General features: G+C 49.7%; 1 protein-coding gene and 1 long non-coding RNA gene across 2 annotated transcripts; one reads left to right on the top strand and one right to left on the bottom strand.

Moving 5' to 3' along the window:
• LOC106504549 lies at positions 39,616 to 66,042 on the bottom strand. Its single transcript, XR_001298110.1, has 4 exons — positions 65,955 to 66,042; positions 64,738 to 64,954; positions 40,972 to 41,067; positions 39,616 to 40,708 (listed from the first exon to the last, which is right to left on the bottom strand). It is a non-coding gene; the product is annotated as an uncharacterized LOC106504549 (long non-coding RNA).
• On the top strand, positions 65,958 to 68,058 carry GSC (goosecoid homeobox). The gene is made up of 3 exons (XM_003482313.4): positions 65,958 to 66,590; positions 67,029 to 67,288; positions 67,628 to 68,058. The coding sequence occupies exons 1-3, from the start codon at positions 65,972 to 65,974 to the stop codon at positions 67,781 to 67,783; spliced, it is 1,035 nt and encodes a 344-aa protein (XP_003482361.2). The 5' UTR covers positions 65,958 to 65,971; the 3' UTR covers positions 67,784 to 68,058.

The following is a 71,018-nucleotide window of genomic DNA, read 5'->3' as shown; positions in this document are numbered from 1 at the left end:
GAAGGCATGCCCTCCGCCCGGAACTGGGTGCTTTGGCAAATCGTTCCCCCTAAAGGGTGTGTTTGCCATGTTGGTGTTCTTTGATGGCGGGGCTAGCTTACTTTCTGCAGCTGAAGAGGAAACGTCCCAAGGAAGGAAATAATCAGAGTTGTTATGTATCTGGAAGGACGTGCCGCTTCCAGGCCCGGAAGCATTGTTCTCTTGGCTTTTGGCTTCGTCATGTTGCATCCCGTCTTCTATCTTGCATGCGCATGCGTGCACAAGGGCGTGTGTGTGTGTGTGTGTGTGTGTGTGTGTGTGATCTTCCCACTAGTCGTAAGCTCCGTGAGGGCAGGCAGTGCATCTCGGGATCTCTTTACCATTGTCAACAGCCACAGGAAGAGCTCGATCATCAAAGTTTGACTTGATCCCCAACCTTCGAACTTATTGGCGGAACATTCAAATTTCTGTAAAACGGTCTACCAAAAAGTTAACATATATGGAGGCCTTCCCATGGCAGCTCCGTGGGTTAAGGACCTGACGTTGACCCTGTGAAGATGCGGATTTGCTCCCTGCCCTCCCTCAGGGGGTTAAGGATCCAGCATTGCTGCAAGCTGTGGTGTAGGTTGCAGATGTGGCTCTGGTCTGGTGTTGCTGTGGCTGTGGCACAGGCCAGAAGCTGCAGCTCTGATTAGATCCCTGGCCTGGGAACATCTATATGCTGCAGTTGTGGCCGTAAAAAGAAAAAAGAACCCCCCCCATAAAATGAGATCAAAGAACAATAAAAACTCCGGCACATAGTAGGTCTTTTAGTGACCAAGTCTTCCCCTTTCTTTCTGTTCTTTGATCTCATTTTACTTTTTTTCCCCCTGTAAACAAGAGCAAACAGGTTCTTGGCCTCCTGGGCAAGACCCTTCTAGAAAGTATTCATGTTTGACCCGCAATAACGAGGTTTGGCATTAGCCTTGGCAACTGTGCTTGAGTTTCACCGGCCGTGGAAATTCACTCTGACAATTATTTATGACCAGGTTCTGGCCAGACTGGGGTTTTGATGCTGGTGGGTAGGAGAAGCGACACGTAGGAGGGAACGTTGTGAGGGTCTGTCCCAGGGGCAGGAGCGTCACATGGTTTAGCATTTGTCACCCAGTCCAGGCATTGCTCTGAGCGAGAGTCCTGTGCTTCTGGGCACAGCAGCCTGGTTAGTCTGGGCGGGTCCCTAAGCTCCATCACTGCCCAGAAATCCGAGTGAAGCCCTAGGAGATGTTAATACCGAGAAGAGGATCCACTGGGTGAGGTCAGGGGTGGGAGTGGGGGAGGGGAGTGCCTGGAAGTTGGGAGTGAGGTTCAGTGATGTGGGGATATCAGTGAGGCTTATTGTTACAGACTCAGGGCAACCTGCTGGGTTTTGAGCTTCTCATGGAGCGGGGGGCAGAAATCGTGTCTTACCCTCTCACTCCCCCGCACCAGGCCAGGCACAGCAGGCACCCAGAGTGGTTAAGTGAATAAAGGGAGGGCAGGAGGCACCCCCTCCCCTCACAGATGAGGCAAGAGAAGTTGAGGCAGAGAGCGTCTGTCGCCTAAGCTTGAGTCTCAGAAACTCATTCCCACTCAGGTGTCCGTAACTGAGACTAGGTTGACAGGAGGCCTCCCCTGGGTTGATTTTTCCTTTGAAAATTACACGTGCCTTTGGGAAGGGAACGCAATTCTACAAGGGGGGGGGTTGAGGCCCTCACGGGCGAGGGTGTGACGGGCGCTCAGCTAGAAGGCCATGTGGGCGGCCTGCCGACGAGGACGGGGCGGGGGAAATAGCTGACGGCACCCACGGCCCCCTTGGTCAGCCTGACCTGATCCCAGAGCAGCCCGAGGTCCAGCAGGATGGCGGGGACAGGAGCCATGAAGGTTCCTTCCGGCTTTGTTCTGCCTCCTCATCCTGGTGTCTTTATTGTCTCCGCTGGACGCCTGCCATAGTCATGCTATTCCCCTGCCTCACTTATTCCATTTGCAGGTGAGAAAGGCTCAGGGATGCTTCTCCCTCTCTTTGCCTTGGCTTATAACCCTTGAGTGGCTTGGATTAAGAGCAAAAAGGAGTTCCCGGTGTGGCTCAGCAGTAACAAACCCAACTAGTGTCCATGAGGATGCGAGTTCAATCCTAACCTCACTCAGTGGGTTAAGGACCCGCCGTGACTGTGAGCTGTGGTGTAGGTCACAGATGTGGCTTGGATCCCACGTGGCTGTGGCCATGGCCTAGGCCAGCAGATGTAGCTCTGATTTGACCCCTACCTGGGAACTTACATATGCTATTGGTATGCCCCTTAAAAAAAAAAAAGAAAAGAAAAAGAAAAAAAGAGAGAAAACTGCTCCCTGCCTCCTGCTCCAAGCCCACTTCTGGCCACGGTCACCCCCTACATCAGCCCACTGCTATCTTTTAATCCCTTGTAAACACAGCGGCTCAGTGGGTTAGGGATCTGGCATTGTCACTGCTGTGGCACGGGTTCAATCTATGGCCTGGGAATTCCACATGCAGTGGATGCAGCCAAACAAAACAAAACACAGAGAACTGTCCCATTTTCAAGAGTATGCTGTTCCCTTTGCCAAAAATACTTTTCCCTCAATCATCCCCTCCTCATTCTCATCCTTCAAGTCTCAAATTAAAACCGCCTTTCAGAGAGGCATCTCGGCCCGCTTCTCTGAAGTAGAGCCACAGAAGTCCCTAGCATAGGGTTCTATTTGTGTTCTTTATGGTGCATATCAAAGTTTGGTAATTACATATGATTTTGTTTGTCTATAGCCTATTATGTAGCTCTCCCCCTAGCCAATAAGCACCATGAGGAGAGGGACCATGTAGGTTTTGTCCACCACTATGCATCCCAATGTATCTGGCACATAGTAGGTAGTTATTATATGCTGGGAGGTATTATTATGTGTTGAACACAAAAAGAATGAATGAAGACATGAGTGAATGTCTCAGGTCCCTTGGGGCAGACTTCATCAGCCTTGACTCAAGGAGATCACCCGGCTTGTTAATACACTTAATAAAGACTGGGTTTAAAGTGCTCATAGGCAGAAGCCGTGGGCAGAGATGCTAGCAAAAGAAAGTGGCCATGGCAAACATCATACGATATCACTTACATGCGGAATCTAAAAAAGGAATACAAATGAACTTATTTGCAGAACAGAAATGGACTCCCAGGCTTTGAAAAACTTCTGGTTACCAACGAGGACAGGTGGGGGGGATGGACTGGGGGTTTGGGACGGGCGCATGCACACTGAGGTCTGTGGAATGATTGGCTAAGGGGGACCTGCTGCATAGCACTGAGAGCCCTACCCAATATTCTGTGCTCATCTATGTGGGCGAAGAACCTGAAAGAGAGTGGATGTGTGTACGTGGGTCACGGAATCATGTTATTGTACAGCAGAAATGACCACAACCTCGTAAATCAACTCTACTTCAATAAAGCCTAAAATAAAGAAAGAAAGAAGAAAAGAAGGAGGGAGGGAGGGGAAGGAAGGCAGGGGCTGCGCAGGGCAGTCCAGTGAGGAATGAGTACTTGCAGACTCTGAAAGATGCAACATCCAGACTGGGCCAGACCTGTGACCAGGGTTCCTGTGTGGTATAGAGTCATTCCAGAATGCACCCCAACACTGCCCATTCCCGCTCGGAGCAGAGAGGCCCGTCATCCAGGGCCGGTCGTACTGACATCTTCATCAAGTGAGGATTAGCCAGATTTCTAGGGGATCCCAGGGATGGCGTCTGGGCTGGAGGGTCCTATTAGCCCCACGATCCAGGCTGTAATTTCTCTTTTCTTTTTTATGGCTGCACCTGCATCAAATGGAAGTTCCTGGGCTAGGAGTCAAATCAAAGCTGCAACTGCCGGCCTCCACCGCAGCTCACAGCCATACCGGATCCTTAACCCACTGAGCAAGGCTAGGGGTGGAACCCCCATCCTCAAGGTACTATGTCAGGTTCATTACTGCTGATCCACAATGGAAAACTCCCAGACCATGAGTCTCAGCCCTTCTCTCCTATGTTGTTTGTGGAAATGTGCTGTGTAGCAACTTTTCTGGATGGAAATTTGGCAAAATGTATTGAGATTCTTAAATACAGTCATGACCTTTGACCCAATAACTTCCACTTTGAAGAATCTACCCCAAAGCTAGGGTCAAAAATGCACACTAAGGCATCACTATTAGGTTACTCTTTAAGTGTATTTTTAATAGCAAAAGAGTGGCGAAATGAAATCATCAAATAGCCCAAAGGAACTGAATAAGTAAATAATGGCCTATCCACATTATGGGATTTGATTAGCTGATAAAAGTCATGTTTCCAAGGAGAATGTGATAGCATGGGAAAGTGCTAGCAGTGCCACTCTGGAGGGAGGATACTTTTTTTTTTTGGCATTTTCCTAAAAATAGGCATAAACACTTAAAGTTTATGACATAAGAAACTGTGTCCTAAGAAATAGAACCGTCCACACATTATCTTTCATGAGTTCTGAGGACTCATTTGTAGTCTAGAAATTTCTCAAGAAAGATACAGCCCGGGGTGTTCCAGTTGTGGTGCAGTGGAAACAAACCCGACTGGTATCCATGAGGAGGTGGGTTTGATCCCTGGCCCTGCTCAGTGGGTTAGGGATCCGGTGTTGCTATGAGCTGTGGTGTAGGTCACAGACGGGGCTCAGATCCTGTTGTGGCTGTGGCTGTGGCTCAGGCCGGCAGCTGCAGCTCCAACTGGACCTCTAGCCTGGGAACCTCTATATGCTGCAGGTACGGCCTAAAAAGCAAAAAAAAAAAAAAAAAAAAAAAAACCCCAAAAACAAACAAACAAAAACAAAACAAAAAAAAAAAAGAGAGAGAGAAAGAGCCCTTGGAGGCCCAGCTTTTTGCTGTCATCTCCTTCGTCCTCTGTGACAGTTGCAAGGATTTCGTTTACACCCAGGTGTCTATACCTATGGTGACATTTAACACAGACACACCTAATAACATCTGCACTGCTTTGGTTCAAAAGATAGGTTTTGCAGCATAATTTGAAGTGGAAAAAAAAAAGAGCTCCAAAACCGAGTCTATATTATGAATCTTCTTTTGTAAGAGAGCCAGAGACACAGTTGCTAGAAGGATGTGTCAGCAAATGATTCAGGAAGATGACCTACATCTGATGAGATGGTCAAAAATTTTCTACCATGAATAGGCAGGACATTTATAATTAGAATAAAATAATAAACAACGTTCAGTCCCAAGAGAAAAAAAAAATCCTATTCCTCTGAGGAGAAACACATGGGAAACCACCCCCCGAGTCCCTCATGGCAGATCAGGTCTTGGCAAAACAGTTCCCTTTTGGCTGGGCTGTTGTGCCACCTCGTCCCCTGTGTACATTGGCGGGGGGGGGGCTAAACTGCCAACAAAACCACAGTGGCTTAAATAAGAGAGGATTGTATTTTCTTTCTTGTATGAGTACAGAGGTAGGTGGTTAGTTCAGGGTTTATCGTTGGTTTTATTCTGCCAAGACATCCGTAACCAGAAGTTCCCACTGTGGTGCAGTGGGATTGTTGGCTTCTCTGCAGTGCCAGGACACAGGTTCCATCTTCATCCCTTTAAAGGAGCCAGAGTTGCTACAGTGCTGTGGACTGCAGCTGTGGCTCAGATGGATCTGATCCCTGGCCCAGGAACTCCATGTGCTGCAGGGCATCAAAAAAAAAAAAAAAAAAGACGACAATAACAAACAGGCGGAATAGCTCTGTCCTCCTCAGCACGTGGCCCTGGGCCAGTGGATGCTGCTCCTGAAATTTCCAAAGGAGCAAAAGAGAGTGTGTAGGACAAGCAACTTCCTTTATAAGGATGTCACTGGAAGTCACATCCTTCTGCTCACATCCCATTGATCAGAATTTCATCACAAGATCACCTCTAGCTGCAAGGGAGTCTGGGAGTGTAGTTCTCTTTGGGTAGCAATAGCCCTGTTGATGGGATAGGTCCGTGTGTGTGTGTGTCTTTGTGTGTGTGCATGTGTGTGTGTGCGCGCTCGCATGTGTGCCTGTGAGTGCATAGGGGAGGGAGTCATGATATTTATAATGTCAAAAAAAGGGGGGTGCAGAAAATGGATACATGCGTGTAGTTAGCCATTGGAACAAAGTAAGGGAACAGCCTGTCAAGGGGCACAGAACCCCTGGCTCTTTTTTCTGAGCAGCATAAAATAAACAATATTCATCCACAAAGGGCATTCCCAGAAGGTTTGAGACGCAGCCAGCCTGGAGCCAGGGGGCCTGTCTTCTTTCCTCACAACCACTGCGAGACTTCGATACGCCTGAAACATTGTAAATCAACTGTACTTCAATAGAAAATAAAATAAAATTTTACTGCTAAAATAAATAAAATAGTGCCTAAAAAGACTTTCCACAGAGCCTTCAGGAAGCCCTCCCCAGTGGCTATGGGGGGCATTTTGAATTCAGAGATTTTCCGCCTTTTCCTCATAGTCACAGAGCTTAACAAGCCCGTCTCATTAATTCTCCCCCAGTGATATGTGTGTGTAGTCTACTGGTTCTCAATTCAATGAACCTTTATGCAACAACAGATGTAAGTAAGGCACACCTTTGAATCCTTTCAGTAACTCCAGAACAACGGATTATGGTCCCATTTCACTTATGAGAAAACAGAGGCCAGGTAGCAAGAAGCAGAGCTGAGACGTGAAGCCAGATTTCCCGGCTACAAGGCCGGCAGGCTTTCCACTGCACCACATCTGCATTTTTGCTTCAAAGCCTGGAAAAGTTGATGAGCCCTGCGACCTTCCATGAAGCTCTGCAGAAACAAACTGCCAAGCCTGCTTGTCTGAAATGGTTGTGGTCCTCAGCTTCCTGGAATAAAAATGCTCTCTCTCCCGAGTGGGGACCAGGCCATGAACCCATCATTTTGTTCATGCAAGGCTGCTCCCTACCACCCATAAATCATTTTCCAGCCCTTTCTGCAAGGCAACTCTGCTTGAGAAATGCAATGTCCCATGCAGAGTGGATGCGCCGTCTTCTGGACCCCATCAGTCTGGCAGAACAAAACCGGAAGTGCAGAGCTGCGAAACTCAGATTACAACTGAAACTCAAACACCAGAAAGGAGAGGGGGGCACAGACACAGCCTCAAAGTGCAATTTTAAAGTTTCTTGGCCTTGCAAATGTATCAGATAGTGCTAGGACCCATAGTGGCCATCCATGATTTTTCTTTTCTTTTTCTTTCTTTCTTTCTTTTTTTTTTTTTTTTTGGTTGCACCTACACCATATGGAAGTTCCCAGGTCAGGAATCAAATCTGAGCTGCAGCTGAGACCTACACCACAGCTAGGGCAGCCCTGCATCCTTACCCTGCTGCACCACAGTGGGAACTCCCTTTTAAAATTTTTGACTCAGATTCTGGATGGCGCATAGGAGGTTCATGCTGGAAATTTACCTGGTACCAGATCCCACGCTGTTGAAAAAGGATGCCTTCGCTGGAGCTTCGATTGCCCCGAGAAACGACGCAGTAGAGTGAGGACGTTTTTGTTTGATGACACACATCTCTTGGTCCCCGGAACAGACACTAAATTAGCAGAGAGAAGCACAGGAGGGAGAATGGTTTGCATTTATTCAGGGTCTGCTCTGTGCCACACGCTGCTTTGGACACTTTATTATTTGTCGGAATTGATGTCTTTATTTCACAAAAGAAGAACTGACAAGGAAAAGGACAAGCTCAGCTTACATGGAAGGGATAAGACATGGATTTTAAGCCTGGTTTGTAAGAGCAATGAGTGTTCCTATTTACTGAGGGCCTTCAGTGGGCCAGGCCATGGTCTCAGCCTTTTTAGGTATAAACTCTTGTCTTCCCCTCATCAACGTTGTGAGATGGGTGCTGTTATTTTGCCCATTTTACAAATGGGTAAACCAAAGCCCTGCAGAGAGGCATAGCCCATATCCCTGGGCAATGTGTCCCTATTCCCCCAGCCCCAGACATCAGCTGCCCTGGAGCAGAAATAATCTCTTATCCACCAGCTCTGAGCCCAGGGCCTGACCCCTTGTTAGAGCCCAAAGAATATTTTAATGAATATGTGTCCTCTCAGCGGTGTTCCCATAAATTACAGTACACTCTTCATTTTATTTTTCAAAAATCTTATTCAGGAATTGTTGACTTACAACGTTGTATTTGTTTCAGGTGTACGGCAAAGTGGATCAGTTATGCATATGCGTGTATCCATTTTTTTTCTCATATGGGTTATTACAGAACATTGAGTAGGCCTCCCTGTGCTGTACGGTGGGTCCTTGTTTGTTGTCTATTTTATGTACAGTAGTGTGTTACACCTTGTTTTAGATACGCTTGATGAGATACTTCACGTTGGGGAAATTTAGGATGCTTCATATCCACTCTTGAATGTGCACCCTCTAAGCACAAGTTTTAGGCACACCTCTATAGTCCCTGGTCTGATCCACAGGATGTGTTCATATTTTAGGATATAAAATATATTTCCATGCAATACAGCAAAGAAAAAAAAATGAACACAGCTACATGCATTAGGCATGAACCTCTCAGACCTAAGTTTAAATGCAAGAAGCCAGACACAAGAGAATCATGGTGTAAAATTCTATTTCTATAAAGTTTGAATGCAGCAAAACTAATTATTGGTGATGGAGAAGAGAAGAGTGGCCACTGTGGGGGGGGGGGTGGGTTGACCCGGAGGCAGAGCTTAGTGTGGGCTGCAGATATGCTGTCGCTTGACACGCGTGGTGGTTACATGTATGCACCTGAAAAATTAGTGGAGCTTTTTTTTTTTTTTTTTTTTAAGAGATGAGCTCTTAAGCCATGGATGGAACGTCAATACATCTTACTAAGTGAGAGAAGTCAATGGGAAAGACAAGGTCCTGTGAGAGTCTAACCATACGACGTTCTGGGAAAGGCAAAGTGATGGAGACGGTAAAAAGACCCATGGTTTCCGGTGGTGGGGGGAGGGTAAGGGATGACGAGGCCGGGAAGAGAGGGCTTTTTGGGCACCATAATGGAGGAATGGTGTCATTACCGGGGACACAGAGAATGTTCGACGCCAAGAGTGGACTTTGTGTGATGCTGTGTCAACGTGGGTTCACTGATTGTAGCACATGTACCACTCTGGTGGGGGATGTTGATCGTGGGGGAGGCTGTGGGTTGGCTGGAGTAAGGGGGCAGGAGATATAAGGGAACTCTCTAAACCATCCACTCGATTCTGCCGTGACCCTAAAACTGTTCTTAAGAAAAAAGCGAAGTTCCCGTTGTGGCTCAGGACACAGTACCCATGAGGACGTGAGTTCCATCCCTGGCTTTGCTCTGTGGGTTAAGAAATCTGGAGTTGTTGTGAGCTGCGGTGTAGATCATATATGCAGCTTGGCTCTGGTATTGCTGTGGCTGTGGTGTAGGCTGGCAGCTACAGCTCCAATTCAACCCCCAGCCCAGGAATTTCCATATGCCAGGGTGCGGCCCTAAAAAGACAAAAATAAATAAATAAAGTTTATTTTTCAACAGTTATGGAGCAGTGTGTTTGTGAACTGGAGAGCATGTGATATCTCAATTACAGGAAGTCGGACCTTGCTGTCTTTATGTGTCTTTATTTTCTAGAATGTAGGTGGTGGGAGGGCCTGGGCTTTTACCCAGCTCGATCTCTATCCTGCCTTCAGCAGCCAGCGTTTACTATCAGGTGGAGAAATGAGATTTTGAGATGTTACTAAAGCCCCCACGCTGTAGGAACAGATACCCTATCCATCCTACAGAAGAGGCAACCAAGCTTCTGAGAAGCAAGTGACTGGTCTAAGGTAAGTGGCAGAGCCAGGGCTTGTGCCAGGTTGTCTTGACAGAAAAGCCTGCATTCTCGGAGTTCCCTTCGTGGCTCAGTGGTTAACGAATCCGACTAGGAACCATGAGGTTGCGGGTTCAATCCCTGGCCTTGCTCAGTGGGTTAAGGATCTGGCACTGCCATGAGCTGTGGTGTAGGTTGCAGACGCGGCTCAGATCCTGTGTTGCTGTGGCTCTGGCGTAGGCTGGCGGCTACAGCTCCAATTCGACCCCTAGCCTGGGAACCTCCATGTGCCGCAGGAGCGGCCAAAGAAATGGCAAAAAAGACCAAAAAAAAAAAAAAGAAAGAAAAGAAAAAAAGAAAAGCCTGCATTCTGAACCCCTGTGCCCTGTTGTCCCCGATTTTCAGTGAAGTTGAACCTCAAGGGCTCAAAGCCTTCAGAGGGCGTGCTGAAATGATTACTCCCAGGAACTGTCACTGAGGTTGTGCTTCTTGTAAATGAATTGCAATTGTCTCTGGGATGTGGTTACAAAGTGCCCCAATTGTAGCTGTGATAAAGGGATATTCTGAGCCCAAGTTCAACCCATCTGCCTGTCAATGGCTTTGACACCTTGATTCTCTGTCACCTGGTAACTGCTGGAAGGTATACTATTCTGAAGCCTTTCATTTCACCTTCTGTGACAAAGGAAAATTGATGTGGGAGAGGGAGGGTGCAATTTGAGACACGTGCAAATTACCTTTTGACTCACGAGTGTATATTCCGCATCTGATGCCCGCCTTGGCGAGAATCTCCGTCCCAGGACAAGCTAGGTTGACGGCCATCATCATGTAATTGCTGGGTTCAGCCCGTCTCGTGCACCACGGAATGAAAGCTTGTTCAAGGTCAGCGTCAAGGTGTCCGTCTGTACATTTCCAATGCCAAGTGAGATGCACCAGAAACAAGACAATCTTCGGAGAGGGCAGCCCACCCTAAATGGAAAACATGTTTGTGTGTGCGTGGGGGGTGTGTGTGGGGGGGGTCTTAATGATGCCTTTAGACCAGGTAAGAGAGGTACAAAGATGATCTAGTGGGACAGCTTCAGGGGTGTGATGGTGCCCAAAGCCAGACTGGAGGGGACTGGGGGTGAATGGTGATGACGACAGGGAGATGACCCCATGGACTGCTCTTAGGAGAAGTTTGGCTGTGATAGAGAGAGAGAGTTAGAAAAAGCAACATCGTAAGAAATCCATTGAAGACTTTTTTGGAAAGAGTTTTCAGTGTGGTATAATATATAATTTGCCATTAAAAAAATAAAGTATGGAGTTCCTGTCGTGGCGCGGTGGTCAACGAATCCGACTAGAACCATGAGGTTACAGGTCCGATCCCTGGCCTTGCCCAGTGGGTTAAGGATCCAGTGTTGCCATGAGCTGTGGTGTAGGTCGCAGATGCGGCTCGGATCCCGCGTTGCTGTGGCTCTGGCATAGGCTGGCAGCTATAGCTCCGATTCGACCCCTAGCCTGGGAACCTCCATATGCTGCGGGAGCGGCCCTAGAAAAGGCAAAAAGACAAAAATAAAATAAAATAAAATAAAATAAAATAAAATAAAATAAAATAAAATAAAATAAAATAAAATAAAATAAAATAAATAAAATAAAATAAAATAAAAAAATAAAGTATAGGGAATTTACAATGTTGTATCAATTTCTGCTGTACAGCAAATTGGCACAATCCTACCTGTATATACATTCTTTTTCTCATATTATCTTCTATCATGTGAATTAAGAAGATGTGGTACATATGCACAGTGGAATACTACTCAGCCATAATTTGCCATTGTAACGTGTCTGGTTCTGTGGCATTGACACACTCAGAAGGCTGTGCAACCATCACCGTTACCAAGTTCCAAGACATGTTCCTTGGCCCCCAAGGAGACCCCCTTGTAAAAGACACAGTCATTGGACTAGAGCCCACCCTAAACCTTTCACTGGATTGTATCTGCAAAGACTCTATTTCCAAACAAGGCGACATTTGTGGCCACTGGAGGGTTAGGCTTCCACCATATCTTTTGGGGGGACATGATTCAACCGATAGCCTTGGGTTATAGTTAAACACAGGCACAGAACCAGGTTTTATGGAGCATGGAGACGGCTTGGGGAGCCGTCTTTTAGGGAAAGAACACAAAATTATGAATGTAAATGTAGGTACCGGCTCCTGGAAGGGGGCAAGCTGGTGGCGGGGGTGGTCCTGTAGCTTCAGCATCTTCAGCATCTTCAGCATCTTCAGCATCTTCAGCATCATGCAAAACCTACCTCTGGCAAAACCTCACATATCCCCTGTACTCATTACATGAAGCCAAAGGACTACCATGGTTAAAAGCGACAAACCATTAAGACACACATTTCAAAACAGACGCCGATTTCTGCATGTATATTGGAACACGTCTGCAAGGAAACACTTCCAAATCTCAACTGATTACTTGTGACGGGTGGACTTGCAGGGGATTGTTATTTACTTATCTTTTCTTTGCGCTTTACCTAAATTTGCTCATCTTCCTTCAATGAACATATATTGCCTTTATAAAAACCATCACCATCTTCTCCTCGCAGGCTTGATGTGTCGATTAGAGTCCGGATGTATCTGCCGCTCTCGCCGAGAGCGGCACGGCTGGCGGTTGCCACTGATCTCTGTCCTGGGAGAGGCTGTTTCCTCAAGGGCTCCATGGAGCGCACATGACCTCCCCTTAGGTTTCGTGGGTCCCCCCTCATCCGCACCCCTGGAAGGCTGCCCCCGCTCAGATGGAGAAGGTACCCAGAGAGCCACCAGCCAGTGTACCGCACAGGGGAGGCCCCACCACGGAGAATGAGGTGTCGTGGCTGTTGATCCGTTTCCCTGATTTACATCAATTTACATTCAGCCCTCTGGTAATCTACATGAAAATCAGGCCGCTCCATCTATTCCCCGGAAATCAGAGGGGGCCGCCTGGCTGGTGGGTTGATAGAGGGAGATGCTCCCTCACTCCCCAAACCCTGGGCAGATTAATTTGGCAACCAAAACAAGGGCTGGCATTGTAATCATAGCCACCTAGCACTCTTTCACTTTCCCCAAATTGGATAGATAAATGGACATTTGCTGTTTATTAACCCGAATGTTTTGTCTAGCTGCATTTTCCATTTCCTTCCCTTCCATAAGGAGCTGGTGTGTGGGGGGTGTGTGTGTGTTTCTTTTAATGTGAGATTATTGATGACTTTCATTCATTTATTCCACTACCAATCATGTACTGAGGTCTTCCATGGACCAGGCAACTGTGTCGATGCCCAGGCGAGAGAGGAGATGGTCTGCCCTTGTCCTCCCTTGATGTCCCTGCTTTTGACTTGTTTTGTAAAATAAAGTTTGGGAGTTCCCTTGTGGCACAGTGGGTTAAGGATCCTGCGTTGTCACTGCAGTGGCTTGGGTTGCTGCCATCGCGCAGGTTCCATCCTTGACCTGGGGACTTCCACGTGCTGTAGGTGTGATCAAAAACAACAACAACAACGACAACAACAAAAATAAACAAATAAAAATATCCTACTGTATAACACAGGGAACAACTCTACCCAATCTCTTGGGATAGAATATGATGGGAGATAGTATGAGAAAAAAGAAAGTGTATATATGAAAGTGTATATATGACGGGGTCACTTTGCTGTACAGCAGAAATTGACACAACATTGTAAATCTTTATTCCGTACTTTAAACTTTTTTAAGGAAAATAAATAAAGTTTGATGTAGGTATAAACTATATACAGTAAAATGCACAAACCTCAAGTGTACGACTTGACAGATACCAACACATGCATCTTGCAACCACCATCACAATCAAGATACAGACAGTTTTAGTGGCTCCCTCATGCTCCTTCCCAGTCAAAATCCCTCTATCCCACCTGAGGCAACCATTTCTTTCTTTCTTTTTTGTCTTTTTAGGGCTGCACCTGCAGCATATGGAAGTTCCTGGGCTAGGGGTCCAATTGGAGCTACAGCGGCCAGCCTACCCCACAGCCACAGAAACGCGGGATCTGAGCCACATCTATGACCTACACCACAGCTCAAGGCAATGCAGGATCCTTAACCTGCTGAGCAAGGCCAGGGATCGAACCTGCATCCTCATGGATACTAGTCAGGTTCACCACTGAGCCACAATGGGAACTCCTGAGAACCATTTCTGATTCCTTTCCCCTTAGCTGGTTTTGCCAGTGTTTGATCTTCCTGTAAATGAAAATATCTGGTTCAAACACTAGAAAAAATTATTTTGGTCATCATTATGCTTGCAAAATTCACATACATATCAAAATGCGTTCTTTCTTATTGCCATTGTATTTAATTATATGTCTGTACCACAAATAATTTGTCCATTCTCTTGCTGATGGACACTCGGATTGCTTTCAGTTGGAGACAATTATGAATAAATTTCCTCTGAGCATTCTTGTACATGTCTTTTATTTTTCTTTCTTTTTACGGCCCCATATGTAATGTATGGAAGTTCCTGGGCTAGGGGTCAAATCAGAGCTGCAGCTGCTGGCCTATGCTACAGCCACAACAATGTCAGATCTGAGCCAAATCTGTGACTTACGCTGTAGCAGGCAGCAATGCCAGATCCTGAACCCACTGAGCAAGGCCAGGAATGGAATCCACATCCTCATAGAGACAACGTCAGGTCCCTAACCTGATGAGCCACAATGGGAACTCCTTGTACATGTCCTTGGGGCTCTGGTGTATTCCTCTTTAGTATATACCCAGAGTTGGAATTTCTGGGTCAAAGGGTCAGCCTGTGATTAGTTATAGTAGACATACTGCCCATTGTCTTTTATTTTACTGAAAAATAAGTGGGGAGCCTCCCCTGTGGCATGTGGAATTTCCCAGGCCAGGGATTGAACCTGCACCACAGCAGCATCCTGAACTTCAGCAGTGACCAACCCAGATCCCTAACGGCTAGGCCACCAGGGAACTCCAACCTGTCTTGTCTTTTAAATCCACCCCCCTTGGGCCATTTTCCTCAAGCCCTCTTCCTAATCTAGTTTGTGCCACCACCACCGCTGCCACCCCATCTTCATGTATTGGAATCACAGTGCGTAATTTAGGTTTCTGGCATGCAGTCAAGGACTGAGGCAGGAACAGCCTTTAGCTGAGAATCACGAGATCTGGTGCGTTCCCACGTGTCGGGGAATCCACTGCGTAGAAGCCTTGCTCTGCTTCTCTTGAGCTCAATTACTTGTATTAGATACGTAACATTTGAGGTGCTTTCCAGTTCTGGTTACGAACACTGAGCTCAGGCAATCTGGGGACTTTGGATAAGTTACTTCACCTCTCTAAGCCTCAGTGCATTTCACTGGAAAATATGGGTCTGCTTTCTTTTTTATTGAAGTAAATTTACGATGTTTCAGGTGTACAGCACAGTGATTCAGATATACAGGCACACATATGCACAGATTCTTTTCCACTAGGGGTTATTATAAGATATTGAGTATATTTCCCTGTGCTATACGGTAGGTCCTTATTGTGCACCTACTATATATACAGCAGCATGTATATGTTAATTCCAATCTCCTGGTTTATCTCTCCCCTGCCCCCAGTGTCCATCAACAGGTGAATGGATAAAGAAGATGTCACACACACACACAGACACAGAGACACACGCTAGAACATTACTTGGCCATAAAAAGAATGAAATAATGCCACTTGCAGCAGCACAGATGGACCTCGAGATGATCATATTAAGTAAGGTGCCTTCTTTCTAATTTCGTGAAAGGAATTAATGAGTTAGTCCATGTATAACCCCTGGCACAAAGTAAGTGCTCAAATATCTAAGGGTATGTATGCGTTGTGGTGAAACTTCCGATAACCTACTGTCTCCAGATGCAAAGACCAGCCCACCTGTCCTGCAGGTGTTCCCATGGTGACCTGCGACCTGGAGCTTGGTGGGGTCTTCTAGCTCTCGGTGTGACCACGACCCTTCTAACACTTTGATCTTCAGCTCTACCTCTTGCTCATTTCTTTTGAGGAATTGGAATTGGACTGGGTTTAAAACACATTTCCCCCCCAAAGTAACTTAATATTTTCTATATTTGTCAGAGGAAACACCAAATTGCACTTGGCAAGAATTTCGAAGCTGTACAGGGCATCTTTGGGAGTTTAGCTAATAACATGATCTAAAGAAGTTTTGCCATTATTTTTTCTTCAAGTCCATAGAAAATGTGACATTTGCTATTGAAAAATATCAATTGGAAGAACAGGGAAAGTGCTTCCTAGAATTTCATTGACCTTTTATTTCCTATTTCCTATTTCATGCAATTTTTGACATAGAAAATAGAGCGAAATTCCATCTTCTGGATCACACTTGATATTTTTCTCAAAATGGAAATAGTTTTCTTATTATTTCTGGTCTTTTGAAGTGTGGCAGACACTCTCCCCTAACCAATCGCTTCTGCCTAAAGCGACAGGACAAAGTCACCACCCCCTTTCACTGTCCCCTTGCACTAGAGACTCTGAGAGCGTCACCTGGCGTTGCTGCTTTTCTACAGGACCAGCTCAATCTGGTTTGCAGTTTTTCCAACCCTCACAGCACCCCTTCCCTGTGCCTCGCCCTCCTTGAAGACTCTACCCTTGGCCAGGCTGAGCCCTCCTGGGGAAGGAGGGGGGCTGCACCCTCCTCTAAGAGTCTCCCCTGTGATGGGTCTAAACCGCTTTCAAGGCTCTCCCGCCCCTATAGGAGGAAGCTGCTTCCTGCAGCTGCTACCTTAGAAATGCCTTAGGGTTGTATTTTTACCCTTTAAGTTACCCAATTGACCACCCTGTGTATCAAATTCTCTCTGTTTAACTCCCGAGCATGTGTTTCTGTCTCCTGTCCGTTCCCCACTGACTCCCTTGCATCAGTCCTCCTGGTCCTCGGCTCCAGGCTCAGGTGCGTTGCTGGACATCACTGAGCCTCGTTTTCCTGACATGTGAAGTAGAAGGACAGGTAACAGGACACCATCAGCACGGAGGGGCTTTTTAGGTTTGTAGCCTGGGAGTCCCCTCTTCCGGAAGCTCCCTGCCCCTCCAGGCTGCTGAGGGTCTGCTGAATCGTGATCACGTGACTCCGTATTCTTTGCCCTTCCATTCACTCAGCCAGCACGTGCTGAGGGCTGTTAGGACTGATTGTGTCCCTCAGCATTCGTGTGTTAACTGTATGAATTCGTGTGTAGCATCCCCAGTGTGACGTATTTGGAGCTGAGCCTCTATGGCGGTAAAGGTACGTGGAAAGGCAGCCGTCTGCATGCCAGGAAGAGAGCCCTCCCCAGAAACAGAACCGTGCTCGAAGCTGCTGCCTGGACATCCAGCCTCCAAAATGGTGAGAAAATAAATTTCTGTTGTTTAAGATTCACCGCCCCCATTCCGTATTATTTTGTTACGGCATATGGAAGGAACTTGAATGGCCATAAAATTAAAAAAAAAAGAATAAAGGGCAATTAAGTATGTTTTTAAAAAAAAAAAAAGCTCATCATCCTCAGGCTTTTAGAATGTTTATGTAGATGAGGCTCTATTTGTTTGCTTACCTGGTGAAGGTTCTGACTTTTTTTTTTTTGCCTTTTATTTTTTTTTAAGGCTGCAGCCACGGCATATGGACATTCCCAGACTAGGGGGTGAATCAGACAGAGGTACAGCTGCCTGCCTAGGCCACAGCCATAGCAATGCAGGATCCCCAACCCACTGAGTGAGGCCAGGGATCGAACCTGCATCCTTATGGATACTAGTCAGGCTCATTTCTGCTGTGCCACAATGGGAACTCCTTTGACTTACTTTTGAGAGACGTAATCTGACTGACTGGAGAAAGGATCCTCCCGTGTCCTACTGGAGAAGAGTCTACAGGGATGCGGCTGGCTGCCACAGGGAGACTGCTCAGGAGGCATCGGTCGGCTGGGAGGCCACTGTAGGTATGCAGGCGATGGGGGCCTGCTGGCCACAAACTCATGGGCATGCAGCTCTCGTGTGCAGGTACCCATCGTGTGTCATGCCTGGCACACAGCAGATGCACCGTCCATGTTTGCTGACAAGGAATGGATGAAAAAAAAGAGTGGCTGAGAGCATTTGGCAAACTTTGCAAAAGTCTGCGTGGACACGGACTCTGTTCTCAGCCAGAGGCCTCTCTCCGTGGTCTGAAGCACCACTGGGGAAGCCCCAGCTGTGGCCCAAATCCCATTCCTTGCAACAGATCTCCTGGGTCACGGTCAACAACACTCTCTGGCTTCCCTTGACCCACGCTTGTGTGCAGTGGAGCAAAGGTTGCCCTCCTGGGGGACCCTCCTGCTATGAGGGGCTGAAGGATGGGGCAGCAATTAGACTCTCTGCCACGTCCCCAGTTCTCACTTCCCTTTAGTGCAGAAAACTCATGAGAAAGTCAAATTGCCTCCTTCCACACTGTTTCCAGAATCTGGGAGCAGGGCGGGGGCGGGGGCAGGGGCGGGGGTGGCATCGTCCTTATCTCCTTGGGAGTTAGGTCAAGCATGAGGGAGGCGAGCGAGATCTGGCAGAAAGCCCCCCCGCCCCAGATTCCACCATCTCACCACGTTGGGGGTGACTAACCTCTTACATTCGTGGCTAAGTGGGTTCTTCTTCAAAGCGCTCTAAAATTAAAGAAAGAAAAAAAGGCGAAGACAGAGAAAGAGGAACCACTGTGTTTACATGGAAAGTGGTTCCACATTCCTGCTGTATGGAACACAGAGTGTCCTGGAGTCGGCAGCTACCTGGCCGCGTTCCCTACCGTATTATAGAGCAGGGGAGCCAAATTTCCTTCTGGGTGTCTATAAATAAAGTGCCTCGTCCGCAAGCAATTAGGTGGAAGCATTTTTCCAACCAGCGTACATATGAGTTTCATTTCTCCACAGGAGGTACATCAGATCGGAGATGTTAGTTTAAGTCCACTGCTATGTGTAATCATAATAACTTCTTCACAGCATCTATTTCCCCTCTTTCAAACGTTCCCCTCCCCCTGCCTCAGTCTTGGTTTTATGTGGAAATTCTACCTAGGAATAGGCAGGCACCGCATTCCAAAATTCTTTCAGTTTAAGACATTTAGAATGGTAAGGGATTTAATTTCTTCTGATGCATGTTGAATGCTCCATTTCTGGTCTCCTGGGATGGCTGGTAGAGTCTCTTTTTTTCTGAAAGTAAAAGCTAAGCAAGAGGCCATATTGCCCTTTTCACCTTGTCTGCTAGGTAGCTCAGTGCCAGCAACTGCTTAATGCCTTATGGTCAGGGCCTCCACGTCCTCTATTTTCCAAATTCCCGACTTACCTTTCATTATCCTTCTTCCAAACCTAAATATCAACATAAGCTTACCCATCATGTCTTTAGAAAGAGGCAGGATACAAAAATTTAATAGTTTTTAAATAGTTTTTATTTTTAGCAGCTGCTGTTCTTAGAATGAAAGGCCAGGATGGATGAAGCACTGGATGTGGACTCACAAAAAAAGGACAGAAGGAAGGAGAGGAGGGAAAAGACCTCTAATGGGCCCAGACTACGTGCCTTGCATTGTGTTAGCACTTAACAGAATTATTAAAAAAAAACAAAAAAAAAAAAAGTAAGATGCACAGAAGATCCTTTAAGGCAGAATGGCTGAGTCAGGCCTGGATCCAGGTCTCTGATTCCAGAGCTGAAGCATCTCCATATACCATGTCACTCTCCAAACAGCAAATGGGAAAAAGGCCAGCCAGTAGCAGAATATACCTGCAAACACACAGCACACAGGCCAGAGAGCAAGTTTGGCAGATATCAACAGGGAGTACCACAGGGATTGGATTTTTAGGTTAGAAGGTTAAATAAAGCAAACCCAAGGCATGCATCCATCTCCATCCATCCATCCATCCATCCATCCATCACTTTCAAACTCTACTGCCCTGGTGCTGGAATGACCCTTTGGAATTATCCCCAGTTGAGCCAAGGACCTTACACCCCAACATCAACCAGTCATTGAATGCAGATGCCCCCTGGGAAGTGACTGCGACTTGTAGGGGGTGGCTGTCTACAGCTGAGGGAAACCAGCAGAGAGCGACTCAGCTGAGAACCTTTGGCAGCTGATGGTCCTGGCAGGTGGGGGAATGCAGGTTGCCAGCCTGAATAAGGGCCTCTGGGTGGCACTGCACAGGCTCCACCACACCCTGCTTTCTTGTCCTCTATTCGATTATTTATTCATACTCTGTACTTCCTCCACTAGAACACAGGCTCCGCTTCCCTGTTTCGTTCGCTGCTGTGTCTGCAGAGCCTAGAACAGTGCCCGACCCACTACAAAATTCTCTGAATGAAGGACTGGATAGATGCAGCGGTGCTACTCGCCAGGCACTACGTGAAATTTAATAAACAGGACAATCCAAGAGGTCAGTGCTCTTATTCTTGTCCTACGAAGTTAGGAAACAGAGCTTAAAGAAGCCAAGGCATTTGCCCAGTGGCACACTGAGAGGAGTGCTTAGGTCCAGATTTCCGGGATGCTGAAGGCTGCTTCTTGGCTCCAAATGTTCAGGGGGACGCGGAGTCAGACAGGCCCTTTCAGGTCCAGCCATTGGTCCCCCTTGGGATTTAACTTGAGAGATTCCACCAGACTGCACGGGCCTCCGCTCCTGCCTGGGAGGGGCGAGCATCCCATGACGTGGTCTTCTCTGTCACCTCCCAAGTCCATGTGTCCGCCCAAGTGATACTCACACTTCATGCCTCTCAGGGACGTAGAGTGTCTGAACCAGAGCTCAGAAAACAGGTCCCCTATCCGGTCTCATTAGGTGGCAGTGCCATCCACAGAGCTGCTCAGGCCACATGCTTAGAGTCACCCTTAATTGCTCTCTTTCTTTTGTCCCCTACATCCTTCAGCAAGACCTAGTAATTCTGCCTCCAAAACACATCCCCAGTCGGCCCACTTTACTCCGTTTCCACAGTGGCTCCTAGGCTGACCCACCATTGCCTTCTCTCTGGACCACTCACCGCAAGAGCCTGCTGACTGTTGTCCCGCCTCTTCTCCACCATGTCCCATCCTTCCACCTGCCAAATGCATCCTGCCAGGAACTGAGAAGGGTGAGTTCCCACTGTGGCTCAGCGGGATAAGAATCTAGTATCCATGAGGATGTGGGTTCGATCCCCAGGCTCACTCAGTGGGTTAAGGATCCGCAGTGCCATGAGCTGCGGTGTAGGTCATAGATGCTGCTTGGATTCCGGGTTGTTGTGGCTGTGGTGTAGGCTGGCAGCTGCAGCTCCAATTCGGCCCCTCGCCTGGGAACCTCCATATGACACAAGTGTGGCCCTAAAAAGAAAAAGAAAAAACTGAGAAAGGGCTGAGAGTTCACCCTCCTTGGAAGCTCACAAATTGGCAGGCTGGTTTCCTGGATGCTAACAGAAGACCTGAGACTCCTGGGTCAGAGACAAAAGACTGGGTGGGTCCCTCACAGCAAAGGCAGTGGGAGGTGTCAGCATGGGCACCAAAGCTTCCCAGAGGGGTGACACAGATGAGTCTAGGTGAACACCTGCTACGCCCTGGGTTTGCATGACAGGAGAGGACTCTGAGTTGGGGACTTGCCATGTTACAATGAGCGGGAAAGGAAGTCTGCTGTTTGTCCTGGATACAAACATGGCATGGATATTGCTTCCTGTTTCAGGCTTGCTCCCTGCAAACACGACCCTGAGAAACAGCTCAGGTAAAGAGTGGTCAGGAGTTCCCACTGTAGTGCAATGGGATCAGTGGCATCTCTGCAGCCCCAGGACGCAGGTTCGATCCCTGGCCTGGCATAGTGGGTTAAAGGATCCAGCATTGCCACAGCCGCGGTGTACGCTGCAACTGTGCTTGGATCTGATCCCCTGGCCCAGGTACTCTATATGGTGCCGGGTAGAATTCAAACTACTTAACATGGCCTTCAAAGCCCAGAGCAGGTGGCTCCTGCCTGCCCCCTGGCCTCCCCGCCTAATCCCATTCCCCTCATTTGCTCTGTGCAGCTGCACTGGGCTCTCAGACCTTCGTGCCTGGTCCTGTCCCATCCCTTCACGTGGTGGGCTGCTCCTTTACCTCTGGTCATCATTTGCTGATGGGTATTATCACCAACCACTCCAGCTACTAGTGTCTCCTCGTTGTACCATGTCTGCCATGTTCTTTTTTGCCTTTCTTGCTTTTTTGGCCGCCCTGCAGCATGTGGAGTTCAGAGCCAAGCGACAGCTGCAGCAATGGGGCTCCTTCCACCCACGTGCTGGGCTGGGGATCAAACCTGTGTCCTGGGTGCTGCGGAGACACCGCCGCCGATCCCGCTGCACCACAGCAGGAACTCCCCATTTGCCATACTTCATTCCAAATGCTTTCACGCTCTGAAACAGCCTTTCCTTATAATCGTGCTCCTTCCCCTCGGATGTCAGGACCTCATCTGTCTGGTTCCCCGTTACCTGCCCTGGGCCTAGAGCAGGGTCCAGGTGCTAAACGAAGACTGGGGGGAAACCTAAAGGCAGGACTGGGAGAATCCCCAGCTCAGGAACCTGGAGGCTCTGACTGCAGCCCTAGGGGTGGGAAATGCCAACCAAGGAGCATCTCGGTGCTTTGGAAACATAAAACTCAGCATGCCTCGGCTTAATACCAGGGTGCAAGTGCCGCGTGACTCAACTTCTCTTTGCAGTGGCCTCCGGGAACATCAGTGGGGACACCGCGACAGGATTGTGGGGGAGGCCAGGGAAGGCACAGCCAAGTGACAGTAAGCCTTCCTAAAGGCCTTCGGAGTCAACGTGTGCAGGGAGCAGGGATCCCTTCGAGGGCATTCTCGGCTTGGCCAACACAAAGCCATCAGGCTGAAGGCAGTGGCAGCTTGAGTCATCCAGGTGGTGAGTGACCCACAGGGGTGTCTCCTAGACCCCTGGGTGCCCACAGCTGGAGGCCGAAGAACACCAGAGCCTGAAAAGAGGACAGCACATATTATAAGTTGGAGACCGTGAGACGGCGTCTTCTCAGAAGATGACATGACAGAGGGACAGGGGGCTGATGAGCGGAGGGGGAGGAGGGGTCAGTGGTCCTCGCTGTTGGATGCTGGAGATGCCAGGCAGAGGAGGCTGTTCGTTAGCTGAGGCAGCAGGGCACATCCCCGAACCTCTCTGAGCCTTTGTGAGTGACAGCTATTGCCTCATACAGTAGCAGCAGGAGGCCCTCCGAGGCAGCACATCTCTCCCCCGGACCTGATGGACAGGCGGCAGGGCGGGTGCTCTTTATAACTCAGCGACTGCTCTTTTCAGCCACTAGAAGATGTCACAGAATCGGCTACAAAACAGTGGCTGGGTTGCCATCAGGCAGCTGGGCAGGTGGGTGGACATTGCTGTGAGCTGGAATCCAGGTCAGAGGAATAACACGCAGCCATTACTTCAGGGCTGGCAATGCGCGAGGCAAGTCCAAGGAGACCTTGTATGTGTCTATTTGTCCAACACACCATGGACACCTACGGGTCCCAGGCCTGAGCTGGGTTCTCAGGACAAAAGATATGAGACCCAGTGGCACTGTCTGCTGGACAGAGGAGGCCAGCTCTGCACTTGTGTGCCAGGGCCCGGGTGCCCATGGCAGCGAGCATGTCCCTCTCCAACCGGCCTCAGCGGGTTTGCTGAGGGGAGAGGGGGCACGGTGGTCTCTGGAGCAAACAGTCGCCTCTGGGGACAGACTGCTACACATCTGCTCCTGGAGGTCCTACCTACCTCTGTAAGGGGTACAGAGGATCCAGGCCAGGCTCCCTGAGGATTATGGACTGTGGCACGTCACATCTCTGCCCCCTTGTCCGGGGAGGCCTGACTGTGGGGTGTGGCTGCATCCGTATAAAGCCATAACCTCCAACCCGCCTCCCTGCGTCTGTCGTGGGTTCCCGATCTCAGAGACCTTCGTTCACCCCAGGAGAACATACATTTCATTTCAAGAGAACTGCAAACGCAGAGGGCAGCCACGTGCTGACCTCTCTCGGCCTTTGTCACTGTCAAAGAGCTGGGACGCCAGGAGCTGAGGGGAGGGTTTACAGGCCAGCGGTGTGGCCGGCAACAGAGAGCAGTCCCTTCAGGCTGGAAGGCTCCAGATCCCTCTGCTTCCTGCTGGGGAAACTGAGACCCAGAAGGTGGAAGTGACTGGCCCCAGGCTGTCAGGGAACCAGGGGGGTGGGGGACGACCAGGGCTCAGAAGTCCCAGGGTCCCTGTGAAAATGGCTGCCCCCAAAAATGCTGACATTGCTCTTAAAAATCACCCAGAACCCTGACCTATTGTTTCTCTTTTGGCCACCTCTGGGCATATGAAGTTTCCAGGCCAGGGATCAGATCTGAGCCACAGTTGTGACCCACATTGCAGCTACAGAAATGCTGGATCCTGAACCCTCTGTCCTTGGGATCAAACCTGTGTCCCATCGCTCCAGAGATGCCACCAGTCCCGCTCTGCCACAGTGGGAACTCCAGCACTGATTTTTAAAAAGCAGACCTACTAGGGACCCATTTAGGATCCGGTGTTAACTCACTGCAGTGGCTTGGGTCACTGCTGAGGTGTGAGTTCGATCCCTGGCCCAGGAATTTCCACATGCTGCATGAGTGGCCAAAAATATAAAATAAGTAAGTAAATGAATAAACCAGTAAAAAGCAGACCCACTAAGTTAGAACACTGAGGTAGGGCAGGAGCCAGAGAATCTGAATTTTGAAACTCAAAAACACCCAGTCATTTGACGGGTCAGCGTGGGCCTCGCAGCTACTCAAGGTCCACCTGCTGGGTTTCCTCCACCTGCCTGCCAGGTCTTTCGCCTCCTCCACCCCGGGTGGAGGACCTCACCCAGGCCACGGCCCTCTGGCTCTTTGTAGGGTTTGGCCCATTGCTGGGGTGAAGAGGGTGGCAGGGGGGAGGTTGGGAAGCGACCAGAGGCAGCAGGAGGGGAGGGGGTGTTTTCTACTCATGGCTCCCCCACCCCCACTGGGCAGGCACTGGTCAAGGCCACAGTGGCTCCATTGCAGCCTCTCTTACACCTCCTCCCCGCCTCATCCCTTCGGACCCGGCCGCAGTAAGAGTCCCCCTCCGTTGCCAGCCCTGGGGCACCTCGCCACCCTTGACTCTCTCTAGCCCTGCCATGCCCTGTCCTCCATCCCTTCATTCCTCTGTCTCCGTGTTCTGCCATCAGGTCCACCCGTCCCTCCGTCTCTGTCAAAGTGGAGTCCACCTTGACCTCCAGCCCCAAGAAGAAGGCTCTGGAATCTGACCGGGAAGGGAGAATGGGGGAAGGTCACCCTCCCAGCCTGTTCGAGCTTCTGGATGCTGTGATTCCCGAGCGGAGCCTCAGGGGCCAAGCGCAGGTGAGGTAGGAGGGGGGTGGCGGGGGGCGGGGGGGGCAGCACTGGCATCACAGCAGGCGGAGGGCCTGGCCAGCCATGCAGATTCCCAGGAGTCCAAGAGAGCCGGGTGGGAGGAGGAAAGAATGGGGGTGACCCAGCCGGGGTAGGGGGGTAACGAGGCAGTCCCAGGAGGCCTTCACTAGACTTCCCAAATCGGTGGAGGGCAAGTTCTGACAGCCCCACCCCACGGGGGTGACGCTACCCCTTGCCTTTCCAGGAATCAGAAGATGCAGGGCAGTTCCTGACCCGCTGCCTTGCCTGAGCCTGGGTTTCCTGGCCCATAACGCTGGGGTGACAATCCCGCCAGACCCCCTCCTGGACACCCGGGGCAGACTTGTGAACGCTGAAGCGCTTTGCAAACTATAAAGTGCTGGCCCCAGGGAGCAGTGATGATTGTTATTTAGGCAAGAGAAACGAACAGGGCTGTCGGCTTTTCCGGAAATGCCGGCTTCCTCGACACCCCGAGCTTTCTCCCAGGCTCCGGCCTCCCCTGATCGAATAACCAAACCTCCAGGCTGCTCCCCAGACAGACGGACGCCTACTGGCGTCTGCAGCGGCCCGGGGCTCCCAAGGCGGCTGCACCATGGTTCCCCCGGCAGAAGCAGAGTGCTGCAAATCTATTTCCAGGCTCTCTGATTAGGTGATGACAGCTCTGGTTTTAGCCAATTAAATACCATTTTCATTCACATCTATTAGGCCCAGAGATGGGGGTGTTTGTTTTAGGAGGACTTTCCTCCCTAGAAAGTTCTGTCTTCTCCCTGTTTCTGTTTCAACCTCGGCTTAGGGTCCTTCGCACGCAGGGGCTCAAGCTCTATCTGTGATAGACGCTGGGGTCTCGGGACACACCTTGACCCTGAAGAGTTCAGGGTGTGGTGGAGAGAGAGAGAAACCTGACTATTCCTCTAATCGTACTGAGCTAACACTTGACACCGGTCCCTGTCCTCAGGGAGGTTCCACTTTAGTGTGTGAAAACAGTGAAATCGGATGCTTAAGCCATGTGCTAAGACATGCAGACAACAGAGCTCCCTTGTGGTGCAGTGGGTTAAGTATCTGGCACTGGCACTGCAGCGGCTCAGGTCACTGCTGCGGCACACGTTTGATCCCTCACCCGGGAACTTTCATATGGCAAAGGCACAGAAAAAAAAAAAAAAAAAATTGGATGATCACACTTGAGCCGTGTGCAAAAGCCCTGGCTAATGAATCTGTCTCCCTCTCAGAGCTACTTCTATGTAGCAAAACAGGGCGCTTGATCATGAACTCTAGCCAGATAGGCCTGCATTGGAAACGTCAATCTTCCCTTCTGTAAAATAGGATGATGATAATAATAGTCGAGCCATTGTGGCTCAGCAGGTTAAGAATCCGACTCGTGTCCATGAGGATGCAGGTTCGATCCCTGGCCTCGTTCAGTGGGTTAAGGATTTGACATTGCTCTGAGCTATGGTGTAGGGCACAGATGCCGCTCGGATGCAGCTTGCTGTGGCTGTGGCATAGACGGGCAGCTGAAGCTCCAATCTGACCCCTAATCTGGCAGCTTCCATATGTCACAGGCGAAGCCCTAAAAAAACAAAATAATAGTAATAATAATAATAATGATTTCTGATATTCAGTCTGGGGAACAGACCATGATGGAAGATAGAGAATGTATATATATATATGTAGGACTGGGTCACTTTGCTGTGCAGCAGAAACTGGCACAACCTTGTGAATCAACTATAATTTTTTTAAAAAGGGAAAAAGACAAAAATAATAAGAGTTGGTGCTTTGTAGAGCTGTGACAAGGAGACAGTGGGCTCGTTTGGTTGCTCCTGCTGGGGTTGTCCTTGTTCCTGGACGAACCTGGGTCCCTCGGAGCTGTGGGCTGGGCGAGGGCTCTACGAAGAGACGGCTGGATGAGCGGGCCTAAGAGAGGGAGCTGAATGGCCCTCGTGTTGACAGCTCAGTGTTGAGGTCAACGGCACAGGCCAGGAGCAAAGAGTTTCTTTCCCACTTCCACCTCCTCCTGGCCCCTTGGCACCTTAGTTTTCTACCTGGAAAATAGGATAATGGGGTACCTGGGTCTAACTGCTGCCTCCATCTTCACATGGCCTTCTCCTCTTTCTTCCTCTTCTGTCCCTTGAAAGGACACTTGTCACTGGTTTGAAGGCCCACCTGGATAATCCAGGATCATCTAATCGCGAGATTCTTTTTTTTGGTCTTTTTTTTTTTTTAGGGCCACACCTGCAGCATATGGAAGTTCCCAGGCTAGGAGTCGAATCAGAGCTGAGGCCTACGCCACAGCCACAGCCATACCAGATCCCAGCTGCACCTGCCCCCTACAGCACAGCACATGGAAACGCCGGATCCTTAACCCACTGAGAGAGGCCAGGGATCGAACATGTGTCTTCATGGATACGAGTCGGGTTCGTTGCTGCTGAGCCATGACAGGAACTCCTTCATCTGGAGATTCTTAACGTAATTACACCCACAAAGACCCTTTCACCAGTGGACAGATTTTGGTGGGGGGGGGTCATTCGCTGACCATGGGCGAGAGGGTCTCACTCTCTGTAGGTCCCTCATCTGGTGCCCAGCTCTTTAGGGATCACAAGCATCTACTGAATGAAATTGGCAGCAAAGTGGATGGGAGAGTGAAGCAAATGTGACCTCTGCTCTGACCCGCCGGGGGACCTTGGGGTAGGTCATTGTCCTAGCCAGTTGTCAGGCTTTCCTCAGCAAACTCAGCAGGTTGGGTGCATTGCATCAGTAACAACCTAAAACCGAGGCTGGGATGTGGCTTCAGAGTTAGACCTGGAGGCCTCCAGGTGTCAGTGACCAGACAACCCGGCTGGTCTGACTGGTCTCTCCTTCCAGTCAGTTCCCCCTAACTCCCCCGTGGCAGGAAAGGCAGCCCCTGACAAGCCCCTGGAGACAGGGCAAGAAGGCATGTGAAGCCTCAGAGGTACCTGGCTGAGCGTTTTAGCTGAGTTAAGTTTCTCAAAGATAAGCGTTATTCCCATTTTTCAGCTGTGCACACTGAGGCTCAGAGAGATCAGCCCCTCAACCAGAAGCCACCCAGCTGGTGTGGGTCCACATTGCAAACCCTGCTCTTTGCGGGGGCTATCTGGGTCTGCGGCAAGGATGCTGGTGCAAATCCAGTATCTGGGGGGCTTCTGATGGATGGCCTTTGTGCCAGGCGCCGTGCTCAGTGCTTATTTAACTGCATCATGAAACCCTCGGTTTGTGCTGTTATGATGGTCCATGTTTTACACATGAGGGATGGTGGCTTCCACAGCTTCCGGACGTTAAAGAAGCCACAGGCCACCTGCTGAATCAAGAAGCACCCTGCAGCCAGAGCCCAGAGCTTAGCTGTCTGCTTGCTGCTCACGGAGACACAGGGCTCAAGGAAAGAGGAAGAAAAGGCAGGTAGCACCTCTCTGCCTCCTCTCTCCTCCCATATCAGGCCAGCACCAGTGGGTGACACACTGGCAAAGCTACGTGAATCGAAGACTAGAATGAACCGCGGAGGACGCCCATGCCTCGTGCTCTGACGAAAGACATGGAAACCGGCCAGCAGCGACCCTCGCAACTTAGTCCCATCATTACAGAGTCATCCGACTCCACAGTAAGATCCTCTAACCTCTCTAATGCACCTTGCAGTTAATGCACCCTCTTCTACACGACATGCCCTTTGGGGGATCTTTAATGGTTCGAGGCTGATCTATCATTGCCTTCTGGGTATGGGTATATCTCTGTGGATGAGGACCTGGTGAGGCACCCAGAGCCTCTGGCCCAGGACACATCTTCCAGCCTCAGGAGAAGGAGAGGTTCAAACCCCTTGAGCTGTTACATCTCGAGGTCTTTCTACGGAGTGCATCCTGATGTGTTAGTTCTCAGGCTGACTGGCATCTGCATCCGCTGACCTATGGGTAGACATATATGCAAATTTTGAGAACTCTATTGTTGATCTTGATGAGATGTGTATGTGTTTGAGGCAGAGGGCTCCCTCTTTGCCTCTCCTGGCTTCAGGTGGTGGCTGACAACCCTTGGTGTTCCTTGGCTTGTGGCCACGTCACCCAGTTTCTGCCTCTGTGGCCACATGGCCTTCTGCCCCCTTTGTGTCTCCGTGTCACTTCCTGGAAGGACACCAGTCATGCTGGATGAAGGCCCATCCCACCCCAGTGTGATCTACCCTTAACCCATTACAAAAAAAAAAAGGGAATCTTTAAAAAATGATACGAATGAACTCATTTACAAAACAGAAACAGACTCACCGACATAGAAAACAAATTGAAGGAGTACCCATCATGGCTCAGTGGATTAAAAACCAGACTAGTATCCATGAGGATGCAGGTTCGATTCCTTGCCTTGCTCAGTGGCTTAAGGATCCGATGTTGCCACGAGCTGTGGTGTAAATCAAAGATGCGGCTCAGATCGGGTATTGCTGTGGCTGTGGCTCGGATTTGACCCCTAGCCTGGGAACTTCCATATGCCGCAGGTGCAGCGCCCCCACCCCAAAAAAAAGAAAAAAAAAAAAAGAAACTTATGGTTATCAAAGGGGAGAGGAGGTGGAAGAATAAATTAGGAGTTTGGGATTAACAAGTACAAACTACTGTCTATAAAACAGAAAAACAACAAAGTCCTACTGTATAGCTCAGGGGACTACCTTCAACGTCTTGTAATAACCTATAATGGAAAAGACTCTGAAAAACTACATAGATTATATATATACATACATATACATGTATATATCTGTGTATAACTGATCTGTTTATACCTGAAACCCACACAATATTGTAAATCAAGTATATTTCAATTAAAAAAAAATAGTGGCACTCTGAGCCTCTTTAAAAGACGTGAATGGGGAGGGGGGCAATATTTAACTCAGCACAAGGCCTTAAAGAGACAATGGAGTCCCTCGCATTTTTGCAGCGGGGAAACTGAGGCCCGAAAAATCAGGCATTTCTCCCAGGTCCCACTGTCAGCCAGGGACCCGGCTAGGAGCAGTTCCAGGATTCCTGATACCATGTACGGCCTCCAAGGAGGCGCGGAACAGGTGCCACCAGAGCTCCGGTCTGTGAGAGTCGGAGGCGAGCCCTCCACCCAGGTGCCCGGCCCCGCCCACACACCTGCACATGCCAACCCGAGGGCTTCCGGGGCTGGCCGCTCACCGCCCCTCCAGCGCTGCCTCCCCAGGACTCTCTCTTCCTTCCTACTGCCAGTCGGACCCAGTCACCAAGGGAGACAGGCCTTGGTTAATTTTTTCACCCTTCAAAAAAATAAATTCATAAATGGTCCTTGGCAAGCTGTTTACTACCCGGCTTTAATGGCCTGTTTATTACCTTGAGCCCGCGTCTGTTAACACGCCCCCTCGTCCTTTTCCCTCATTAACTGTCAATTTGGAGGCCAGTTTTGGCATTAACCATGCCTGGGCCTAAATGGCTGCGGACAGTTGATTTTATGACCGAGGCTTGTCTTGGAAACGCGGGACCTGTCGTCAAAGGAGAACCGCGAACCGAGGGGTCTCAGCCGCGGGCAGCGGTGCGGCTGCGGGCAGAAGGCGGGGCGCATAGGGTGCTGGGGGCGCCAAAGATGCTTCGCCTTTCTTCGGCAGCTGAGGGACTGGAGCATGTTTAGAAGGAGGTTTAATTATGGAAAGAGATGGAAAAAAATCTCCGAGCTGGAAAATCGGCCCTCCTACGAATGCAGAAAAGCAAACACCTCTTTGGAAAACAACCCTGACAGGTCCACGCTGGGGCTGAGACCGTCCCCGCTTCCCATCCACGCTGTCCCAGCCTCACCGGGAGCAGAGGACACAGAAATGATGAGAGATGGCCTTGACCCCAAGAGCTCCTGTCCAAGGAGGAGACGGACATGTCCACAGGGGAGCTCAGGGAGGGACTGGGCAGGGGCTGGGTGCTGAGCTCCTCAGAGCCGGTCAGAGTTGGTTCCGCAGAGGGCCTGGCGTGAGCCCGGAAGGATGGGCCGTGCATCATGGGCAAAGAGAAACGTGGACACGTGGAAGAGTGGGGTGCAGGAGCATCTCTGTTAGGGTTCCAGCCCTCCATGGGCACAAAGTCCAAATAGGAAGGGACAGGGTCATAAATAACCCCCTGCCACCCTCTCTGGTCACCTCGAGTTCCAGCCACACCATCTGCCATGGGTTGAACAGGGTGCCCCCAGAATCCGGAACCAGCACCTCAGGATGTGACCTTATTTGGAAATCAGGTCTTTGCCGATGACTTCGTGAAGATGAGGTCGTATTGGAGCAGGATGGGCCTCAAATCCAATGACTGATGTTGTTATAAGAAGGGGTGGGGGGGGAGTTTCCATTGTGGCTCAGTGGTAACGAACCCGACTAGGACCCAGGAGGATGCAGGTTCGATCCCTGGCCTTGCTCAGTGGGTTAAATCATCTGGTGTTGCCATGAGCTGTGCTGTAGGTTGCAGATGTGGCTTGGATCTGCCATACCGTGGCTGTGGGGTAGGTCGGCAGATGTAGCTCCGATTAGATCCCTGGCCTGGGAAATTGCATATGCCACTGGTATGGCCCTAAAAAGACAGAAGAAGAAGAAGAAGGAGTAGGAGGAAAGGAAGAGAGAGAGGGAGAGGAGGAGGTTTAAGCCACCCAGTATTGGTTACGGCAGCTCTAGGAGACCAAACAACATCCGTCCTTCCCTTACACAGCTCCAGCCCCTCAGGCCCTTCCAAACCTTCTTTATTGTTTAAAGATCCAGCCAAGGAGCTCTGGGCTAAATGGGCTAGCTGGGAGTTCTCTTGTGGTGCAGTTGGTTAAGGATCTGGCCTTGTCCAGCTCCTAACCCTAACCCTAACTTGCTGATGTGGTGCAGGTTTGATCCCTGGCCCAGGAACTTCCACATGCCTCAGCACAGCCAAAAAATAAAAGGAAAAACAGAACTAACAAAAAAAGGCGGGGGGAGTTCCCATTGTGGCTCAGCAGGTTAAGAACCTGATACAGTGGCCGTGAGGATGGGGGTTCAATCCCCAGCCTTGCTCAGTGGGTTAAGGATCTGGCGTTGCTGCAAGCTGTGGTGTGGGTCGCAGATGTATCTTGGATCTGGAATGGCTGTGGCTGGGTCGTAGGCCGGCAGCTGCAGCTCCGATTTGACCCCTAGGCTGGGAACCTCCATATGCCGCACGTATGGCTGTTAAGGAAGGATGGGGGAGCTGAATACACACTTCTAATTTCACTTCCTTAAAAAAAAAATCCCATCAAGTTACAGTAAAGGGATTTTTAAAGACACTTCCACAAGGATGGGAGGGAAGGAGAGGAGAAAAGCAGGAAAGCTTGAGTCTCATGATGCTCATGCATAATCTGGGTGCTGCCTGCTGGGCTCGAAGCATGACCTCCACGGGGGCCTCCAGGGCAGCTCCCACCATCAAGGTCCTGAGCGACAAGCCTGGCCTGCTTACCACTTGCTCTTGACTTTGAGAAGATGGAGTTCCTGCTCTCCCGGGCAGGGTCCAGGTCCAGCCCAGACACTCGTATCCACTCTTCTGCTTTGACCTACTCCTGAGCATGTGCACAGGAAATACAGGTGGACAGCTGCCCACCCCATACCTGGCTCACATGGTGGCCCCTCCGATGCCCCACAAGGGTGCCCTGGGCCTGACGTCCCCTCCAGGGAGTTCCCGGGAAGCTGAAGCAAGCGCGTCCTGGAGACGATGCCCAGCTGCAGCTGGAAGCAAGCACGTCACCCTTTTGCATCACCAGGTTCAAAACTAAACAATACAATGGGGGAAAGCTCCCCTGTGGTGTAACAGTCTAAGGATCTGGCATTGCTGCAGCTGTGGCACAGGCTGCAACTGTGGCACAGGTTCGAACTCTGGCTCAAGAACTTCCACACGCAGGAGGTGCAGCCTGAGAAATTTAAAAATATTGGATAGATACCCACGCAAATGGTAAAGCTAAACACAGGTTAGTTAGAGAATCTTCAGATCTTCGGCTATAGGGGAGGGAGGTGGGCACAGCTGAGAGCTGCACACGGGACCCGAAAAGCAGCCTTTCTCCAGCTGGAGGTGCACGTGAGTCACCTGGCTCCGTAGGTCTGGGAGGGGCCAGAGGTGCTGCCTTGCCAACAAGCTTCCAGGTGAGGCTGCTGCTGCTGCTTGGAGGACCACGCTGAGTACCAAGACTCTGAGTTACTGGTAATGTTCAATTTCTCAGCCCAAGTAGGAGCAAATGGGTGGGCATTTTCTTGTAAGTTAGGAGTACGCCTCGTATGCTCTTGAGTGCATTTGCTCTGCCTCTGAGTTAAAAACGAAAACAAAACACCTTCTCCTAGATGGCCTCCTTCCTGTTCTCAGACCATGCGGCAAGTGGCACCTGTGCTCCTGGGCATGTCCTCCAGGGGTTACAAACTCCAAGTGTGACAAGACCAGGCAGGTGACATTCTCCCACCAAGGTCACATGCCTCAAACATGCCAGCCATTAAGAGAGGACTAATTAGCACTGGCAGGAATGTGAACCCAGACTGCCAGATGGAGCTCTTTAAGAGAAGCTGTCTATTCAGATATTTGTGTAAAATCTGATTTTATCCCCCAAGACTGCATGGGCTGCGAGGAGTCTGTGAGTCACAGAGGCTCTGACCCAGATCATGACGGATCTAGGGTTCACTCAACCCTCAAGCACACATGGGGTCCTCGGCAAAGGGGCTTCTCTGTAACCTGGACGGTCCCGGCATCAGCAAGGACAATAATGAAAGCAAGCACTTAGGCAGCAATTATCCTGTGCCAGGCTTGGCTCCAATTGCTTTACATGTATTAACTTATTTAATCCTCTCAAACTGTGTGCCAGGCACTGTGCTAAGCTCTTCAGGTATTTTTAATGGACAGAATCCTTGCCAAAATGCTCTGATGATGGTGTAAGCCCCCCTTTTACATGTGAGAACAGCTGAGTCTCAGAGCCGTCACTTGCTAAGGTTCCAAAGCAACCTCGTAGCCGGGATGTCAGGCCAGGGTCACGTTCCCAACCACTGTGCCAGGTTACACACCACCACTTAGCACAACCATGGTGCTCGGCTGACGGGTCTACAGAATGTGTCCTATTCCTCCTTCAACAGGCCTTGTAACCTTGGGCAACACAGGCATCCTGTCTCTCGCTTCAGCTGGCACACCTGCAAAATGGGCTTAACAACGGTGCCTGGGTCCCTGGGATGGAATGGGGATTTAACTGGGGAAAAGTATTTGGCTCAGACCCTGGGTCTGGAGCTGGCTAAACAGCAGCAAATTTCATTGCTATGATTGCCTGTTTTATTGATGTCAATTTTTTTTTTCTTGTAAACTTAAATGCTTTGGAGTCAAGCCGGCTTTTATGTTCACAAGGTTATCTGTGAGTTGCAAAATATTTTCCCCTGTATTCCCCCATTCAATCTGGGCTGCCACAATCAGACAGACAGTAAGCTCAAGGATACTTTCTTTTTGCATTGGTAGTGGAAACCCGAGGAGCAGACAGCAACTGCTCCAGGCCTGTCAGATAGATGCATTTGGTGTTAGTTTTTCTCATGACCACAGCCGTAACGCCGAAGTGGTCTTTCCATCTATAATAGTACTACCGTCTGTGTGCACTACAATGCATTCACTCCCATCCCCATTTGGGGTTTGGAGAGCCGAGTATCCAGGGACACTGCTGGCAAAAAGTTGCTGGAACGTGAAAAGGGACGGAGTTCCCACTGCGGCGAAGTGGGTTGAGAATCCACCTATAGCAGCTCTGGTCACTTCAGAGGTGTGGTTCCACCCCGGGGCCGGACAGTGGGTTAAAAGAGCTGGTGTTGCCCAGCTGCAGCATAGGTGACGCTGTTGCTTGGATTCAGTCCCCGGCCCAGGAACTTTCATATGTGGCAGGTGTGGCCATACATTTTTTAAAAAAAAGAAAGAAATTTTTAAAAAGTGAAAAGGGAAAATTGTGGCGAAGGGGAGCACGAAAGACGGAGGAGGAAGGGGAGGAACTAAAACTCCAGCAGGAGATGTGTTGTCAGATCTTCCCAGGGAGAAGGAGCCCACAGAACTTGGCTGAGCGCCTACTGTGTGCAGGAGTTCAGGCTACCCACGTGACACAGGTCATATCTCATCACACAGGTCATAGCTCTCTCCCGAGGGGGAGGTGTTCCCACCCGACTTTGACAAGAGAGGACACGGAGGCTTAGTGTTAGCAAGCTGCCTGGTCAGCCTGCTGGCCCTGGGCATGAATGCCCCTCTGTTGGACCATCTCAGCTTGCAGGCTGTTGGGAGTTTGGAAAAGCTTCTGCCTCGGTGCTCCAGGCTCTCATTTACCGCTTCTTCCCATGCCATGTCCTCCTGGGCTCCCAGCTCAAAGGAAGACCCAGCTCCTGAAACCGACAACTCACCACCAGGAAGAGACCCCACCCCCACTCCACTCCCCCACCCTGGCCATTGATAAAAATCGCCCTTTGTTTCTAAAATACTTTGCCCATATGTTAATCCCATTAATCTAATTATCCGAGAAAGCAATGAAAAAAGAATTTTTATTTTCCTATTTACAAAACAGTTTCGCTTATCTCACAGAAGCCACCCAGCAGGTATGCGTCTTCTCTTCACCGGACCCTCTGTTACCTGTAGCCTCTTGGGAAATGGAATTACTGACCCCACCTCAAAGGCTTCCTCAAAGCACAAGGGGACCCATTCCTTCAAACAAGGGGACTCCTGTAAAACCTCATTTTTGGGCTTTCTCCTGGCCTGAAACTCAGAGCACCGGAAAGCAGAAGTACCACTCTGCTGCTCCCTTGGGGGGTGGGAGGATCCCTTTTTAATACCAAAATTGTTTCTGTAAGGCCCCACTGGATTACAGGAATTGTTCACGTGTCCTGGATGGTAATCCTTTGCTTGTCAAAGTGTTGCCATTGTCTTCTTTCAGTCTGTGGTTTGTTTGTTGAAGGTGAATTTGAACAGCAAGCTCTGGATGTTCCCTAAGTCGCATTTACCGATTGCCCTTCTTAAATCTCAATTAGAAAAGACTTCCTGAGCTGGAGGAGTTTTTAAGAGTTTTGAAACTGTGTCTTTCTTATTTACACTTTTATCTGGATCGGGTTTTTGTGAGTAACAGGGTGGCGTAAGGACGCATTTTTGCTTTTGTCCTCCTATGGGTACCCGTGGCCCCAGCATCTTCTACAGACGAGATCTTCTCCGGCTGGTGGCCTGACATGTCGTTTGCAGTCAGATGTTGGGTTATCAGATGTGCTTGGGTTTGTTTCTGAGTTCTCTATTCTGCTTCCCCCGTCAGGTTGTCTGTGCCAATAACCCACTGCCATCATCCACATGGCTCAATAAAAACCCTCCATGTCTTCTAGGCAAATTGCCCCACTTCATGTTTCTTTAGGAATGTCCTGGCTATTCTTGCTTCCATAGAAATCTTAGAATCAGCTCGTTCAGTTCCTTTAAAAACCCAGTTGGGATTTTGATTGGCATTGGATTAAGCCTATGGCTCAATGTGGGGATATTTAAGACGTTCGACATGTCGAGTCTTCCTGGCTATGAACTGCAAATATTCTCCACGTATTTATGATCGCTTTAATGATTTTCTCTAACAAGATACACTGTTTCTCTATGAAAGTCTTCCCCATTTAAAAAAGAATTATCTGGGAGTTCCCGTTGTGGCACAGTGGTTAACGAATCCGACTAGGAACCATGAGGTTGTGGGATGTATCATACAACACGAGAGAAACAGAGACAATATTAGAGACAATAGAGACAGATCCCTGCCCTTGCTCAGTGGGTTAAGGATCTGGCGTTGCCGTGAGCTGTGGTGTAGGTCGCAGACGCGGCTCAGATCCCATGTTGCTGTGGCTATGGCATAGGCTGGCAGCTACAGCTCTGATTCAACCCCTAGCCTGGGAACCTCCATATGCCACGTGAGAGGCCCAAGAAATGGTAAAAAGACAAAAAAAAAAAAAAAAAAATTATCTGTATGTGCCTCATACATTTTCTTCTGTTGCTATGATAAACGAAATCATTTTTGAAACGACATTGCCTTTTTTGTTAATATATTTTTTATTAATTTTTAATTTTTAAGATTTCATACAATTTTGAAGGGTTATGGTCCATTTACAGTTATAACAAAATATTGTCTCTATTTCTCTCGTGTTGTATGATACATCCTTGAGCCTATCTTTTTTTTTTAGGGCCGCACCCTCGGCACATGGAGGTTCCCAGGCTAAGGGTTGAATCGGACCTACAGTTGCCGGTCTACACCACAGCCAGCAAGCAACACCAGATCCGAGTAGCGTCTGTGACCTACACCATAGCTCATGGCAACACCAGATCCTTAACCCACTGAGCGAGGCCAGGGATCGAACCAGCAACCTCATGGTTCTTAGTGGGAATCATTTCCACTGCACCACAACGTGAACTCCTCCTTGAGCCCATGGTTTATGCCTCGTAGTCCCCAAACCTTTAGTTCCTTCTCCCTCCTCCCCACTGATAACCACTAGTTTATTCTCTACCAGTCTGCTTCTTTTTTGTTATATTCACTGGTTTGTTGGTTTTTAAAATTTTTTATTTTATTTTTATGGCCACACTTGCAGCATATATAAGTTCCTAGACTAGGGGTCGGATGGGAGGTGCAGGTTCCGGCCTACACTACAGCCACAGTAACACTGGATCCCAGCTGCATCTGCGACCCATGCTAAAGGGTGTGGCAATGCTGGATCCTTAACCCACTAAGCGAGGCCAAGGATTGAACCTGCATCCTCAAAGAGACTATATCGGGTTCTCAACCCTGAGCCACAATGGAAACACCTGTTGTATTTTTTTAGGTTCCACATATAAGTGATATCATACAGTATTTATCTTTCTCTGCCTGATCTGTTTCACTTGACATAATGTCCCTAAAGCGAAACAACATTTCCTAATTGGTTGTTACTGGTACATAGAAATATAATTTTTTTTTTTAATTATTGACGTTATGTTTACTTTGCTGAACTCTCAGTACTAGTACTGTGTAGATTCTTTTGTATTCCTATGTAAACAATTGTATCATCTGTCAATGGCAGGCTGATTTCTTTTTTTCTAATCATTGTATCTTTTACATTTTTTCTTGTCTTACTGCATTACGTAGGACCTCTGGGGCAATAATAGGGACAGAATGCACTCTTGTCTTATCTCTCGTCTCTAAGGAGAAGGTGCTAATTTACCACCACTGAGACTGATGATTTTGGTGTATACCTTTATCTTGCCAAGGAAGTATTTCTCCACTTCCCTACTTTGGTATATATTTTTGTGTTTGTGTGACTGATCAATTACAAGTGAATGTTAAATTTTCCAAAGTTTTATTTCTACACAGATTGGGGTAATTTATTGCTTCGATTTGTTAAAATAGTGAATAGTTATCATTTCTCCCAATATTAAATCACCTTTGCATTTGGGGAATTAAACCCAACTCAATTCTCATGCACTATCTTTTTCATGCGGCGCCAGATTCAGTTTGGAAATATTTTGGACAAGACTTCTGCAATGAGATGGACCTATCATCTTCCTTCCTTACACTATCCCTGAATGATTCTGAGATCAAGGCTACATTACCATCATAGAATGGGTTGCGCATTATTTTGTTACTCTCCAGAAGATTTTGTGTAAGACTGGAATGAGCTTGAAATATTGGTTGAACTCCCGTTTAAAAAAAAAGAAAAAAAAATCTAGGACCTATAATTATGTTTTTCCTGTAGCAAGAGAGTTAACCTCTTACTTATTTTTTTTAAATAGTTGTAAGAAAATTTGGGCTCTTGATTCCTTTTGAATCAATTTTGAAGTTATAGATAAGAATTCAAATTTTTGGCAAAAAGATTTGCATAACATTTTATTAAATCTTTGGGGAATTCCTGTTGTGACTTAGCTGTAAGGAACCTGACTAGTATCCATGAGGATGTGGGTTCGATCCCTGACCTTGCTCAGTGGGTTAAAGAATCCAGCATTGCTGTGAGATTCGGCATAGGTCGCAGACATGGGTCGGATCCTGTGTTGCTGTGGCTGTGGCGTCGGCTGGCAGCTGTAGCTCTGATTCTACCCCTAGCCTGGGAACCTCCATATGCTAAGGGTGTGGCCACCTCTCCAAAAAAGAACAAAACTTTGTTGGAGCAATAGTTTTGATCTATTTTTGTTCCTAAAATAGGGCACACTGTTATGCATGTGTGTGCTTTTTTAAAACCGGTCTCATCAGAAGTTTGTCTAATAATCTTTCCAAAGAACCAATATTTAGCCCAGTTGATCTGCTGTGTTATATCTTTTTTTTTCTATTTCATTAATTTCTGATCTTACCTTTATTTTTTTATTTTTTCTCTTTTTGCCATTTCTTGGGCTGCTCCCGCAGCATATGGAGGTTCCGAGGCTAGGGGTCGAATCGGAGCTGTAGCCACCGGCCTATGCCAGGGCCACAGCAACGCAGGATCCGAGCCACGTCTGTGACCTACACCACAGCTCACGGCAATGCCAGATCCCCAACCCACTGAGCCAGGCCAGGGTTCGAACCCGCATCCTCATGGAGATTAGTGGGATTTGTTCCCACTGTGCCACAGTGGGAACTCCTCTGACATTTATATATTTACCTACCTGCTTGCTTGTTTTTTCCTTATCATGGCCCTTTGGAGTTCCCGTATTTCCAAGAAGTTCAATGATGCACTAAAATGTATTTTTGCTGTAATGTGGCCAGATATGATCGGGAGATGAGTGCATGATGCCAAACTGGCACATTTTGGTCTTTACTATAGCTCCTTAAAGCAGAAGTTCCAGGCCCCAAAAGACAAGAGTCTGAACCTCCACGTGGGCACCAAAGATGGCCTGCCAGGTTAGCCTGTAATATGTGCCCATGTACAAGTGCGACGTTTTCCAAATGGCCGTGGGAAAACCGTGCGCTGAAGGAAGTCACATTCCTTCTTCCCTGTTTCTGCAAAAGTAATTGTTTTATTACATCTGATTTTGGCCAATCAGAAGTTAATTACTATATATATAAAACTACTAGAGTGTGAGGACCATGAAGATTTTAGAAGCCCGCACACCCACCAAGTGTAAATGGGGCTTCTCTCCACGTGTTAGCCTGCGGGCGATATTTACTACCTTCTAGCGACTTTCCACATGTCTTGCGTTCCTGCTGTGAGCATGTCTTCATTTCATGATCACAGGGGGGACATTATTTTACAAAGAGGTCCTCATATTTCAAAAAGAGTTGGGAACCATTGCTTTGAATCATGACTTAGAGCATTCGAGCAAATAAAGTAAATTCAAACGCTGATGGGGCCAGGCCTGTGACCGGAATGAGGAAGCAGGCCAAGTGGGTTTAGAGCCACTGGATGGCAAAAGCCAGGTCAAGCGGGAGTAAAGGCGAGTCAGCCCCAGCCAGTTTTTGCCCCGTAATACTGCCAGGCCTGATATTCTCAGATCTTTTGGTTAAGCACAAATAGATCTGTACACTTATTTGAAACCTTCAGAGATTTTTAAATGCTAGCGACTAATTCCCCCAAAAATGTTTAAACATGGGGTAGTTCCAACGAGCTATCTGCGTAGACTGGATATAACTCCTGGGTGGCCCTTCTATATCCTGTATTAGGATCTGGTCTCTTCATCTCTCTCACCACCACATGCGGTCTCCACAGTTACGAAGATCAAGGCCAGCTCTGAAATATTTCTGAAAAAGGATGCCACCAAAAAAAGTTCACCTTCAGTTCAGATATGGGCAGCCCCTCCATCCACCCTAGTTTCAATCACATTGAAACAGTCACTGAGATGGTATCTCCATCCATTCACTCATCCACCCATCCATCCGTTCATCTGTCCACCCATCGATCTATCCGTGCACCTGTTCACGTACCAATCCACTCATCCAAATGTCCACCCACTCCTCTGTTCAGCCATGCATCCGCCCATCCATGTATTCCTTCAGACAATTACCTTTTGGACGTCTCCCAGGTGTCAAGTCCTGTCTCCAATGATGGATAGAGAACAAGGAGTGAGACTAGGCCCAGCCCTTCAGGAGTGCAGTACATTCTGAGGGGAGGAAATAGAGAATTACATGCAAATAACGTGATTTCAGATGGTGAGACGTGCTATCTAAAAATGGGGTAAAACAGGATAAAGTGGAGCTGTGGGGAGAGCGGAGGATGAGGAGACGACAGTGTTGTCAAGTGGGGTCAGGAAAGGCCTTTTTGTAGCTGGTGTTTGAACAAGACCCGCTTGCTGATAAAGGGGCAGCTGTGCAAACAGTGGGATTGAACTTAGCATCTAGGAACAGCAAGTGCAAAGGCCTAGAGACCAGAGTGGAATGATCTCGATTTGTTAGAGGAAATTTGTTAATCCCTCCCGCCCACCCCCGAGCGCCCACCCAGTGTGAGCCTCCTCCCTAACTCCACCAGCAAGGGCTTTGGTCCTGGGCGGCCTCTTCTACTTAGGCTGTGTGGACAAGCCCTCTCCACTGGGCCAACCCACAGGGCTGGTTTCCAGGAGCCTGGTTTGCAGGGCGAAGACAGCACTGCGGTTCAGGCTCTTCTACTTCCAACCGAAACTCAGGGCCCATGCGGGGTCTCCTCCTCTTTATCATCATCCATTTGCTGTCTCCCCTGAGAGTGGCCCACCTCTGCCAAAGGGCCTCCTTTCTGCTCGACAGAGCACAACTGGTTATCCTTTCTCAGGCCATTGGATAAAAGTCCAACCTCCCTCAAAACCTTCCCAAGCCCTTCACAGTCCACCCACCCTCTGGCCCCATCACACCCTTGCAGCCTTGCCCAGTTCCCAAACTCCCAGGGCCCTTTCCTGCTATTGGACCTCTGCGTGAGTGGTGTTTTTCTTTTAACCAATCAGAAATGCCACCTACCTTTCCTTAACTCTTCCCTAAGCAAGACATTGCTCAGACATCTACTCCCCTGGGGAGGAAGCTACTTCTTCCATCCTTCTTGGTCATCAGGTCCATGAAAGGGCCCTGATATTACACATCGCCTCCCACCTATCTCACCAAGGACCTTGCCCCATTTCCCCGGCTCTCCCCGAAGTCTTATCCTTCTCCCTTGGGCCTTCCCTGGCTCCCACATCTCCAAGCTCCTCTATCCTAGTCCAGGCTCAACTATTCAGTGCAAGAAATGCTTGTAGAGTGAACAACTGTGAAATAATTAAATCCCTAGATGGATCCAGGTGCTCAAAATGGTCTGCCTTTGGGCTAGGGAGTCAGGCCATCTCAGAGAATGCTACTTCTTCCAGCATCTTTTTAACAAACATTTTTTAATGAAAAAAAATTTTGTTGACCATACTCGAGGCATGCAGAAGTTCCCAGGCCAGGGATCGGATTCGTGCCACAGCAGCGACCCAAGTCACTGCAGTGACAACACCAGATCCTTAACCGGCTGAGCCATAAGGGAACTCCCCCAGCATCTTTAAAATGCATCTATCATGAGCACAGTACTGACAGCATTGGCCCTAGTCTATGCCTGTTCTGCAATTTGTGCTTACCAGCTGCCAAACCCTCTGCTTGGAACTGTTCATGAGTGGATGAGTGAGCGGCCCTCCACGAAGCACTTTACACACATCATACCTTTAATTTTCAAAACAACTCTAAGAGATAAGTTCCCTAGCCAAACCGCATTTTACAGTTTAGGACACATTAAGGATTAAAATAATTAAATGAGTCCATCGTGACTTAGTGGAAACAAATCTGATTAGTATCTATGAGGACCCAGGTTCGATTCCTGGCCTTGCTCAGGGGGTTAAGGATCAGCGTTGCCGTGAGCTGTGGCTGTGGTGTAGGCTGGTAGCAGCAGCTCTGATTCAACCCCTAGCCTGGGAACCTCCATGTGCTGCGGGTGCAGCTCTAAAAAGACAAAAATAAAATAAAATAAAATAAATAGAATAAAATAATTAAATGATTTGGCCAATGTTCACAAAGCTAGGAAGTGGCAGGACTGCGATCTGAACCCACCAGCGTCATGCTGCACGATTTAATCCTCTGCTGTTCTATGCGGTGCCCGCCAGCCACGGGCGGCTACGAAGGACTTGAAATGTGGCTTTTCTCAGTTAGGATGCACTGTAAAGTCCAGATTTCAAAGATGTAGCATTAACAAAAAAAAAAAAAAAAAAAAGAATGAAAAATATCTCATGAATCTTTTTTTTTTTTTTTTTTTTTTTTGCCTTTTTTCTATTTCTTTGGGCCGCTCCCACGGCATATGGAGGTTCCCAGGCTAGGGGTCAAATTGGAGCTGTAGCCACTGGCCTACGCCAGAGCCACAGCAACGTGGGATCCGAGCCTCGTCTGCAACCTACACCACAGCTCACGGCAACGCCGGATCGTTAACCCACTGAGCAAGGGCAGGGACCCAACCCGCAACCTCATGGTTCCTAGTCGGATTCGTTAACCACTGCGCCACGACGGGAACTCCTCATGAATCATTTTTAAACTGAATGTATGCGGACATGAAAATATTTTGGATCTCTTAGTTTAAATAAAATATATTATCAAAATTAATCTCACCTGTTTATTTTTCCTTTTTTTTTTTTTTTTTTCTTTTTAGGGCTGCACCCGCAGCACGTGAAAGTTCCCAGGCTAGGCATCAAATCAGAGCTGCAGCTGCCGGCCTACACCACAGCCACTGCAACGTGGGATCTGAGCCTTATCTGCAACCTACACCACAGCCTGCAGCAATGCCGGATCCTTAACCCACTGAGCAAGGCCAGGGATGGAACCCGCATCCTCTGAGAAACAACATGGGGTCCTTAACCCACTGAGCCACAATGGGAACTCCCTCCACTCCTTTTTAATTATTAAGAAATCTCTGGCCTCTTTTTCGTAATTGATAAGCACACTGTAGCCTAAGTGAGCTTCACATAGCGTGAGGCTTTGAATCTATATAAACATCATGTTTCCCAGAGATTTTCACCCAGAGATTTTAACCTCCATCGGTGATTTTTGCCCTGAATTAATTTTTATTAGGATGGTTGCAAATTATTTTTAAAGATGTAAAAGAGGGGAAAATACAGGTGAAGGCTTGAGATTGCTTAAGACAAAGGCCCGGAAAATGTTACCCCACTGGATGGAGACCTTGTAATTGGCAAAGCATGGCTTAGGAGGAGGGTACAAAGTTAACCAAGATACCATCCCTGCCACCGAAGTAGCTCATGATCAGATGGAGGGGACCAAGGAGACATAGCACAGAGGACAGAATGTCACTTGCACGCATGCCCGTGTGCGTGCGTGCACGCGTGTACAAACAGCAAGGGCACGGTGGCAGGGAAATGCCAAGAGTGGGCTCTGGAGGCGACCTGGAGGTGGCTGCTGGATCCCGAGTTCTGCCCAGCTCATGGGCATCGTGTAGGAGAAGCCTCCTCCATTGCTGGTGCTATGGGCTGACAGTGCCCTCCACATTCATGCGATGAAGTCCGGATCCCCAGGACCTGAGAAAGTGACCTAATTTTGAGATCAGGTCATTCCAGAGGCATTCACATGTCTAACTTGATGAATGAGGTCATTGGGGGGTAGTCTTATTAAAAGGGGGTACTTTGGACACTGACACATGTACAGAAGGAAGATGCTTGGAGTTCCCGTCGTGGCTCAGTGGTTAATGAATCCGACTAAGAACCATGAGGTTGTGGGTTCAACCCCTGGCCCTGCTCAGTGGGTTAGGGATCTGGCGTTGCCATGAGCTGTGGTGTAGGTCACAGACGCGGCTTGGATCCCTGCATTGCTGTGGCTGCAGCATAGATCGGTGGCTATAGCTCGGATTGGACCCCTAACCTGGGAACCTCCATATGCCATGGGAGCGGCCCAAGAAATGGCAAAAAGACTAAAAAAAAAAAAAAGGAACATGCTTGGGGGCGTAGGGAGAACACACCAACCACCCTAGGCACTGGAGGCTGTGGGAAGCTGGGAGAGAGACCTGCACAGATCGCTGCTCTGTCTCAGGAGAAGCCAGCCCTGCCGAGGCCTTGACATTAGACTTCTAGCCTCCAGAACGGTGCGTCAATTAATTCCTGTCATTGAAGTCACCCAGTTCTCGGCCCTTTGTTATAGCAATGCTGGGAAAGGAACACACCCACCAGGACATAATGAGGTTGCAACTTGCAACGTGCTGGGAGTCAGAGCCTGGAGGTGGTGGTGGATCTGGCCGCTCAGTAGCTGCGTGAGTTTAGGAAAGTCTCTTTCTCCCCCAGTCTCTGTTTCCACATTTGTCACCAGAGGGAAGTGACACTGATGTCCCTGTGCAATTCTGGTGTTGGGGGTGCCCACACTCCACCTCAGTGGCCCCCGCGATTGGCCTACATGGGCTCTCCCGCCCTTTGCTGGTCACAGGGCTCCCTCTCCAGGACACGCTCACCTGAGCTGCACTCTGATGGGTTTGGGGCATTCTTGGCTCCTGTCACACTCAAAGACTATTCGGCTGGGGCAGAACAAGACAGCACATGTCAGTCCCCCAAGCTGTCCAGGCACTGCTTCGGTGGTGGGCAGGTCTGCTCACCTTGCTGAGATGTACCGTGGTCCACTGTGGACCAGCCGTGAGGGGCCTCGCCCGTCACTGCCAAGGCCTGGACTGTGGCCCTGAGCCCGGAACACTGCAGAAACCTTCCTGGTCCCCCCAGCCCCCTGTGGGAGTGACCTCTCCCTCGGCTCCACGTCTCAGCTCTAGAACCATTCCTCTCTCCAGGGCACCGCCCACCCGCCCCTGTCCTAAAGGAGCAAAGGCAGATGCTCCAGGAAGGGAGGCGGAGGGGTTCACCCTGGAGCTGCTGCTGCCTGAGCCTGAGGCCTGGCTCTGCCCTGGACCAGCTGCCTGACCTGCCAGCTTCCTCAGCCTCTCTGCCCCTTGGTCCTAGGCCGGCTGTGAGGCCTGATCCCTGCCCCCCCGCCTGCAACCTCCCAGAAAATCCCTCAATAAATGTCATCTATTCTTATTAGCGCTTCACTTATCAGCTTATCTTATCTCTTCTCACTTGTCTTTGGGAGCCAGAATTTTGGTGTAGAAACAGGAGATAGAAATCTGAGTTTTTTGTTTTTTTTTTTTTGTCTTTTTTTTGTTGTTGTTGTTGTTGTTGCTATTTCTTGGGCCGCTCCCGCGGCATATGGAGGTTCCCAGGCTAGGGGTTGAATCGGAGCTGTAGCCACCGGCCTACGCCAGGGCCACAGCAACGCGGGATCCGAGCCGCGTCTGCAACCTACACCACAGCTCACGGCAACGCCGGATCCTTAACCCACTGAGCAAGGGCAGGGACCGAACCCGCAACCTCATGGTTCCTAGTCGGATTCGTTAACCACTGCGCCACGACGGGAACTCCGAAATCTGAGTTTTAAAAGGTCAAATACAGCCTGAATTAGGACTGGAAGCATCAGGACATACACATGACATACCTTTAAAAGAAAAAAAAATGCACTGGGAACTATATCTAATTACTTAGGATGGTGCATGATAATGCGCAAAAAAAAAAAAAAAAGTATATATGTATGAGTGACTGGGCACCTAGCTGTACAGGAGAAAATTGACAGAACCCTATAAACCAGCTATGCTGGAAAAAAATAAAAATCATTAAAAAAAGTGTACTTTCTTAAACTGTGTTAACGCCACGTCCACTGAAAAGGCCTAGAAACGCTATCCCGCCAGGATAAAGGAGCAACCCCGGTACCCAGATGATGGTCCCTAAATGCTATTTCTCACCGAAAGTAATCAGGAATGGTTGATTCTAGGTGTCGGGCAGGAAATGAACAAGATGATTCTGGAACACTGAGGCAGAGGAGAAAGCTGCTGTGAAAGGCGGCAGGGGCCGGGTGGGCGGGGCCTGGCGCGGGGGTGGGGGGAGGCCACCCTGGGACCTGGGAGTGAGGGCGCATGCGCGGTGGAGGGGGCGGGAGCAGACACAGGACCCAAGGTCCTGCAGGCTGTACTTCACAGGAGGGGGGCGTACCTATGCTCCCTTTGTCACATCCCCGTGCACTTCCTGGTCAGGGCTGTGGGCTGCCGCCGGGAATGGTTCATCAGGAGAAAGGATCCCAGCCTTCGGGGGAGCAGAAGAGCATCTCAGCGCCGGGGGACCACAAGCTGGATCAGCTCCTAAACCTGGATGACGCGCTGGTGGTGAGCCTTGAGGACACGCTGGAATTTGCCCATAAAGCTGTCCTGAACCAGAGTTCCCGTCGCGGCTCAGTGGTTAACGAATCCGACCAGGAACCATGAGGTTGCGTGTGCGATCCCTGGACTTGCTCAGTGGGTTAAGGATCTGGAGGTGCCGTGAGCTGGGGTGTAGGCCGCGAATGCGACTCTGATCCTGCGTTGCTGTGGCTCTGGCGTAGGCCGGTGGCTAGAGCTCTGATTCGATCCCTAGCCTGGGAACCTCCCTATGCTTCTGGCGCAGCCCTAGAAGAAAGGCAAAAAGACAAAAAGAAAAAAGAAAAAAGGCTGTCCTGAACCAAAACCGCCTTAAAGAAGAATTAACAGAGGACACAGGGACCTATGGGTCCTTCCTTGGGCCACCACTGGTTCTGCCACCATGTCCACCCAGCCCAGACGCACATCTGAGTCAATTTATTGCTTTTTCTGGCCTCTCACGACCACACACACTGGCTGCTCCTTTACGGCCAGGGAGACACGCTAACAGCTGAGGGGCCGATGAAGAGGGAGGTGAGTGAGGGGTCTGGTCTGAAGGCTGCATCTGGATGGTGGCCACAACTGCTCAGGCCTCTGCGCTGATTTGTCCCTATGGGGAGGCAGTTTGGACTCAAGTGAGAGTGGCTGGCTTTGGCTTCCTTAATTTAAAAAAAGAAAAAGAAAAAAAGGAGCTCCTGCTGTGGTACAGTGAGATTGGTACAGGGGGTGAAAGGATCCAGCATTGCCACAGCCGCAGTATAGGTTGCAGCTGCAGCTGGGATCTGATCCCTGGCCAGGGAACTCCATATGGTGCGGGTCAACCAAAAAAGGGGAAAAATAAATAAAAGAAAAACTACTGCTCTTAGCTGGGGACTCAGAAGCAAATCTGGAAAGGCAATCTGAAAGAAAAGGCAAAAAGACAAAAAAAAAAAGAAAAGAAAAGAAAAATAATTTTACTCTACTAAAATACATAAAAAGAATTAAGAATTGAAATCCATGAATTTTTGGTTTTGTTTTTGTTTTTTTAGGGCCACTCCTGTGGCATATGGAGGTTCCCGGGCTAGGGGTCCAATCAGAGCTACAGCTACTGGCCTGCACCACAGCCATAGCAACATGGGATCCAAGCCGCACCTGCGACCTACACCACAGCTCATGGCAACACCGGATCCTTAACCCACTGAGTGAGGCCAGGGATCGAACCCATATCCTCGTGGTTCCTAGTCGGATTCGCTTCCACTGTGCCACAGCAGGAACTCCTGAAATGCATGAATTTGTGACGAAAAAAGGAAATGTGAAAAGAATTCTTTGGGTCTCTCTTGGAGGATAACTAGAGAACCACCTTGTCAGTCTAAAACTGGTAAATAAAGGTTAAAAATTACATAAATGCTCATCAATGAGGAGAATGAAAAATGATACAAGCACTTTGGAAATAATTTTTGGCAGCATCAAGAAAGCAAAAGAACCCATAGAATGAGAGAAAATGTTTGCAACTCACGTATCTGATAAGGGACCTGTGTCTGGAATATTATAAAGAATTCTTACAACTTGACAATAAAAATATAAACAATCCAATTTAAAAATAGGCCAAAAATTCAAATAGCTATTTCTCCAAGGAAAATATACAAATGGCCAGTAAGCACATAAGAAGAAAAAAAAAAAGGTTACCAGCATTGGTCATTAGGAAAATGCAAACCAAAAGAACATAAGATATTGCTTCACCCCGCTAAGATAGTGACAGTTAACAAAGACAGACAGTAATGGTGTTGGTGAGTATGTGGGGGAATTGGGACTCTCATTGCTGGTGGGAATGTAACATGGTACAGCCACTCTGGACACAGTCTGGAATTTCCTTAAGTGGTTAAATATAGTTGCCCTATGACCCAGGAATTCTACCCCTAGATAGAGCCCCAGGAGAAATGAAAATGGATATCCGGAGTTCCCGTTGTGGCGCAGTGGTTAAGGAATCCGACTAGGAACCATGAGGTTGTGGGTTCGGTCCCTGCCCTTGCTCAGTGGGTTAACGATCCGGCGTTGCCGTGAGCTGTGGTGTAGGTTGCAGACGCGGCTCGGATCCTGTGTTGCTGTGGCTCTGGCATAGGCTGGGGGCTACTGCTCTGATTAGACCCCTAGCCTGGGAACCTCCATATGCCGTGGCAGCGACCCAAGAAATAGCAAAAAAAAGACAGAAAAGAAAATGGATATCCACACAAAGACCTGTACACAAATAATCATGGCAGCGTTGGTCACAACAGCCAAAAGATGAAATTGACCCAAATGTCCATCAACTGACCAATGGATAAACAGCATGTGGTCTATCCATACAATGGAATATTAGGCAGCCTTAAAAAGGAGTACGATGTGGAGTTCTCGCTGTGGCACAGTGGGTTAAGGATCTGACTGCAGCAGCTTGGGTCAGGGCAGAGGTGTGGGTTCAATCCGTGGCCTGGCACAGTGGGTTAAAGAATCTAGTGCATGTCGCAGCTGTGGCTCGGATTCAGTGTCTGGCCCAGGAACTTACATATGCCATGGGTGTGGCCAAAATATATGGGATGTGAATTATATCTTGAGAAAGCAATTTTTTTAAATTGTCTTTAAAAAAGCCCCAAGGGGAGTTCCCGTCGTGGCGCAGTGGTTAACGAATCCGACTAGGAACCATGAGGTTGCAGGTTCGGTCCCTGCCCTTGCTCAGTGGGTTAACGATCCGGCGTTGCCGTGAGCTGTGGTGTAGGTTGCAGACGCGGCTCGGATCCTGCGTTGCTGTGGCTCTGGCGTAGGCCGGTGGCTACAGCTCCGATTCAACCCCTAGCCTGGGAATCTCCATATGCCCCCAGAGCGGCCCAAGAAATAGCAACAACAACAACAACAACAACAAAAAAGACAAAAGACAAAAAAAAAAAAAAAAAAAGCCCCAAGGGCATTATCTAAAAAGTGACCTTGAATAACCCCTTAAGCTATTCATGCCTCAGTTTCCTCACCTATCCGCTGGGGTAATAATAACAACACCTACCGCTGCAGGCTGTTGGAGGATTAAAGGAGGCTATAAAAGCAAAGCCTCGGCAAATGCCCTTTCAGTCTAGTGCCAGAAATAGCAGCTTTTTCTAACACCACAGCTCCTATCAGACCCTCGGCACCAGGGGAGGACCAGAACCACAGGGGGATAAAGGCAGGCCAGGTCCTTCCCTGGACAATCTTCTAGAACAGGACAGAAAAATGTGAACATAGCAGAAAACGCCATGTGACACAGGCTATGGTTGGGATGGGAGCTCCCAGGCACAGTGGGGCGCGAGTGGGGACTCGGTGACTCATCCGAGCAAACTGAGGAACAAGCAGAGAGCCTGGGGCTCAAGAATAATAACCGCACAGTGCGTTTCTTCTAACCAAAGGTGCCAGCCAATATCAGACGCAGCATTTTACCTTTACAAAGAAAGATAAATGTGCTGCTAATTGAATCATGGCTCACCAGGGGTGTAAGTCAGCCCTGACCTGGGATGTGTTAGAATATGGATGACAGAAAAAGCACGTCTCAGAATTGATGAGCTACAGTAAATGCCAAGCATTGAATCTGAGTCGAGTCTTAACTCCACAGCAGTGCTGGGAGATCCACAGTCATTATGAGGGGTCAATCCAAACCAACACCAAGACTCATCAAGCCCCCAGTGGTGGTCCCTAGCTCTGAATTCACTCTAGACCTAAGCCTGACTTCTGAGTGGAACCTGTTGCCCTAACCCTAAAGGCAGCCTGATTTTTTTTTTTTTTTTTTTGACTTTTTAGGGCTGCACCCACAGCTTATGGAGGTTCCCAGGCTAGGGGTCCAATCGGAGCTGTCGCCACCGGCCTACGCCAGAGCCACAGCAACGCGGGATCCGAGCTGCGTCTGTGACCTACACCACAGCCCACGGCAGTGCTGGATCCTTAACCCACTGAGCGAGGCCAGAGATGGAACCTGCACCCTTACAGACACCACTGACCTGCTGAGCCACAGTAGGAACTCCTTTTCCCATTTAAAGAGCAGCGAGGTGAGTATGATTTATCCCAACCCCATGGCTTCAAGTGCCAGAGGGGGCACTTGTACCCGGAGCAGTCTAACTCTGAAGTCTGAGCGGGTTTTCTGCCCTCCAGGGGACTTGAGCCTGTGACAGAGAAGGAAATGCCAGCAGCATGCTGGAAAGAAATGGGCACTTGGAATGGAGGTTTGACCTTGCTTATGCCTGGGGTGTGATAACTGATTCACTCTGGAAGGCACTTCCTTCATCAGGCCAAGCTGTGAAGCCAGGACCAGAGAGCCAAGCTGCTCAGTGGGGTCAGGGGGCCTCGGGAGCACCCTCCTTGGGGTGGGGGGAACCCATCCATCATTACTGCAGCCGGGGAGGCCAGGGGTAACCTCTCACAGAGCGGGCCTGCCGCTCTGCCAAGGGCTGCCTGGCTCCCAGGGTGTGAGTGGCATCACCCGAGTTTCCAGCACATTCTTCCACGGCTGGGAGCCGCCTCGCTGGGCTGGGATTCCCAGCTCTTCGCTGCCTATCCGTTGGGCCTGCATCTCCATTGTCGTTGGCCACCCCTGGGGCCCAGGTGGGCACTCCAGGCCTGCACAGCCCTCCTCCACCGGGGAAGAGCTAATGAATGGGATTTGGCCACAACCCACACCTGTGGCCCTGCTTTGGACACCCTCCACCTGTCCTAAGTCATGCAGAGAAGGAGGGCGGCGACAACGGGTCCCACTTCTTGCATAGCAGGGAGCTATTTGCAAAGGACGGCCTCAGATCTTTTCTCAACCGTCTCAGCAGCATCCATGGGAGGCAGAACGGTCTAGAAGACGGCCAGCCAGCTGCCCATGCCTGTTCAGTCAGGCACCCGGTTCAAATCCTGGTTTCACCCGTCACCAGATCTCATCATTAACTTTACCACAGCACCTGCCTGGCACCAGGGCAAAGATTTCCCACGTGTCGGTGCCAACAAAAGCATTTAAGCGCCGTCATTCTCCTGCGAGGAGGATCTTAAGGCTTATGTAGCCATACAGTAATCTTTATCACATTATCACACACTTGTGGGCACAGAAAGAAAAATACAAGCAACATAAATTGTTTTCCTCTAATGATAGAGGCGTCGGCCTGAGTCTGTGAATTAGGCCCGTGTGTTCCCACAGAGCCCCGTCTCTCAGCCATCAGGCTCCCTGAAGCCACTCACAATGGGTGCCTTCCTTTCATCTGCAGACCAATCTCTGTGGACAGAGCCACTCTTAGCCCCATTTTACAGATGCAAAATCTGAGGATGAGGGGCGGTTAAAAAAAAAAACCTGCCAACAAACAGGAAAAGTCTTGGCGACGCAAAAGCCCTTGCTGGAAATTTCCATCCTGCTGCCTCTCTTCCTTGCTTCCCTGTGTGTTAAGTGAAAAGAAGACAGGCTTTGGGCAGATTTGGATTTGCATAATATGCTTCTACTTTCTTACAATCTGTGTAATCTCCTAGAATCTCAGGCCCTCATGCACCCATGGAGATAATAATGCAAGATACAAGGGCTTTAAAAGAAAGGACAGAAGGAAATACTAGCAAGATTCTCTTTCTCTTTCTCCTTCTTCCCTTCAAGGGGACCTAGGTGAATTTTGAGGCAAATTGCATATTCATACAATGGCTTGGGTCTTAGAGGGGTCGAGGGCCTTGGTGAACGCTAAATCTGAACCCTCAGGCTGCCTCTCTAGGCTGCCCTCTTGGGGGTACGGTCTTGCTGGTTTTGCCTCTGGGGGGGTGCAGTCTCACTGGCTGCCCCTCCTGTCCAGGCAGAATGCTTCCCCTGGCTGAGCCCTTTCTGTGTGTTGGAGACTACGCCTATGTTCCTTCGCTCCACCCCGAAAGCAGTGTGAACAAACAAGCTGAACGGAGGCTCAGACACCCTGATAACTCGTGCGGTCACCCCAGTTACCCAGCTGGGAGCTGGTGAAGCTGGGTTTGAGCCCAGGTCCGAGCATGATTCCAAGATTTCACAGCATCAAAGCTGCATTCCCCAAGACTGTCAGTCGGCTGACAGCTCTCCCTGCCCCCAACACTGAAGATAAAGCCAGCTTATTAGAAAAAGCTCTAGCGGGATATACGAATATGTATATATAAAAATCAAACGTGGTATCTGCATTTGAGTCATGAATCTCTATGACTTCTAATAATTTAGACATTGCTCTGTTCAATGCAACACTTTGAACTGTGATAAAAATTTCCTGTTCCTGTCTGCTGCACCGAGCAGCTAAGATCCTGTTTTATTTCATCCTCAGGCATAGCTTTTCATTGCTGGAAATCTCTTTTAAATATAAGCTACGTGAGGTCGGGGACTTTTGCACGTTCATTATTTTTTTCTAGCACAAGACACAAGGACCAGCACACAGAAGGTAAATGATAACTATCTGTCAAATGAGTTCACTCTGAATATGAATTTGAAAGATCAGCATGTTAATTTCAGGCTTTATAATAACAATTCCTTTGTTATTAATTCGATGCCATATAAACTACATTCAGCTCGGGTTCACAGCTATTCACTGAGTATCTGTGAGTGCCAGGCGCTGTCAGGTACCAAGGGACAATGATGATTGTCATGATAATCAAGTTCACATGCACCTTACCTATGTTTGAAGAATTAAGAGGTACACACATCAAAAAAAAAAAAAAAAGAAGAAAAAAAAAAGAAAAGAAAAAAGGTAAACTTTTGAACGTGTGTAGCCTTTGACGGAATAACTTCACTCATGGGGCTGTGTTCGAAGAAGATAATCGGACACACACATGCACATGCGTGGCACAAACAGCAAAACTCAATAGTTTATATCAAATAAAATGTGTGCCTTAAAAGAAAAGAATTAAGAGGTACACAAAGATTGGGTCCCCAGCGCAGAGAAGAAGTGATTTACACATACGAGGGGTGCATTTGGGGGCTTAAATCCAGTCTTAAGACTTTAAACCTGTAATTTGTCCCCTTGGGACCCCCTCCTCCTCCCCCAGTCCCCCAGCTGCTGTCCAGGAAGCCAGAGGAGTGAGTCATTAGCAAAGGGGACTCATTTCCAAGGATACTGTTTGCCGGTGATGAGGTGTTAGCTGAGGACATGAAGATGGGGAGTGGGTGGTGGGTGGGTCTTATCTCGGGGTGTTTGTTTGACCTTGGTGCTTTTTCCCTGGAAGGCAGAGGAGGAAAGGGGTTTCATATTTTGGAGCTACAGGGCGTGGGTGTAGATTTAATTTTAATATCACAAATAAAACATGAATGGCTTTGCGCAAAAGCGAAACAGTAGAGATAAGGCTTGAGTCCCCTTTCATCATCAGCTCTAATCCCAGCCCCTCCTACGGAGAGGTGACCACGACTGTGAGTTCTGGAGTGAACCTTCCTTCCTGATCTTTTTCTCTGGCATTTATATTTCTTTCTCGAACGTGGTCCAGACTTACTGTGTTCCAGGCATTGTGCTAACTGCCTTGCAAATATGAACTCGTTTATACTCATGAACCCCTGGAAGACAGTGCTGTGTCACATAGATGCCAAACACACACACACACACACACACACACACACACACACACACACACACACACACACACACACACACAGTTGTGCCATGCAAAAGGGCCACATCTTGCCTCTGTCACACTGCAATCCATGCTGGAGATTCTTCTTATCAGCGACCTGTGCGCTACCTCATTCACTCCAGCGGCTCTGGGGTTTCCGCTAGGAGTCTGTGCTGGTTATTTAATGTGTAACCTACTCGGGAACATTTGGGTTGTTCCCAAGGAAGTTCCTTACCCTTCACAAGCATCGCAAACCTTGCGAACAGTAAGAACGGAGAAGATTTCTAAGGTACAGCTACTTAGGGGGTCTTCAATCTGAACCCTTAAGATGTTAATGGATGAATAATATATGCTTCACCCAAATGGGACAGAGTCCTGAAACCTGTCAGGAGATGGTGGGGGGAGGAGAGAGAGGGTGGGGGTTAGAACTGAACTCTGACCGTCACACCGGTCCCTTCCCCACCTGCTTTGGGAGGCCGAGATAGGCTGAGGGTGACCTTCACCTACAGAGGGAGGTGTGCACAGCGCGGCAGGAGGACCTCGCCCTCCCAGCAAGGGGTCCCTCAGCTTTTCAGACTCATCCCAGCTGGGGGTCACCTTGATTTTGACCCCAGCGTATGTGGAGTGGCTTGGTCCTTGAAGGAGCCAAAGGCCAGGGGTGGCAGGGGGCGGGCTGGTAGACTGGAGCCCCAGGACTACCAGGAAGCCCAGCGGGCAAGTAATGGGGCTGGTCTGGTTCTCAGTTTCCTCATTAGAAAGCTGAGTTTCTAGTCCTGCCCTGTGGCACCCCAGCCCCGCCCAGGCCCATGGCTTTACTCGGAGAATCAAAGGAAGAAGTGAAAAATCTTGATTCCTTAGTAAAGCACCCTTTTCCCTCGAAATTCCCCCAAGATAGGATTTGAGCCTTTTGTTATGCAGGGAGCAAAGCCCAGGCCTCGCTATCCAAACTGCTCCAGATACTTAGGCTTCTCTGGCCCTCAATGAATAACTTCCTTAATTTTTTGGTGTGGGAGAGAGCCGGGGGCTTAGCGGTAAAACTCCCTGAATGTGCTAAGGCCTTTGTGCCTGCAAACATGACTGCAGCTGCTTGATGGGTGCTCCCCAGGCACCCTCCCATGCCCTGAGCTGGGGATCAGACCATGTCCATTTACCAGAGTGGAAGACTGAGACGCAGAAAGGTTAAAGGGCTCACACAGCTCGTAGGCACCAGAGCTGGAAGTCAGCCTAATGACAGAGGCTGGACTTGTAGCCACAATGCCACCCACAGGGCCAGCAGCTCGGAGTCTCCCCCAGGTTGCCGCCGTGGGGCTCGGGAGCTCTGGAATCAGACAGGCATGGCTGAGCGTTGCCAGTGCTTGGCGCTATTCTTGTGCTAGATGCACTGCCATTGATGGAAAGCCACCGTTGGCAGCATCCTTTCCACCAGGCCAAGCAACCATCTGCCCTTGACCTGCTTTGCCAGTGCAGACAGGCAGAGAGTGGGAACCACAGTTTTGAACTAGGACCCCCATAGGCGCCGGAGGATCCCCCAGTGGTCCCTGCTAGGAGTCTATGGGGCAGCCTTTCTCAACGTCCTCAGGCCGGGAGGAAAGCCTCTTGGGAGCTCCCTCGTATGCCGGCAGCTCTGCTTCTGCACCCCCATGGGGCCTGGCACTTGGGTCTGACCCTTTCTGCCCCTCACAGGCTGTACCACCAGGAACAGGATGTGTTGGCCCTGAATGTGGCAGGGGTCTGAGCTGGGTGGGAACTCGGGAACCTGCAGCTTGCTGACTGCTCCATTTCACAGAGGGGAAAGGGAAGGCTCCAGCAGAGATGGAGCCTAGGCAGGCCTGGGGGGCCCTCATGCTGTCTTTATTCAGGACCCACCCAGAGGACTAGAGGATGCTCTATCCGGAGGCATCAACCCTCAGGTTCAAAGGTGACAGTCGGCCTGCCAGCGTACACAGGTGTGGCCGAAGAGACACGAATGTGACCTGCAGGCTGACCACTCTTGGGTGCACACTGGCTGTGAGAGGACCTGGGCCAGCCAGCCAGGATCTGCTGGGCTGACAGGTTGGTGGACCCTCGCCCTCCTCCTCCTCCTCCTTTATCTATTTCCGCAGAGCCCCTGCCCCTGCGCCCCCACTGGGGCTCATTAACATTCTCCTGCTAAGGTCTTTGGCCTGGAATTTGGGGAGATCTCCAGGCAGGGAGGTGGGGTGAGGGGCTGGGTGAAGACGTATTCTCTCCTTAAACAAGGAGTGATTTAGCCACTGCACCAAGGCCTGGGGGCAGCTGGTGGGGGATACGGAGCTGAATCAATGCTGAGTCTGCCCCTGTGGCCCCAGGTCAGACACCTCTGTCTCCAGGAGGACTTGTTCTGGAACACAAAGGAGTCCTGACAGTGACCCCCAGGTCTTCAGAGTGGTGGAGGCCCCATCTATGCAGCCAGACAGGGAAGCCAGCGTGGCTGGGCAGAGCCAGCTAGGGAGGGCTGTGAAGGACACGGGCACAGAGGCATAGAGCAGAAGCCCTCCATGTGGCTGTGGTCTCAACAGGCAAGGCCGGGAAGGGAGGTGAGAAAGGTACCTGGTGCCTGGGAGCAAAAGGTCTGGCTTGCCAGGCCCAGCAGCTGAAACTATCACTTCTTTTACAGGAGTTGGTATCAATATGAGAGCAAGAGGGTGACACAGGAGTTCCCGCTGTGGCCTAACAGGATCAGCTGCATCGCTGCAGTGTCAGGACACAGGTTCGATCCCTGGCCTGGCCCAGTGGGTTAAAGGATCCAGCATTGCTGCAGCTGCAGTGTCGGTCACCACTGCAGCTCGGATCTGATCTCTGGCCATATGCCACCCCCCAAAAAAAATAAAAAAAAATCCAGACCTCAGCTGAAAGACCTTGGGCAGATAATGACCAGATCTGGTCTTAGTGTCTGATCTGTAACGGGAGATGGCAATGCCCCCCTCTCCCCCGACTCGGGAGGGTAGTGACCAACCACTGAGTACAGTGGTCTTCTCCTTCACCTTCCCTTTGGGCGGGACTTGCAGAATTTCACGCCAGGTCTATTTGCTCCATTTTCTAGAACAACCGGCTTAGCGTGGTCACGGCTAGCTCTCATTCTAGGATCTGTGGTTTGATGCCCCAGGATGCAGATGTTTGCTCTTACTTAGAACATGAACCCATAAAAAGGCAATTTGTTACTAGGTTGGGAGGCTGGTTCAGCCCCGACAGAGATCCAAGGAGCAAGATTTCACAGGGACTCCAGCTTCCTAAGCGAGAAATATTCAATAAAGAATTTCCCTGAAATATGGAGCAGTGGGCATTCGCCACACATATTCAATATCCATCTTTTGTCAGAAGAGCCGGGATTCCTCTGCCAAGCAGAGTGGCTTTTCAAAGCTACTTACTCTGCCACTGTTCCTTTATTGAAGGACTTGAAGGGTGAACAAGTTCTTTTAAAAATTATTTGAAGTCAAACCTTCGCTGGATCACCTCAGTCTAGTTTAACTTGGAAAGCGAATTTCTGCGGGCTTAGGGGGGAAGAAAAAGAAAAAGAAAGAATGGCCACGGCTTAAATCAGAATGTGGAGAGCATTATCAAAAACTTATGTTCCCGTCTCAAAGTCAACTGGAGAGCCTCGGAGATCCAAATAATTCCAGAATTCTAGAGTTTCAGAGAAAGCACTGTCATTAGATGGGCAGGAGTGTGTTTTCACATCCCCAGGTCACTTGCAAATGTGGTGTGGACCTACCAGGCGGAACCAAAAAGGACTCTATCTACCAACCTTCCAAGAGGGGAATAAAATCTTTGGAGACCTCTTGAAAAAAACAAACAAACAAAAAAAACAAAAAACCCTGCAAGGTATCATGTAGACAAGAGGGGGTCTTTTCAGTTCAACAGGCCTATGTTTGGCTCATAGACTGAATTCCCAAGCTATCATTACTATGAACAGACTACTTTCCCCCATAATACATAAATTACAAACAACACAATGCCATGGGAGATAGACTCTTGTGATTTTAAACCCAAGACCTTCGGGTCTGCAGAAAGCATTTTACTGCTAAGTGAAACCAAATCCACATTGTGGCTCAAGCATCATTCAGTTTTCTGCCCCGGCTGCAGGTAGATACCACCTCCCCCGCCCCCAACACGAAAACACACGCAAACTTCAGAAGGGAGGGGACCAGGGAGCTGGTATTGGGGTTGATTGGCCCAGAATTGATCAAGAGTGAGTGGGTGGGAGAGGAGGAGTGTGTGAACGTGTGAGGGGAAGGTGGTAGATTTCCAAAGTGCTGATCTCCTGGCACAGAAAAGACAATGAAAGCCCCAACACAAGTCAAACGAATTGAAAGCTGAGGTTGTTTCTGAGAATCCTCCTCCCTTTCCTCCTCAGGGACAAGCAGAGAAATGGCCTGAATTATGCAGACAGGCTGGCGAGGGCTCAGCGTCCTCCACCCAAGGCAAGGCCAGGGGAGAGTAAAGCTATAGCATCTGAACCTTCAGATGGTAGGACTGAGCAGGTGACATGACCGGTGACTCCTGAAAGTGGCTTTTTTTTTGGTTTGTTTGTTTCCATCTCCCATGACTCGATCTGACTGTTTAGGCTTAGGAATGCTCCATCTCTGTGTAGAACAAGCGGACAAGGGAGTCTGGCTGCTTCTTTAAAAAGCAGACAGGAATTCTTGGGCCCAAGTAAGGGCCCGTCTGGGAGTTCAGAGAACTATTCAAACTACAACGAGCACGGTGATGCTAGAAGAACCTGAAATCTCCTCTAGTGACTACTTTGGAGGTCAAGGCACATCTGGGAATGTGCTTGTTAATTTCTTTATGCGGATGTTTAAAAAGAATCAGTATTAATAAACCTCATCTAAATTTCACATACAGAACTGAAAGGTACCAACAAATGCTTATTTTATCAAGCCTCTTTAAAATGATGATGATTATAACGAAGTTCCATATTGCACGAATCTCCACTGATACAAACCTTTCTAGAGCCACGGTGTTAACTATGGAATATGGCCACCCAAGCCATCTTTTCCTATCATTTTTAGTTTATTTGAAATATTCTTTCCTTAAAAAAAAAAGCCCCTAATTTTCTACATTATCTTTTAAGTATTAAACGTCCTTTTTTAACCCAACAGATATACCTTGCCTAGCAAACTGTGATCACAAACACACTTAAGTACGTTCCTCAAAGTTACACAGCTGAAAGCTACAGAGCAATTTTATTAGCAAATCAACTGTTTTCCCAAGAACCTTAAAACTATGGCAAATGAAAAAAATTACCCTTATTCATTTCAAAGTGGACAGAAAGATTAGGTAGGAGGGTAGACTGCTTAGGGAGAAAAAGAAAAAAAAAACAAAAAACAAAAAAGCACTCCACTTGGTGCTTCTTTATGTCATGAAATATGTCCTTTTCTTTCCGGTTTGCTGACCACAATATGATGTGTTGGAATGCATAAAAAATGTAAATAAAATACCTTCTCCTGTCTTGGGATGGAGGGGGCGCGCGAGTCTTTCTTAATTGCATTTGGCCCTAGCATGATCTTTCTAAAAAAGATCTCAGTTTGCTCCGAAGGCTCAACTGTATACAAAAAAAGGGGTGTCCTTGGCTCCTGAGTTTTCTTTCTCCCCTGCTTCCTCCAAAACGTCACAAAAGGGGCCATGTGTCACAGAGAGTCTGTATATGACAAAGCTGACTTGGAGGATAAATAGAGGCAGGACCCAGAGAACAGAGGGGGAGAAGCGGAGTCCCATCGCGCCCAGGAAGTGACCCTGTGGCCCCGTCTAGCACTTGGGCAACCCACCCTCCAATCCACATTCCAAGGCTTATTTATAGGGGACGAATATTTTAACAACAAATAGGTTTATGCAGATTTATACATGTTTCAGGCCGCCCCGAGCGGTCTCTAAACTGTTCTGCACCAGGTCTGCATCCCAGCAGAAGCCTCCCAGCCAGAAAGATCCCCGAGCTTGGCTCAGTGCTGCCATTTGCTTCTTGTGATTCTGTGCCCAGAATGACTCTCTTCAGGAGAGAGACGGGAGTGTTTTTTTTGCATCTTAATGGGCTCTGTGACACAAAGCCATTTCGCCGGTAACATCCTGAAGTGATACCTAGATTTTTAACACCTATTTGTGTGTTGGAGTAAGACAAGCATTTAATGACATGCTTAAGTGTCCCCTCAGACGGGCTGGCTTAAAGAAAAATGACAGAAATGTTCTTTAATAACTATGGTTTATCCATTTCTTTCAGATAGTAAGTGGCACGTTCTCACCTCATTTGCAGCTTTTAATCCCAAATGGACATTGCTTTTGAAATATCCTCTTTCTTTCTTTCCTTCCTTTTTTTTTCTCCCTGAGGCTGCCACTTGAAAGTTGAAATCTAGCAAGAATGTAATGGTAGGTGCCAGCTTTCTGAATTACAGGGTGACTGCCTGAACTGATCCTAAAAGCAAGTGTCTTTTTATACCGCATAAAAGGCTGAAATGTTTACATATCAAAGGCTATAGGCCAATTTCTGTCAAAATTACACATGAAGTTAAGCAGTACAAGCAATTTATTTAAACACTAGTCATTGTAGAAAAATTCAAAACCATATGCTCTTTAGCAGTTTTCACAAATGCATTTGACCCATGACTTGGCTAGACATACAAGCTTCATAATTTACTCTAAATTTCAAGTCCCCTTGACGTTTAAATAAAAGATCTTCATTAATGAGGTTTACATGAATGAAAACTTTAGAAGCTGATATCGGTTAGCGAGAGGCTTCGGAACCGGCTGCGCAATCGCTCTCATTTTCAATGACTGACTTTGCTAATCATTTCAAGAGAAAGTTCCACTGAGAACAAATTATCGTCATTTGCATTCTGTGATCTGCAAAAGCAACAGCGCAGTCACTCTGAAACAAACTTTGGTAACTAGCTCGGCTGAAAGCGGATTTCTGCAACCCTGGAAAGCCGGAGCTATTTCTTTTTTTTTTTCCCTGATGCCTTGGGACCGCGTCATTTTTCGACACCTCTTCTTCTTTCCCAGTGTTATGAGTTTTCCTAACACGTTATTATTTTGTCCTCAGGGGCAAGGTGGTTTACTTGGAATGTTCCAAAACCTCCGGCAAAATTCAACTGGTAAAGTCCCTAAATTCTGCTGAATGCGGAGACCCAACCCTCATAAGTGCTACCCCTTAGTGGGGTGGCAGTTGCGCCTGTATTCAATTTCATCTACCAAACCTCACATGGAAAACCCCTGGGGTTCCCAAAGTTGTCCCCGAGGGAGCAGCAGGGCAGTGGAGCGGGTTTTGAGCACTAGTTTTGAGACACCGGATTTTTTTTAAGCCCAAATATAAACAATAAAACCAATAAGCGCTGTGCAAACTGCGAGGATCTCTAGGCTGTGTGCAGGTCTGCGGGGTTGTTCCTATTCTCTGACTGGCTAATGCCCCCTGCGAGGGGGCTCCAGACCTTTGAAAAGGACGCACAAGTTTTTTGCACATGCCACAAAAAAATCCTACTTAAACACATCCGATTGTGAACTCTGCTCTGTGACAAGAGGCTGAGAGAATTAAGAAAAGAAAGTTCCTGGAACGAACTGTAAGAAGTTGGGGCCACATATGCATATATATATATATAAATATATATATATATATTCTTTTACAGCCAAGGGTGGGTGGGTGGGTGTGTGCACGCGCGCGCGGCCCCGCAAAGGTAGTGGGGCAACAGTTTTTCCCATGACGAAAATATCTTTGGGCAGGAGAGATACCTAGATACACAGTCCAAACTTGGGTACTCTGTTTTAAATCAGAGAAGCAATTTAATCTATGCTCTATGAATCAGTTTAGCAATGACCATGGCGCAAAAGCGTCTTGATAGATGCTGAACCGCAAATATACCTTATGCATGTGGAATCCGCTGATCTACTCTTTAATATTTTTAAAATGAGGGCTATTACCAGGGCGACTGACTCCTCAACAAACACATTTTCATAGACTTCTGCGTGGTGATTGCTTTGTGTGAAATCGTGTTTGGGTGATAATAGGGAAAATCAGGAGCGTGTTTACTGCATTTCCGACCTAAGCGCTCGCCAGCCGCCTCCAGACGCTCCGGGCCCTCCCATGCTGAGCGGTGCGTGCAGGGCGACAAACAATCGCTTAGCAACACGAAGCGGGCAATTTGCGTGCATCGCATTTGTTATTCCAATTGCACCGGGCAACACGGGGGCTACTGATTGTTTGTTTAGCGCAGTGTGGACACTTGTGGGTTTCGGCCCGCAGAGGAGGTGCAGTGCGGGCGCAGCGCCCTGACTGCCTACTGCGGCTCCTGCCTCCCTACTGACTCAGTAGTGCGCCTGCGGACCAAAGGGCAACCTGGAGGAGGAGGCGCCATCGATAGCGCCGGTGAGCTCCCTGGGAGCCCGCTGAATAACTGGAGTGGAGTGGCCTCGGACTTCTTCTTTCTTCCCGGAAAGTCACCACCCAATGCAGGACAGAGCCTTCAGAGCGCATTTCCTCATCTTAGATCCAGCTGATACAGAGACCCTGCCCTCAGGGGGGGTGGCGGGGTGGGGGGGGGGTGGAGACAGCCCTGTCCTTTGTCCCAAGGAAAAATACTAAAAAATGTTCCTAAATCCACCTTCAGTCCCCTCAGCGATTCATTGGGGGACAATTACCCAGCCTCATAAAATGTTAGGATTACAAAGGACCCAATGGATGTCGGTATTAGTTCAATAACTAAAAACCTGAGGCCTGGAAAGGAAGAATGATTTTCAAGGTGGCAACGTTCGGTGTAGAACTCCGACGCTCCAGACTCACTGTACAGTGCTCTTCCTTCCAGGAATCTGATGGCACAGTGGGAGGGCTGCAGGAAAGCTAGGAGCAAAGGCTGGGGGGTCTGCTAAATCGGCTTATTAAAGAGAACAATGTACCCAGTAGAAGGAGGCAAGACTGCTTGTTGCAAATAAAGGGTGAAGCTGCCTTGTTTAAAAATTCGGAGGCACTCAGATCTGAGCCTGCAATCTCCGCCTGAAATCTCTGCGGGGGTGCCAGTTTGAGCACCTTTGCAGAAACACAACGGAGAATTTGCCCCAAGTTTCCCTCTTTGCTCCTGCCTGGCTCATCTAAGGTCTCAGAAAATCCACAACACGCGCGCGTGCCGCCGCCCGCGTGCTCCCAGGCACGAACACAAACGCCGCGGAAGTGCCTGCTGAAGTTGCAGCCTCTAATTCTTCCATCATTTGCCCTGTAGAATTAAACTCAGAAAAGGCTGGCCTGGAATGTGTGCGCGCGGAACCTACCTGGTGATTTTTGAGTCTTTTGAGAAAAGAAAAAAGGAAAAAAACAAAAAACAACCCAAACAAAAAAGCCACTACCCTTAGTTAGTGGGAGAAGGAAGGCGATACATTTCTTTCCCTACACCTGACCTCTGCGAAGGGGAAGGTCACACTCCTTCCCTGGGAACAGTGTTTATTGGTTTCTTTTCTTTTTTTTTTTTAAATCCATCGCCTCCCCCAAATTGAGACCCATCTCCGTCCTACCGTAATCTCCTCCTACAACCACCTCTAAGTCTGCTCAGCACTCAAAGATACAAAGCTTTCAGGCCAGGAGCGGGTGAGTGGGTGGGCATGAGGGCACCGAAGTCCACGCGGGGAGGCCGCGAAGAAGCGCTGTCGCCTAGCTTCTCCCGGTCAGCGCTGCGAGCTGCGTCCGAAGTATCGCGCACGGGTAGGAGCGCGCAATCGCTCCTCTGACCCGGGAATAGCAATTGCCAAGTACCTTTTGCCCCAGAGTCGCCGAGGAGGAAGCCCACGTATTTAGCCTTACTGCTGGGACTTGAGACACCCTTGCCGGGGCCCCGGGCTAATTAGCCAGTAAGAAATAGCAAAAGATGGGCGTGAGTTAAAGGCGGCCTGCCTTTGGGACACCCGAGGTGTCCAGGTACCCCGGCGCTAGGCAGTCTCGCCTGGGCCCGGCACTGCCCCTTCTCTGCAGTGGCCAGAGTTGCCTGCGCCAAGGGCCGAGAAAGTACGGCACCGTAAGACGGGGACTTGCGCCGGGCGGGAAGGACCTCGGAGGCTGCTTTCGTTCCGCGTGCACGTCTCCTACCTTCTCGCAGGGCTCTCGGCCGCCTGCGCGCCGTCGTGGACTGGATGCGCCTCCCGCAGCTCCGGCTGACGGGCCGTGACGCGCAGAGGGTCCCGCAAATCACCGTGGCCGCCTGCCGCGAGCCGAGCCGGGCTTCGGCCAGGCCGCCGGGGCCCAGGGAGCCCAGCTGGGGCCTGCCGGGAGAAGGACAGCCAGGAGGCCGGTCCCGGGCGGGGAGCTAGCAGGTCAGAAGGGGAAAATGCGATTCATTTGTTGGGAAAGGAGACAGGGAATTCCTAAAATCCTCCCCCCCTTTTTGGGGGGGGGTTGAAACAGTTGAGGGAGAAGACACCCTACTTCCGAAAAAAGTTTGAAAACATAACAAACCCCGCAAAACCTACCAACACCCACGCAGGGAGCATTTGGAAGCATTGCTTCCGATGGCTATTTTTGGTGGCGAATTTTAAAGTAGTGGATGAATTTGGACTCGGCTGGGTAAGGGCCTAGGGGCTGCTACGGTAGTTTCAGACCCAAGGTGCCTGCAAATAAAAAAATAAATTAAAAAATAATATATATATTTACTAAATATATATTTATAATTAAGAATCACGATGCACTTCTTTTGTCGTTTTTCCATTACAAATTTTGGCCTTTGCAAAAACAAAAGGCTTTCGGGGTTTAACCAGTTCTATTCGGGAGAGAATGTCAAGATAAAAAAAACAGAGGTGAAATTACGCGGTCAGGGCATGGGGGCCCGAAGGCAGAGCGGAATTTCAATCTTGCTTGATTGAGGACGCGGCCCTCGCATTTTCTAAAACAAAACAAATTCCGAAAAGGAAAAAAAAAAAAAGTAGCCCCAAAGTAAAACTGGCCACAATGAATTTGAGCTTCTTGCAGAGGAAATCGCACCCAATAATAGGACCCAATCTGAGGGGGAACGGTGGGGCGGAGAGGTCGGCGGAGGGAGTTGTTAACTGCGGCCCCACAATGGAATTAATGAGATTAACCGGGGCAATTAGGACGCCCGCCCAGCTCCGCCGGCCCGCGGCGGGCTGCTGAATGGAAAAGATTAGGTTAATTTCATTAATTCGCAATCCACAATCTCCTTTCAGGCCCCCGTAGCCCCCTCCCTTGGCCTCTTCCCCTCCCCCTTTCTTCAAGTCCTGCCCCCCCACCCCACCCCCACCCAAAGGAACAGAAAGGGCCAAATCTGGTTCTGTTTGTCATCTGCATATTACCAGGAACTAAATCCAGGATGACGTCGACTCAGTATAAAACCAACAAGAGGTTCAGCTGGTCTAAACTCCGTCCTACCCGCGGGTTGAGTTCGCCGAACGCCGCAGCGAGGGGAGGGCGGGAGGAGGGAGCGCGGACGCAGGGGCGGGGAGGGGCGCGGGGCTGCGCGCTCGCCGGCGCTCTTTCGGTTTGGGCCGCCGCGGGAGGAGAGTGGACCCCCCACCTTGAAGCTTTTTCCTCGGCGCGTCCCCGCCGCCCCCCGGTCCCGGCGCCGGGCTCGGGGATGCCCGCCAGCATGTTCAGCATCGACAACATCCTGGCCGCCCGGCCGCGCTGCAAGGACTCGGTGCTGCCGGTGGCGCCCAGCGCCGCGGCTCCCGTCGTCTTCCCGGCCCTGCACGGGGACTCGCTCTACGGCGCCGGCGGCGGCGCCTCCTCGGACTATGGCGCCTTCTACCCGCGCCCCGTGGCCCCCGGCGGTGCAGGCCTCCCGGCCGCGGTCGGCGGCTCCCGCCTCGGCTACAACAACTACTTCTACGGGCAGCTGCACGTGCAGGCGGCACCGGTGGGCCCGGCCTGCTGCGGGGCCGTGCCGCCCCTGGGTGCCCAGCAGTGCTCCTGCGTCCCGACGCCCCCAGGTAGGGTCGCGCTCGCTCGGGCCTCGGCGGCCCGCCGCCGTGGTCCTCAGCCCTTGGGACGTGGGTGGCGGTGGCGTTCGCTTCTTTCACTTTGCGCGAACTTTTCTCCTCTTGCAAATCTACTCCCCCTGCCCCCTTTTTTTTGCGGATCGGGCTCAGGCGTTTGCACACTGGCTGCAAACTTTAGGCGAGTTAGTGGAAACTGTAACAGTGCCTGCGTGGGGAGACTAGACTTTTAGGATTTGCTAACGGCTTTGCGAGCGTGCGGGTGGACTCTGGCATGGTTCCTCAGTTCCCCGAACCGTTGTTTTCCGTGCACCCCCAATTCCCCGCACCCCTTGCAGACGATTTTAAAGTCGGAGTGGGTCGTTGGCGGGCAGGCCGGCGTGTGCGCGGTGGCAAGAGAAGTGGCTGACCGTGCGCCTTACTCTGTCGCAGGCTACGAGGGCCCCGGCTCGGTGCTGGTGTCCCCTGTGCCACACCAGATGCTGCCCTACATGAACGTGGGCACCCTGTCGCGCACGGAACTGCAGCTCCTCAACCAGCTGCACTGCCGGCGGAAGCGGCGGCACCGCACCATCTTCACCGATGAACAGCTCGAAGCCCTGGAGAACCTCTTCCAGGAGACCAAGTACCCAGACGTGGGTACCCGCGAGCAGCTGGCTCGGAAGGTGCACCTCCGCGAGGAGAAAGTGGAGGTAGGCGCGGGACCCTACTGCGGCGCAACTCACGGCCCTTCCCAGCGAATCGTGGCCCCAGCCGGGTTTGCTCGGCCCTCCTTGGGTCTCCCTGCTCTTTAAAAACCTCCCAGTGGCGGCCCGGAGGCTGCTGGAGGGCGCTTTAGGCCCAGGAAGTTAAGTGAAAATACGGAAGCGGGAGCCGGTCTCCTCTCCTTTTGTTGGCGTGCGCGCGCGGGGTCCCCGGTTCCCTCTCCACGCCGGGGGCGCCCCGTGGCCACACCCAGCCCCGGGGTGCCGGGGCGTTGGGGGGACGCACCTTTGATCCTAATAGCTGTTCTACTCTCTGCTGCGCAACAGGTCTGGTTCAAAAACCGCCGCGCCAAATGGAGGCGGCAGAAGCGGTCTTCGTCCGAGGAGTCGGAAAACGCCGAGAAATGGAACAAGACGTCGTCGAAAGCCTCGCCCGAGAAGAGGGAAGAGGAAGGTAAAAGCGATTTGGACTCGGACAGCTGACGGCCGCAGGCCGGCCGTGGCCCTTGCCTAACACGAAGGACTTGCACACCCAGACGATGCTACTTTTCTTGCACACGCGCTGCCTTGCGGGAGGGGGGTCGAGAAGGAGGAACGAAGAGTTGTAAATAGTGTACAGTCCGGAGAGGGTGGGCGCCTGGGCTACCGCGCCGCCGGGGCTCGCAGCCCAACGTTCGGGGCCGCCGGGCGACTCGCTCCCCGCCGTAGTATTTATAGTTAAATTAACGGTGACAATACAATAAAGTGATGGCGATGTAGACGGGCCACATTCTGTATTTCGTACCCCACCGCCAGCACCATCTACGGCCCAAAGAGATCTTTGTAGTGTAGAGCTTTGGAAGGAAAAATGACTTGTCCAAAAAAAGAAAAAAAAAAAAAGTCTGGGTATAGGTGGTCACAGGACCCAGTGTCCCGGTTTCAAGTGTAGCTTTCAGGAAAGGGGTGGTGTTTGAAGGAGGCAGCCTGGGATTCCTGTTCCCTTTGGCCGGTGGGGAGAGAGAGACCTTTTCCTCCTTGTTACCACGGGAGAGCAGAAAGCAGGATCCGCCTGGAGTTGATGGATCCTGGGAGCGACTTCTGAGCCCGCTTAGGCCGCTCACCAGGCCCCGCTCCCACGAAATCTCCAGGCCTGAGGTGGCAGGTCCCAGTGGAATTAGGCAGGCATGCCCTCTCTCTAGAAACTCCTGGATCTTTCCTGGTCCCGGCTCTGGATGCTCCCCTTGTCCCTGGCAAGGGTTTCTGCCCCACAGCCCCCTAGGCAGCTCAGAGCTGGGCGCCCAGTGCAGACCCCTGGGTGCAGGGCCCATTGTGCTTCTCCCTGGGAGTTTGGAAACCACATTCTGAGCCATGCGTTCTGTCGTCCTGTGCCAGCCGACCGGGGCCTAAGAGCACACGGCTGCCGTGGCAGAGTCCCTGCGAGATGAGAGTGCCTGTGGCTTTCTCTGCTGACTGTCTTGCTCTGCACGGATCAGGCCAGAGTCGGAGAAACCCGAGAGCCGTTCAGGGGTGCTGGTCAGCAGCTTGTGAAAGCTTGGCGAAGCTTCCTGGTGCCCATCAGCGCCGCGGACGAAGATGAGAGCATTCCTTCAGTACAGTTCTCCAGACCCTGGGGAGGAGGGCGTGGAGGCCAGGGGCCAGCAGGAATGGCTTTTCACATGTTCAACTTGATGGGTTTTGCACTAAACCCTTTTATAGACAAGGAGGCAGGTTCAGAGCCTTCCTGATGTTTCTGCTGCTCGGAGTAGGTGAGCCTGTTCCTTCTGGGCTGAGTAAGGTCCCCCCCTGGGAGGAGGCTGGGTATCTTCACCGTGGAACACAGCACACGAAAAGTAACAACAGGCTTTTACGAGAAGCGGTATTTTTCACAGCTTTTTGGGGTTTTAAAAGGTAGGAGTGACTCCTGGAGCAGGTGAAAAGACACTTAGTGGCTCCCAAACACCACCTTTTAAATAAGGAGTGTCCCTAGACAAAAGGGGGGCAGCAACTTAGAGACAGGTCTGCCTCAAGGGACAAGGTTGCCTTGGTTCCTCTCCAGACTCCATCCTGTGTGACCTTGGGCAAATGACTGAACCCCTCTGTGCCTCACCTTCCATGACAGTAAAATGGGCACAGTAATAGCATCTGCCTCCCAGGGGGGTTGTGGACATGGCAAGGCACGGTCTCACGAAGAGTGATACCTGGCGGAAGGGAATTCTTCATGGCTACTCATTTTTTAAAAACATCGATTATGGCATAATTATGTCAGAACCAGCACTTCAGGACCTGTGTGCATTATCTCGTTTCACCTCTCACTACTCTGAGATGGGGAATGCAAGTGCATCATTTTACAGATGAGGGAATTAAGGTTGGGAGGATTAAATACTTTTAATGCCATTCAGTTTGTAAGAAATAAAAGATGGGACATCATCTTTGCCCGAGTACATCTTAAACCGTGATTGAAATGCTGCTGCTGATACCAGTTCTGGTGAGAGGTACTCAAGGAAGCTGTTCGGTTCAGGTCAAATAATCTTGCAATGGCCATGATTGTACCTCCTGCTTAGAGATCAGACTCCCTGGGGAGACCCTCGCTTGCCCAGTACCCCTTCTCCATCACTGTTCCTAGATGCTGTGCTTTGTCTCATTGGAGAGGAGGGAGCCCTGCCTGCTTCCAGTACTCCTTTAGTCTGGAACATTCTGACAGAAGTGGGTAGCATCATTCCACCCTGAAAATCTAACATCTCCGGAAGTATATCCTCTGTCTTTGTCCGTGACTTGCTCCCTATAAATCGGATCCTTCCTAAAAGAAGGGAGTTCCCATTGTAACTCAGTGGATTAAGAATCTGATGTAGTGTCTGTGAGGATGCAGGTTCGATCCCTGGCCTCACTCAGTGGGTTGAGGATCTGGCAATGCCACAAACTGCATCCGGTGTAGGTGGGATTTGGTGTGGCTGTGGCGTAAGCCTGCAGCTGCAGCTCCAGCTCCATTTCCACCCCCAGCCTGGAAACTTGCATATGTTGCAGATGCGGCCACAAAAAGGGGGGGAAGAATCTGCATTTGTCTAGAGAGTCTGGAAAGGTGTTCACAGTGACAGGGGGCTTTGGGGGAGGGTTAGGCTCTCAGACACTCCTCCCCCACTCGGGGCACCTGGTGAAAAGTGAGGTGGGGTGGGGGGGCATGCAAGGAGCAGCGGACAGATGGGTTGGGAAGCTGGATGGTTGCACACAGCTTGGCTTGGGCAGGGCTAGGGTGGCAAGAGAAAGCCCCTCCCTGTCCAGGTCTTCCTGCCAGAAGACCCTGTGAAGTACTATAGAATTGGCCCAGCTCACAGAAAATAAACATCTCTTAACAAATGCCTGGAGTGAAGAGGGAAATGTCAGGAGGGTCCTATTACAGCCCAGCCACCACGTCCTGCATTCCCCAGTCAGCTGTGGGGCTCAAACCTTTGTCTTAGCCTAGCTCTTGGGGTCAGGGAGGGCCCTGTGGGGTCTCAGAGCAGAAAGCACTTGGCCTTCAAGTGCTGTCTGGGTCTTGTAATTGTCCTGGGTGGGAATTTGGATCCCGGCGTTGGAAAAGTGGTGTGTCTGCATTCGAGTGGGTGAGCAAAAGCCAGGTGGCTGCCTAGTGGTTTCCAGTCTGGACAGCACATCCCCCGCCCCAGTTGAAGGTGTTCTCCCAGTTTCACAGCTGAGCAAACTGGGGCACCAAGTGAGCACAAAGGGCCGGAATGAGAACTGCCAT

Source organism: Sus scrofa, chromosome 7 (genome assembly GCF_000003025.6).
Source record: "Sus scrofa isolate TJ Tabasco breed Duroc chromosome 7, Sscrofa11.1, whole genome shotgun sequence".
NCBI classification, from domain to species: domain Eukaryota; kingdom Metazoa; phylum Chordata; class Mammalia; order Artiodactyla; family Suidae; genus Sus; species Sus scrofa.
This window is presented reverse-complemented; position numbering and strand designations above follow the sequence as displayed.

What these genes read in the sequence shown, in the direction of transcription:
- GSC (XM_003482313.4), top strand. Translation starts at nt 65,972, where the DNA reads ATGACGTCGACTCAGTATAAAACCAACAAGAGGTTCAGCTGGTCTAAA. An exon ending in CTGCGTCCCGACGCCCCCAG is followed by an intron (nt 66,591 to 67,028) that starts GTAGGGTCGCGC and finishes ACTCTGTCGCAG; the next exon opens with GCTACGAGGGCCCCGGCTCG. An exon ending in TCCGCGAGGAGAAAGTGGAG is followed by an intron (nt 67,289 to 67,627) that starts GTAGGCGCGGGA and finishes GCTGCGCAACAG; the next exon opens with GTCTGGTTCAAAAACCGCCG.